Source organism: Tenrec ecaudatus, unplaced genomic scaffold (genome assembly GCF_050624435.1).
Source record: "Tenrec ecaudatus isolate mTenEca1 unplaced genomic scaffold, mTenEca1.hap1 Scaffold_753, whole genome shotgun sequence".
NCBI lineage: Eukaryota > Metazoa > Chordata > Mammalia > Afrosoricida > Tenrecidae > Tenrec > Tenrec ecaudatus.
The window spans coordinates 79375-151463 of NW_027459651.1; the positions used below are offsets into that span (position 1 = coordinate 79375).

General features: G+C 40.6%; 1 protein-coding gene across 1 annotated transcript; it reads right to left on the bottom strand.

Moving 5' to 3' along the window:
- Positions 1-31915: 31915 nt before the first annotated feature.
- Positions 31916-32278, bottom strand: LOC142436885 (translationally-controlled tumor protein-like). The gene has a single exon (XM_075540249.1). The coding sequence runs from the start codon at positions 32276-32278 to the stop codon at positions 31916-31918; it is 363 nt and encodes a 120-aa protein (XP_075396364.1).
- Between the last annotated feature and the right edge of the window lie 39811 nt (positions 32279-72089).

Genomic DNA, 72089 nt, shown 5'->3' on the forward strand with positions numbered 1-72089 from the left:
TTAACTGTACTTTCAAAATTGGAGGAGACATTAACTTTAATATATACCGTGACACGTTATTTTTGTGAATGTTTTGACCATTTTGTCTCCAGGTCACTCTTTACTACAGACTAGAACTGAACCCATATGGTTCCCTAGAATGTAATCTTTGTGAATGCAGCTTGTCAGTTTTCATGTGCACAGGGACCTGATGGTGGGTGTTAACGGCTCACCTCTCAAATAGCATCTGTCAACTTGAACATTGAGTCAAACGGAATGCTATGTCATAACCTAAAAATATAGGGAGAAACTCAACTTAAAAAATATTTAATGAACGTTTAAAATTTTTTGGATTGACTGTAAGTGAGTGTTTTCCCATCTCAATCCCATCACACTCCTAACCTGGGCTGAGAAGCTTTAACCTCATTTCTGAGCTGTAAGCAGGAATAAAGGAGCATGCTTTTGGTAACTTTCCTAAAAATGACTTCATTATTTTCATCGTTGTGCACTGATACACTTGTCTTACATTTATATTGATGCTAAAGCAAAATGAGCCATGTAATAGATTTCAACAGATAGAGTGGTGTGTCTATCACAGTGCTAATTATGAAACTGTTTGTAAAGAGAAATATGTTCACTTTCTGTAGAAAACACAGAATAGTCCATCTAGATTGAAGATTGTACAAAAATAAAATTACTTGTGGTATGTTCTTAGTAAAAACCCAACATTCATGATAAAATGTACAATAAATATAAGATGTTAAATGACACAGAGCTTTAATGTCTCCAGTGCAGGTAATAAAATTCCCAGGAGAAGAGGATAGAAGCATTGGTGTTAAAAAGGATTGGAAATTATCTCTGTAGGGTGAGAAATCTCTCTAGGGTGAGAAATACCCAAGTCAATATAACCAATAGAAGAAATATAATCCAACCATCTATGTGTATTCTAAGAGGAAAAAATAAGACCAGGTTATCTTCAAAAACATCTATCAAGAATCCGTCAGGCCTGATGATGCCTCCTTCATTTTGGAAAACTACAGTGGTCACAAAGGGTCATGAAATCCATTGCCAATATTATGCAGATGTTTCAAGCCCAGAGGGGAGCCCCCACAGAAAGTCCAGCAGCACAAGAGATTGTATATCATTTTCAAAGGTGGATTTTTCAATTAGAACATCCAATGGCCATACTGAACTTTCCTTGAACTGCACAATAGTTAATACAATTTCTGCCAAGCATACCCCCTCTCTCTTCTTCCCTCAAGACCACACAAGTAGTCTTCCAAAGTTACTGGAAACAATCCATTATTGTTTAATTCCATTTCTCTGTGAATATTTTGAAACCCATTTGTCCTCCTTTCATAGACTGAATTCCTTTTCTCTCTCCTGGCCTCTTCTTGATTTTTTCTCACACAGGTGTTTCCCAGGAAAATCAGCACAGATTTTTCCCTGATTGGTCCCTGCATCTTGCAGGATAATAACTAACACATGCTCTTTAACAGAGTGATTGATAATGTGGACATGCTCCATTGGAGATATAAATGATAAAGCATGAATCAATAGTTGTCCAAGTTGAAAAAAAAAAGAAGGAAAAAAAGAAAATAGAAAAGGACAAATAAATCTTCAGATCATTGTTGGGTTTGACCCACTTCTGCATGAAGGAGCACAGCGGTTGTGAACCAAATTATACTTTCATATGTTACTGATCATACATACTGACCACTCACTAGTCTTTAACTCAAAACTCAGCGTTTCGGAATTAGAGGATTGCACTGCAGTCTTTGCCATGAGTCTGTTGTTTCAGAATCAAATCAAAGCACAGGTCTTTCCTGAAGGCATCTCTGTTGGTTTGACAAGTTGGTGTTCAAACACTTAAATTTATGGCCCCTTGCATGCTCTCTGACTCAAGTCTGAGAGAGAATTCTACAGAGTTTTCGCTGAAATTCATCAGAATTCTCACTCTGTAATGCCAGAAAAGCTGAGTTTTCATGCGGTTAATGGACTGGTTTTCCTGTGAGTGAGGCTATTTACTTGTTCAATACAACTTTTGAATTCATAGATAGCAGGGGTGGATGCAGAATAATTATAGAGAGAGATTCCCCTGGAAAAGTTAGAGATGGAAATGAATCTCAAAACCACAACAGGAAACTCACCCTGACAATCAACCTGCACTGACTTCAGATGCTGGTGCCTGTGCTCATTGGATCCTGAGTGTGCCTGGACTCACACTGACACCCCCTCACTTTCAGTTCATCCTGTTTCTAGAGATGGGCAATCAACTCTTCGTGGAACATAGTTCTCTCTGCCACCATCAGGTTAAATTGTGCAACCCACTGAAAGCCCTACCCTGGAAACTACATACATAGGACACACAGTTGTTACTGAAACTGAGTGCAGATCCTGAAGGGGAGATCACCAAGGCTTACTCAAGTTTCCCCTAGATTCCATCAGAGTTGTGTTGACATACAGGGGAAAAAAATAAAGAAAACAGCAAATAAAATAAGAATCAAATCAACAAACTCAATTGCCCACTCTTGTTATGTTAATTCTGGCTCATAGTGTCCCTGAAAGACAGAGTAGAAATCCTTATGGTCTCTAGATTATAAGTCTTTAAGCAAGTAATCAGCTTCAACTGCCTTCCTCATAGTAGCTGATATGATTAAACTACTCCCTCTGCTATCAGTAGATGAGATGATAAGGGCATAGGAGTTCGATCAGTATGGGAGAGAAGAATGTATAGAGGAAGTCAATGTCTTTGACTTCTGTGGAGAGTAGCATGAAATAATAATAACAGGGTAGGAATATATACAATTAATGTCCCTGAAATATCTTTGAGGAAAACATCAAATGGGAATCTAATGGGCTGAGATAACTAACTCCAAAAACGAACTGAATATTTATCTTTAAAAAGAACTAAAGAGAGAAGAGTGAGATGATTTTCAGGAAATGTAATGAAAGTCCTAAGCAAAGAAGAGCAGGATGCTATTTGGAAACAAAATTTGAAATTATTACCTATGAGAATGTCATTAAGAGGAAAGATTTCTTACAATCTCATCCTAAAGAAAGGACATCCTACATGTCAATGTATCTTATTAGAAAATACATACACGTTTTCATATATAAACATATAACAGCAGAATCAAATCTAAGAAGGTAATTCCTTTCCAACACAATGAGCATAAGGAGACAAGGCAGAAACATCGCTTCTGAATTCTACTGCCTGGTTTGTAGCCCTGACAGTTCTAAGGGTGAGCCCAAGTCAAGAAGAAGAATAGCAAAGCATAAACGTTTGTCTGTGATAAAGAAGGTGGTTCTCTAGAGTGATTTTGTATTGAGGTAAGCTGATCAAATTATTGGACATCTGCTGGGTTACACTGACATTTAAGGAAGTTTTTCTTACCTCATTTTTTGTTCCTTCTCTCAGGGTAAGATTTGCGTCTTAGCTGAGTGATCCTCCCGCCTCCATGATCTTCTCTGCACTTTTTCTCTTACCACATTTCCCCCAATGAAGTGGATGCACTTAATAAACCTTGGTCTTTGCATCATGGGGCTGAGGTGAGCATATATATATATATATTTTACAAATTTATTGAGCATATGAACATGCATTATCAATTATGTTATATAGTATTCTCTAGAGAAACAAAACCATAATGCTAATAACTATAGATTATTATAGTTTATATAATTATTAGCATTATCAATTATATATTATGGAATTAATATATAAATTATAGAATGCTAATTATATTATCATTGATTAATATAATGCTAGAGAGAGAAAGATAACATAAGAAATAAACAATCTATAAAGCAGCACAAATGGCTCAGTGCAGCTCACTCCCATGAGACAGTCTTTGAGACACTGGGGATCCTTCAAATCTTGAGGACCACCAGGTAGTCCTCTGTAGAGCAATTCAGGCTATCCAGTCACAGGAAGCAAACAGCAAGGCAGGTAGGTCACCAACAGTCAGCCAGATGACAGTGTCCGACAGTTCCCAGCTCAAGAAATGTATATTCTAATAGTGTGGCAAAGCAGGTCTTGAAGGAACCTCAAACTACAGCGACACAGTCCACGGCTTAGTTGTCCAACTGGTAGTGTAGCTTGCAAATTGATGCACAGATCAAGCAAGGCAGCCACACACTGATCTGATGATCAAAGAGCAAGAGACAAGAAAGGTGAGGCTCGCTGAGCCATTTATCTCTCTGCCCTTCAATTAATCTGACGTGTTTATTGGCCAAGTTGGCACAATAAACTAACAACATCAAGAGTGTAGACCAATGGAACTATGATTGTTTGCTACTATGTGAAGAGATCAGGTACAGTATCTAAAATTGAACATATGCAAATATGTTTTCATAAATGAGACATTCAATTTCATAAACTTGATAATGAATCATTGTAGAAAGTCATTGTGGTGGTTTAACCTGGTTAAACTTGTTGACAGGGATGCTAGAAGGGCGTTCCTCAGTTGAACATTATTTTATTCATTGTAATATTTTATTCTTTGTACATGCAAAAATATACTCATATTTTATAGCCAACTAAAGTGAGGATGAAAAGTTACCCATAGATTTTCTTTTCCTTTTTTAAAAAAATCATTTTATTGGGAGCTCATAGAATCCTTATGACAATCCATACATACATCCATTATGCCAAGCATATATGTACATTTGTTGCCATCATTCTCAAAACATTTGCCTTATACTTGAACCCTTAATATCAGCTGCTCATTTTCCCCCTCCTTCCCTACTCCCCCCTCCCTCATAAAACCTTCATAATTCATAAATTATAATTATGTCACATGTTACACTGTCTGACGTCTCCACCTACCCTCTTTTCTGCTGTCAATCCCCCAATGAGGAGGCTTTATGTAGATTCTTGTAATCTGTTCCCCTTTCTACCCCACATTTCCTCCGCACTCCAGGCATCGCCATTCTCACCACTGGTCCTGAAGGAGTCATCTGTCCTGGATTACCTGTGTTTCCAGTTGCTATCTGTACCAATGCATATCCTCTGGTCTAGCCAGAGTTTTAAGGTAGAATTGGAATCATGATAGTGGGGGGAGGAAGCATTTAAGAACTAGAGGAAAGTTATATGTTTCATCATTGCTACCCTGCACCCTGACTGGCACATCTCGTCCCCAAAATCCATCATCAAGGGAGTTCCCAGTTGCCTACCGATGGGCTTTGAGTCTCCCACAGATTTTCTTAATTCCAGCAAATGTTAACTTGAGAAAATATTATCCACGAATCAATCTTAAAAATTTTTAAACTGAGCATTGGTATGCATCGACCCAAAACTTTCTTTGAACATGTCAATACTATTGATACAACTAAAATATTTTATCTCTAATTTGGAAAATCTTGTTTTGCTGTGGAAACTGTACAGATGAAAATGTGTGTTTTATTGAAAAAGTGCAATTCGCTGGATTTTTAGGGGAAAACCCCACAATATTTACACATTACTTATTTATTTTATACGTTATAGTTAAATATACTCATTTTTCCTAGCGAAATATATCAGATTGCCTCTAGACACTGTCAACCAGGTGTTTTTTTTGCCAATAACTGTGAATACAAGATAACTCACCATCCGTTGTGAATTCACTGCATTAAAATATCCTCAAATGAGAAACAGACTAAAAAGATATAATTAAGCCAATACAAATTTATAATTAGTCAATTGGTTTTCTTTTTATTTGTTAATCATTTTATTAGGGGCTAATACAACTCTTATCACAATCCATACATATATCCATTGTATAAAGCGCATTTTTACATTCCTTGCCCTCATCCTCAAAACATTTGCTCTCCACTTAAGCCCCTGGCATCAGCTCCTCATTTTTCCCCTTCCCTACCCACTCTCCCTCTCAGTCAAGAACCCTTGATAATTTATAAATTTTTGTCATATCTTATACTGTTTGACGTCTCCCTTCACCCACTTTTTTTTTGTTGTCCATCCCCCAGGGAGGAAGTTATATGTAGATCCCTGTAATCTGTTCTCCCTTTCCACGCCACCTTCCCAGTATTGCCATGCTCACCACTGGTCCTGAGGGGATCATGCATCCTGGATTCCCTGTGTTTCTAGTTCCTATCTGTACCAAAGTACATCCTCTGGTCTAGCCAGATTTGTAAGGTAGACTTGGGATCATGAGAGTGGGGGAGTGGGGGAGGGGGTGGGGGGAGAAGCATTTAGGAACTAGACAGGAAAGTTGTGTTTCATGGTTGCTACACTGCACCCTCATTGGCTCATCTCCTCCCTGAGACCCTTCCATAAGTGGATGCCAAGTTGCCTACATATGGGCTTAAGGTCCCCACTCCTCACCCCCCTCATTCACAATTACACAGTGTTTTGTTCTTTGATACCTAATATCTCATCCCTTTGACAACTCGTGATCACACAAGCTGGTGTGTTTCTTCCATGTGGGCTTTGTTGTTTCTGAAATAGGTGGCTGCTTGTTTACCTTCAAGCCTTTAAGACACCAGATGCTATATCTTTCGATAGCTGGGTATCATCAGCTTTCTTCACCACATTTGCTTATGCATCCAATTGTCTTAAGTGACCCTATCGGGGAGAGGAGAATGCAATGATATGATTTTTTGTTCTCTGATGCCTGATAACTGATTCTTTTGGCACCTTGTGATCACAAAAGCTGGTGTGCTTCTTCCATTTAGGCTTTGTTGCTTCTGAGCTAGATGCCCACTTGCTTACCTTCAAGTTCCTAAGACCCAAGACTGTCAATTAGTTTTCATTAGTTATTATGTTCTGCCACAATGGTATAATGCCCTCTGAGTACTCATAAATAAAAAATGTGAAGTTTTAAGCAGTTCAAATCTGAAGTGTGAGAAAACATATTTAAAACATAAAGGATAATCAAGGTAGATCACTGAAGAATGAAGTTTGCCAAAGAGGTAATTTACTAATGAACACACCTAATCTGATAATAGAGATTAACAGAAAAAGGGTCAGCAAATATTACATTTTCTAATGGAGCAAATATAGAGAACACAGTGGTAGGCTGTGGGATTTAGTTGTGCTCTGATTTGATGTTAAATATTATCCATTGTCTCTTATTTTCCTTTAGGCTCCCCATTCTCTTTAGGATGTTATTGCCTGCTACCATTTAAATGAATGCTTGCGTGTGTGTGTGTGTGTGTGTGTGTGTGTGTGTGTGAGTGTGTGAACAAAGATGTTCTCGGGGCTCCCAAGCATTAGCTAAGAATGCCTCACTACAGCAATGTAAACCAATCTACCTAGGGTCTAATCTGCCTTCAGCTGTTGATTTACTAATCATGCTGAAGTAATTACAGGTGATTGTGATTTAACTTGTCTCTACCTTCCCTGCTTTATTCCCCAGGTCACTCGCAGGACCCAGGTGAGGCAGATAATTCAAGGTGCTGAGATTGGGGTGGATCTGGATCTCAGATCAGGGTATGCTCTGTGGAAAGACAGTGGATCATCCGTGCTTGGATGTTTTGTGTGTCCTAAAGGTAAGAGACCCTGGAACCTGGGGAGGGGGCCCTATCTTAAGACAGGTACTCTCAGCCGGTAGACATGTAAGACAGGCTCAGGAAGGAATATTCTGGTTTGCCTGTGGAAGTCCCTGGGGTTGAACTCAAAGGTATTAATTTCCAGGCCAGCATCAGAGAGAGCTTGGTCCGCTGTTGTTCTCCTGAGACCTCTTCGAGGACTTGTGTCTTCATGAGAGGAGATCCCCAGTGTGCTGTGAGTGACAGTTCCTGGTACTGGACACACAGGTGTCCCTGGAATTGACACCTTTCCCGCTTGGGGTGAAAATAGAGCTCCTGCTTGAAGTATGTCTTGTGAGCTTAAGACGTTAACTCACAGGAATCTCCAAGAGACATGGACCCAAATATTTTAGGGTTGCCAGGTCTCTCTATTTAAGGGGGTGTGCAAATTCTTCCTCTGAGTCTTTTTTCCTAGGTCTGAGAGAAAGGCCAAGATCAATTTTCAAAAGTGGAGTCACAGATTCCAAGGTAAGCACCTTTAATTTGCTACCTCCTCCATCTCTGGTGATGTGAGTGTCCCCTGGGAATGAGGAGAGCAAGGGGGTAAATGAAAGAATAACCAGTAAGTATTTTGTTTTATTTAACATGGGTTTCACTCTATCCTCCAGGGATAAACCAGGATAAATAGTGATCTACAAATTCGTGCGTAAATACTATTCAACCCTCAGGCATCTGGCTTACTGGGTACCATCCCTGCATATGTCTAACAGCAGAAAAGACTCCTTGAGGCCAGCACACAGTAGATCAGAGATCAGCAAGGGACCTGTGATAGCCCTTGACCATGATGCTATTTGTCATATTTAAACTTTATATAACACTTCTTTGTTTTCCTAAGTTCCTTGAACCAGATGCAAATTACTTAAAATTAACTGAAAATGTGTTTGTGATTCTTAGTTTGCCTGCCAACCTACCCAAGTTCTTGTTTGTGTAAAATCTGAGAGAGAAGACAGCTCCATACACATAATTAGCGACATTAGTTTTTTGATGGATTAGGTTTGGGGTTCTGTTTAGGCTTGTAGTGTGCTTGAATGAGAGTCTGTACTTAAAGATTAGCATCTAAATCCTGGGATTAATCAGTGTTCCAGGTTCAAGAACAATTGCCAAGAAATAGAAATAGGAATCAAGTGTCATGAGTCAGATGTTAGTGGACATGTTAAAGGGTTTTATGTTTTGAAGGTTATGTTTGGAGTTCAGTAGGGGCTAACAGATTGTGTTTGGAGTTTATTAGGGGCTTATGTGTTAAGGTATGAAGATGTAGATTTATGGTTTAAGGATTCTTGTTTTCTGGGTTGGATTTCTGAATTTGAGGTTTATGGTCATGAAGTTAGGTTTCAGGTTGTAAAATATATTCAACCTTTGACCTGGTTTTAAACATTGGGATAAATGCATTAGCCTAGGTTAAGAGTGTATTGTGGTAGGATTTGTTAAGCATGTCAAGTTTCTTGTGGGTGTCAGGGGATGCTCAGGGTGTTAAGAGTTCTGGGTGGTAAGGGGCTTTTTCATGTACTTAGGGGGTCAGTGCATTAGGAGGTTATTAGTGTGTTGTAAGCACGCTTAGCATATTAAGGTGTAAGGGTTAATGGTTTCAGATTTGGAGATTTGTAGTTAATGGTTAGAGAGTTCAGTGGCAAAAATTATTTTTGTGTGTTGAAATGTAGCCTACAACTTTTAAACTATTTATTACCTGTAATATTTATGGTATATTTGAAATCTGTTATGTAAAATATCATTAAATTGTGATGATTAGAGGAATTAGTATTTCTTCTCTTTGGAAGCCTCTTTTCTTCCTTTAAAAAGCATTCCATTTATGATTGGTCTATCTAGAAAATACTATAGAATTTTTAATACAGTATTGAAAATGAAACTGTCTGTCCTATTTCTTAAGTGGGGTGGGGTATTTTCTCTTTCCTCTAAGAATGATATTTGCTGGTGCTTTTTTAACTGAATATATTAGCATATTGAACTATACCTGCTTCATGTTACAGTTGTAGTTTTTTCCCCCAAACTTTAAAAGCCTTTGATTTTTTAAATTAAATTATTTTATTGGGGGCTTTTATAGCTGTTTTAATAATGCACACATCAATTTTATCTAGCACATTTGTACATACATTGCCATCATCATTTTCAAAATATTTTATTTTTTCTACTTGAGCCCTTGGTATCAGCTCATCTTTGTTTCCCTCCCTCCACCACCTTCCCATCATTGTGACCCCTTGATCAATTTTAAATTATTGTTTTCATATCTTACACAATCTGCTATTTTCCTTCACCCACTTCCTGTTGTTCATTACCCTGGGGGAGTGTTATGTGATGATCTTTACAATCTGTTCCCCTTTCTCCCCCTTGTGGCCCCACCTTTCCCCTACCTTCATGGTATCATTACTCCCATTATTGTTATGAGGGGTTTATCTCTCCTGGATTCCATATGTTATGTTGAGGGATCGTATCTGTACCAGTGTACATGCTCTGGTCTAGCCAAATTTGAAAAGTAGAACTGGGGTCATGATAGTAGGGTGAAGCAAGCTTTAAAGAACTATACGAATGGTATGTGTTCTGTTGGTGCTTTATTGTACACTGGTTGGCTCATTCTTTCCTTGTGACCCCTCTGTGAGGGGATGTCCAATGTCTAAAGACGTGCTTTGGGTCTCCAATCAAACACCCTTTGTTCCCATCTGTATGATTGTTTGGGGTCTTCTAATTCCTCATACCTGATCCCATAGACACCTCGTGATCACACAGGCTGGTGTGCTTCTTCCATGTGGGCGTTGTTGCTTCTCAGATAGATGACCGACTGTTTAACTTCAAGCCTTTAAGAGACCAGATGCTATATCTTATAATAGCCAGGCACTATCAGCTTTCTTCACTATATTTGCTTATACACCCCTTTTGCCTTAAGCAATCCTGTTGGGAAGATGAGAATCACAGAATAACAGATTATTAAAACAAAGTATTCTTGCATTGAGGAAAGACTTGAGTAGAGGCCCAATACCTTTGACTTTTTAAATGTTCCTACTTTGTTTTCTGTGCCTACTTAGACAATTGACCCTCTTTTCTGTCAATGGTTCACTATAGTGCTTATTTTCTTATGTAAAATATGCTCTGGGACAAATTTCAATGAATCATGGTATATAATCCTTGTAATATGTTGTCTGAATATGTTCCAAATATTTAAAAGAATTTTTCATGTAGATCGATTATCAGTATTGCGCTACAGTTTTCTTGTAGTGTCATTATCTGACATTGGTGTCAAGGGTATTTACTGGTTTGATACAAAGTATTGATAACCAAGGGATCAACCAGAAAGAAAATGTTTTGAGAATGATGATGGCAATGGATGTACTAATGTGCTTGACACAATGGATGTATGTTATGGATTGTGTTGAGAGTTGTATGAGCCCTCAATAAAATGATTTTTTTTAAAAAGAGAAAGTATTGAAGTATTGGTAAGTGTTCTCTCACAACCATTGTTATATTTACACTCAATAACTTGAACTTAAACTAACAAACAGTTAAGTGGTGTTTATTCATACCAGCTCAGTACTCTGTATTAAGCTTTAATCTATGGTCTGATTATGCTAGAAATTTCTCCTGGAATTTTATTTTGATTCAATTGATTATAGCCCTTGTAAGCAACCTAAAATGCATTCAACTACCATTGATCCCATGCACTGGCTGGACCCTCTGATCTTCCAGCTGGCTCAGTTTGGAAGACGACATGATTTACATTCCTCTTGCCAGACAGATAGTCACTAACACCTACGTCATTGTGTGATGCCCTCACAATAGATCCTCAATTTGGAAAATACTCTGCCATATGACATGCTGTATGGATCTTAGAAAATGTCCTTTAGCTAACCTCCAGAAGAATGGTATAAGGAGGAGCAGCAATTCCTCAGTAATTTTTGCATCACCTTGGTTTTGCATCACCTTTATTTTATTATATTTTTTAACAAAAGAAACCCATTCCTTATTTTTAATAAGCTTATATTCCAGTGAATGTCTCTTGAGCTTTCAGGCATTTGATAACATGGAAATAACTTTTGTAAACATAGCTAAATATTTAGTATTTTGTGCATTGCTTGGGTATTGATTAGTAATTTCTGAGGTTCTTCTTGTTGATAGTTCTGATTGAGTCCATTCCATCTCACAGGGACCCTGTGCACAAAGGAATGAAACACTGCCAAGCCCTGCAGCATTTTCACAATTTAGAATGAACCTATTACCTAAGTTACTGTATCAATCCTTTCAGTTGAGGGGTTCCTATTTTTCACTACCCCTTTACTTTACCAAACAAAATATCCTTCTCCAAGGACTGATCACTTCTTACATGTCCAAAGAATTTCATGTGAACTCTCACCTCCTTATCTCTATCTATCACCCTGACCTTACTTCTGCCAAGACATATTTGTTTGTCCATTTGAAGGCCCCTGCACTACAATTCAAATACACTGGTTCTTCTTAATTCTTTCTTATTCAATGTCCAACTTGTAAATGCATATGTGGTAATTGGCAATGCCATGGTTTGGGTAAGATGAACCTAGTCCTAAAAGTAACATCATTGTTTTTCAACACTCTTCAGGGGCCTTGTTAGGCAGATTTATCCAGTATAATGCATCTATTGATCTATTGAATTTATTATCACCTTTTAGTTGTTTTGTAATTTCCCATAACCTAACAATCTTTCCAGAAGAAGTTAATACTTAGTCGAGCTTAGATTAAGAATACTGAGCAAGGAGGGACCTGGAAGCTCACCTTCTCTGAAACCAACCTGTCTCAGAGCCCTGAGCTGGAAGGCTGTCCTTAAGACCTAGAGGAATGATGACACTTAGATTCCAGAAATGCATGATAACTGGGCACAAGATTGTCTAAAACAAATTGTGGCTTTGTCTATTAGCATGACTTGCAGATCAGTTTTAGAGGGGCCCAAACCCTCACCCTTTATCCTATAACTGCAACCTCACACCCCTCTGCCTCCAAAAACACCCTGGGGGTTGCAAAAGGGCTGTGCCAATGATGCCCAACTAGTCATTCAGACTAATACTGCCCTCACTAATCGAAGCACAGCCTCTTGCCACCACACTCATTTTGTTTTCCTCCCTCCAAGTTCCTGGTTAAGCATGATTCGCAAGCTCCAGGCCTGACACTAGCTAATCCAGTCTCCCTAGAAGACCAAGACTATGGATGGGATATCCTAGACCCCAAGGCAATAAGCCCTCTCCCACTTTGTGTTGTTTGTCATCTGTTAACATTACTTAGAGAGCTTGAAACCCATGCTCTAGCCCAAGATGACAGAATGGATGAAAGTCATGTCTTTCCTTAATCCATCTCATGTACTTTTTTAAAAGATAATTTTATTGGGGATTCATAACAATCTATACTTCAATTGTATCAAGAATATTTGTACATATATTTCCATCATTCATTTCTAAACATTTACTTTCCATTGAGACCTTGGTATCAGCTCCTTTTATCCCCTCTCTTCCTCTCCCCCACCCGTCACCCCTTGATAAATATTAAATTATTGTTATTTTTGTATCTTGCACTGACTGCTATCTCTCTTCCCCCATGGTTTCTGTGTTTCTCCCCCGGGTGTGTGTGTGTGTGTGATTATGTGTCTATCATTGTGATTGGCTCCCCCTTCCTCCCCTCTCCTCCCTGCCTTTCGCTTCCCCGACTGGTATTAATACTCCCATTCCTGTTCCTGGATTCGGTATGTTGTGAACTCTTATCTCTTTTCTGTACCTGTGCACATGCTCCAGTCTAGCCCACAGGGAAAGGCAGAATTGGAGTCATGATAGTGGGATATGAGGAAGCCCCAAGGAACCTAATAATATTTGTGTTTCATCAGTGCTATCCTGGTCCCGGGTTGACTCATCCTTTCAGTGTGACCTTTCTGTAAGGGGATGTCCCATTGTTTACAGATAGATGTGGGGTCTCTACTACAAACCTCCTCATACTCAGCAATATGTTGGGGGTTTTTTGCTTGCTTGTTTGGGGTCTTATGAAGCCTATTACCCTATCTCTTTGACACCTCATGATCACACAAGATGGTGTGCTTCTTCCATGTGGGCCCGTTGCTTCTCTACTCGATACCCATTTTTAAACTTCAAGGCTTTAAGGCCTCAGGTGGTATATATTTTGATAGCCAGGCACTTTTCTCCTTCTTCACCACATTTGCTTATGCACCCATTTTGTCTTCAGTGATCATGCTGGTATGGTGAGCATCAAAGAAGGTCAGGTTGTTAGAACAAAGTGTTCTTGCAGTGAGGGAGGGCTTGGTCAGAGTCCCAAAGTCCATCTACTATCTTAGTGTATTGCCTTATAAATATATGCATGTAGGTCAAGACCTCTATTTTTCAGAATTAATGTATTTACATATGCACAGACCTATGCTTGTACCACTATCCATAGCTTTGCTTCCTAGATCTTTCTTCTGTTTCCTTTTACCTTCCTCCTTACCCCACCATCATGCTTGTCCTCCTTCGACCTATTAGTAATTCCTCTCAATTAGATTGCTGTTGCTCCATCTGCTGTCTAAAAGTGGTCATAACCCCAGGCTTGCAGAGACCCTCTGAGAGCTAGTCACAAGACCTCACCCTGGGGTTCCCCCGTGCTGCTATCCACCTTGTGCCTACAGTCTAGGTTATTTCTGCTCCACAGCCAGGAGGAGAGTGACTGCATCAGCCATTACCTTCCTTCATCTCATGTACTTTTAAGCTTCTTCCTTCATTCACCTTTACTCTTAGCATCGTCTGTCTACCTACACCTTGTCATTCCTTATTGGTAATGTGCTATCTTTCACAAAAGCTTTAACATTGGGCATCCTTAAACACAAGAGCTGTAGAGACTAGGAAATACACCTCCCTCTGGGCTTGAGTTCTTGTTAAGGTTGTCTCTGCCTTAGCCAAGTCCCCTCTAGTATGTCCTGCTTATTTCCTTTTATCTCTTGTTTTCCATCTCTAAAACAGCTTTCACTGGTTGTGACCCTCTACTGTGGTACCACACTCTATTACTATGGGCTTCTAAATGTGCTCTACCTACCATACACATTTGTTCACACACTGTCAATATTATACAGTTTCCATGGGATACAAGGAGCTTGAAGCAGGATGAACTTTGATGAAAAACTCAGAATCTGTTGGAATGTCACAGTAAGAGAAACATTTGCATTGGAATCAACAAATAAAAGTATAGGAATTAGTTGGATGAGATAGTGGGAAAGAAAGAAACATGAACAAGTGTGTGACTACTACTTAAAATACATATAAATAATTTCTGATTCTTTAGTTAAACGATCATTAAAATATTGGGGGAATTTTCTTTAAAAATCTTTCCAAGTTCTGGAAAGCAAGGGATTGTTTGTGTTATATTCAGATAATGAAGTATAAAGATAAACTAAACATAAATGTTAAGAAATAATTCTAAAAGGGCAATGGATTATAAAGATCTACATATAACCTCCTCCCTGGGAGATGGACAACAGAAAAGTGGGAGAAGGGAGACATCAGATAGTGTAAGATATGACAAAATAATTATAATTTATAAATTATCAAGATTTCTTTAGGGAGGGAGAAGGTGGGAAGGAGGGGGAAAACTGAAGAACTGATGCGAAGGGCTCAAGTAGAAAGCAAATGTTTTGAGAATTATGATGGCAACACATGTAAAAATGTGCTTGACAAATGGATGTATGTATGGATTTTGAGAATTGTATGAGCCCCCAATAAAATGGTTTTTAAAAAAGAGAAATAATTCTTACTAGAAACAGTCCACAATAAATAACAACAGCAACAAAACTATTGATCACATATCATACTTTTCTAAATTGCTTTTTAAGTACAATACTGGTGTTTTAATGGCACAAAAACAATTGACACAGTGAGTTCATTGACTTGGACTGAAATAATATGCTGTGCCTGAAAAATCACCTAAGGTGATATCAAATTCATCTGTGTGGTTTAATGCTGTAGGTCAACCTTTAACAATATAGATCAATCCTCAACATAAGCATTAAATTCCCAAGTCTATATAGGACTTCAGATTCACTGTTTTCATTTTGGGAAGACCTGGAATGAATTCATCCTCTGAGATGAAGAAATATCTCCTGTCTGACATGAATGCCAACAAAGGAGGCTGAAGAAAACAGAGTACCCTCAATTTAGAGTGGGTCCTGTATTTAATGCAAACACTCAGATTGGAGCATTATTTTGAGGCCACAAGGAACCACTTAGGGTAAGAAGTGTAGGCCAAGAAACTGACATGCCCTAATCAACATTATCTACTGCTAAGTTTCAGGTCACAGATTTGCCAGAGAGAAATACCGTCCAGTTGAGGGAGCTAAAACCTGGGAATACTATCTTTCACGTTTATGCACGACCAGGAAAGCTATCAACATTTGGCTGGTGTGTGAACCAAATTCATTCAACCAACTCCAAACTTTCTAGACTTCTGCTTCTTGTATGTAAAGAATGCATTAATTTGACTTCAAGAAGCTTGAGCTACAAAATGGTATTAAAGATGCCTAGGGTATTTTCATTATCCAGATAAAGGTTAGATAGGACTTGTGGGGAACACTATGTCCAATAGCTGAGGGTTGTCTATAATGTAAGAGCATGGCAGGGTAGGGGAACAAAGACGGGGCTTCATAAAGCTTCGTGATAGCTATTGCTATCAAATGGATATATGGTTTAATCCACTGGATTACTGGGATGATTTTCCTTCTATGACTTGGTACTGGTTATGTAAGGCGTCAACCTCCTAGTTTGGGACTTGGTCCATTGGGATGGGCAACAGAACTTCCTGAGTAGAGTCTGGATACAAAGCTCTACCAGAGGACATGGATTATCTGTTTGTCTAGTGTCAGCATTTCTTCAGCCCTACAGTCTTCTTTATTCACTTCATTCAGTCAAACATTTTCTATAGATTTCTGAAAATGGGAGCTTGAGCTCTTTCACGGTTTAGAAAGTAATCGTATAAGGGCTTCATTAACAGAATGAATATGATGGCAATGTATCCAGTTGGTCAATATGTGGGAATTATTTTTTTATGGATGGTGATACTTAGGTTGGTAGACGCACTCCTCATTCCTAATGACCCTTTGCACAACAGAAGGAAATCCTGCCTTGTCTTTCACTATCTCCACAATGCCTGACATAATTAGCCCCTGTATTGTTAAACTACACTCTATTGTTAAAATACAGCCATTGAAGATGGTTCTATTTTTTGTTAAACTTAAACAAAAAACCATGTTCTTTTCTCTGGACTATTCCATTCCTGTAATATGTCCCATGTATGAGGGAATAATACCTCAACATCTTTGATTTTAATGACATTTTTCCTGAACTTCTTCTAAGAGACAAAAATACAAACTCACTGTGATAGAAAGGACTGAAAGTCATTACAGCCTAAAAGGAGAGGGTAGAGCTGTCCCCATGGGTTTCTTACACTGGAACTATGTGTGGGAATAGAAAGTCTTATTTTTCTCCAGTGAAGTGGCTGGAAGTTTTAAACTACTGACTGAGCAGTTAGCAGCCAAATGTTTCATTAGTGCTCCATCCAAGATAGATTTGTTTATTCTTCTTCCTGTCTGTGGTGTAGTCAATATTCTGCACAAATAACACAACAATTAAAATAAATTAATTTTTAGCTTTACTCATTGTCCACTTTAAAAATATTGGATATGTTGTAATGAATATACCATGGTCTGGTTTGAGCCAAGCTCCCCGTGTTGATTTCAACACTTTAAGTGGATCCTTTGCAGAAGATTTTCTCCAATAAAATATGTTTTTGGATTTATTGACAGTTTTTGCCACAGATTATGGATCCAAATAAAATAAAAACTTTTTTTTTCAGGGTAGCAATAATTAAACTCACAACTTTCTTCTAGTTCTTAAACACTTCCTCCTCCCCCACCCCACCCCATTATCATGATACCAATTCTACCTTGAAAACCTGGTTAGACCACAGTATGCACAGTGGTGCAGATGGGAACTGGAAACACAGGGAATTCAGGACAGATGAACCCCTCAGGATCAGTGGTGAGAGTGGTGATACCGGGAGGGAGGAGTGGGTAGGAAGTGGGAGCTGATCACAAGGATCTACATATAACCTCCTCCCTGGGGGATGGACAACAGAAAAGTGGGTGAAGGGAGATGATGGATTGTGTAAGATATAACAAAGTAATATTAATTTATAAATTATCAAGTGTTCATAAGGGAGGGGGGAACAGGGAAGGAGGGGAAAATGAACAGCTGATGCCAAGGGAAAAAATCATATCATTGTGAATGAGGGGGAGTTTGGAGTGGAGACCCAGACCCATATGATTGTGATTGGTTCCCTCTTTCTATCCCACCTTCCCCTTATCCTCATGGTATCGCTACTCTCATTATTTGTCCTGACGGGTTTATCTCTCCTGGATTCCCTGTGTTTCCAGTTCTTATCCGTACCAGTGTACATCCTCTGGTCTAGCCAGGTTTCAAAGGTAGAATTGGGATCATGGTAGTAGGGGGGAGGAACAATAAAGAGCTAGATGAAAGTTGTATGTTTCTTCAGTGGTATACTGCATACTGACTGGCTGCTTTCCTCTCACAACCCTCTGTAAGGGGATGTCCAGTTGCCTACAGATGGATCTTGGGTCTCCACTCCGAACTCCCCCTCATTCACAATGATATGATTTTCCCCCTTTGATTTCTGATGCCTGATTCCATTGACAACTTGTGATCACACAGGTTGTTGTGCTTCTTCCATGTGGGCTTTATTGCTTCTGAGCTAGATGGCAGCTTGTTTATCTTCAAGCCTTTGAGATGCCTGACGTTATATCTTCTGATACCCAGTCATCTTAAGCTTTCTTTACCACATTTGCTTATATACCGCTTTGTCTTCAGTGATCTTGTCAGGAAGGTGAGCATCATGGAATGCCAGTTTAACAGAACAAAATGTTCTGGCATTGAGTAGAAGCCCAATGTCCATCTGCTAATTTAATACTAAAACTATAAATATATGCACATCATCATATATAAACATATTTACATGTATACATGTCTGTATTTAGATATCTCTAAATGCCCTTTGCCTCCTAGTTATTTGCTCTATTTTCTATTCCTTTCCTCATGTCCCACTCTCATTCTCAGACTTCATTTGGGTTTCAGTAATTCCTCTTAGTTACTTTGCTCTTTGTCAAGGCCTACCTGGTCTCCCATTCCCTCCTTGCCATTGATTTTGGTTCCTTTGCCCCTGCATTTGTTAACACATATTTCCTTTCCCCCAAACCCCCCTCTCCCAGATACCCCCAGAACTGCCAGTTCCATTGTTTTTTCCTCCAGATTCTTTGTCCTACCTACCTTATCTAGATAGACCTACATAGATAATAATATGCACAAAAAATAAGACAGTACAAAGCAAAGCAACAAAAGAAACGAAATAACAAAAAGAAAAGCCTGTAAATCAGCAGTTCTCAACTTGTGGGTCGTGACTCCTTGGGGGGGGTGGGGGGGATCGAACGACACTGCCACAGGAGTCGCCCAATTCACAACACTAGCAAAACTATAGTTATGAAGTAGCAACAAAAATAATTCTATGGCTTGGGGGGGGGTCACCACAACATGAGAAACTGTATTAGAGGGTCGTGGCATTAGGAAGGTTGAGAACCACTGTAAATAGTTCAAGGTCTGTTTGTTGACCTTTAGGAGTGTTTTCTGGTGGAGTGTGATGAGGTGCCACTCCTGGCCCCAAAGTCTATTTTTTATATTCCCTTGGGACTCAATGTTCTGCTCCCCTTGTTGTTCTGTCACACACCTTTAGTGTTTTGCCTCGGTGTGGTGGGGTCAGATTGGACACAATTCCCAGTGTCTCCAGTGTTGTTCCCCATCATGCTATGGGTCAGTGAAGGATGTTGTGCCGTGTAGTGGGGCCAGCCCTATGGACCTCTCTATGCATTGGCTGCTCTGAGCTGGAATATCGTCCTCAGGACTTGGTGGCCCAGCATGTGCCCTGCTCTCCCTTGCACCTCCTTCCTTTGCACCTGTGTGCTCTGATGAGACATGTCCCTTTCCCTGAGCTGTAGTTTCAGTGTGGTCCTCTGAAGTACATTCTTCTTGGCGGGGGGTGGGGGGAGACTGTCCAGGTAGTTGGGATTGTGGCCCGCCCCTCAAACCTCTCTATTGGTTCCCTTCTTCATGCTAGTATGTTTCATTCGTGTCATGGAGCACCGGGCTGAAGTCTGGCCCCTCTTTCCCTGTGGAGATAAACAATACCCTCCCCTTTGGTGGGTTAGTACCCCGTTGTCCTTTTTTTTTTTCCCTTTGCCCTCTCATTTTGAATTGGCTTCCATATGTATCCCTAGATTTGGTCTGACCCCTGCCATACTACCTAGACCTTGCCCAGGAATGTTTGTATACACTAGCTTTTCCCCTATGCCACTTGTGCATAAATAAAAATCTTGATTTAAAATTATGCTCAAACTATTAGGAATGCTCTTTATTGGTTCAGTTGTAAGAATTTAATTTTCTTTGTTCTGTTTTTGAATCAATACTCAAGGCTATAGTCTGGGATCTTCCTTAGTAATCTCTTTACATTCTATTAACTTTAATCAAGAAATACCTCTTTGTCATATGTTATTAATTTGATTTTCTTCCATCTTGATACCATGTTTTTTATTATGCCTAGTTTTCCAGATTTAAAAAAATAGTATCTTTACTGATTTTAAATTACCCAACAACATCCCATTATTCTGTTTGAATAGCTTGCACTATTTTTCACATTAAGGATGCTTATAAGTGCCAAAAGACAGACCAGCATTTTTATGGTATTATCTTACTAGATCATATATAACAACCATCTGATATCACCACAAATTTCAGAAGTTCTACATCCATCTTGGATTCCTGGCAGTTCCGTTGATCTGGAATTAAAGGTGTCTCTGAGTTATTTTAGCATCATTTTATATTTGTGTCATAATGATAATAGTTTTAAAATTTGAGAGTTAATTTAAATGTCTCTTTTGTAGAATTCACATTAATATGCACATCGACCAGTCTGCAGACAAGTACTTGTTTTCCAAATTTGGGAACATAGACAATTCCCAATGTGTTTGTTTAATCATATTAATTAATATTCAGTCAGTTATTGAAACATTGTTTATCCATAATACTGTACAGTACATTTGAATTTTTTATGCAATTTGTTTCTTTCTTTCTTTCTTTTGTTTTTAAAGAACAGTTTCCCTTTTTTTTCAGGTTTGTTTCCCTTCAGCTTCTAATCTTTGCTTAGGCTTTGGAGATGGTCGTCGGACTGTACCTGTAGGTGTAAAATGGGGTGGGAAGGTTTAGACTTCATGTGAAGGTTCTGGGATTCAAGTCACTGGTTCCTGACAACCTTGCTGTGAGTAGCACAACTCACAAAATAACATGACTTCCCATACAGCTTGGGAAGCATATATGCACTAAGGCATTCGCTATGGAAATGTCTCTGAAGGCTGTGGTCTACATTGTTCTCTATTACAAAGTTCTTCATGGCCTGGTCTCTGGGCTCACAGCAGGCACAGTTCATGCAGCAAATAGTGTGTCTGCAGCCAGTGGCTTTCTTGGCATGACCATTGTTATGTCTTTCCTTTTTCATCTCTGAAGAGAGGATGTGAGAGAAAGGGCAGTCCCAGCTCCTTCATTTGTTGATGTCATGATAGCTCCTCAAATGGTTGATAAAAGCCCTAAAACAAACAAGTTTCCAGTCTTCAGTATCTCTAGTTAATATTTCCAAATTAACTTGTTTTTAAACTATATATTCAATTATTTGCTATGGAAGGTGTTGCTCCACACCCACACACAGAAAAAATATAATGTAGACGATGGTGTTTATAGTAGAGAGTTTCTATCATAAACTATTACTATAGGATACAGATGGACATTGGACAGTCCAAATGGGCAGTGATGTTTGCTATGTAATCAACTGGCGGACGTGTCACAAAGTTAGTAGAAAAGAGAATTAAAGGTAATGGAAGTTTTGCGCACAAATTCTGAATGGTGTTCATATTGGTAAGTCTATGAGATGAATTGAAATCTTTGGAGAAGTGAATGTAGATGGTTCGAGAATGACAATAATGACAAAACCCAAAGGTAGACTTTATGGAACACACAACCATTTGTCAAATCCTTATCAAATGAAAGTTGATCAGAACTTTAAGCTGCATCTTTCTTTTCACACATGTTTGAATGCTTAATCCTCAGATGAAGCTGAATATGTGGACTAATTTTGGACTCAGTGACTGGTGAGGGTGAGGCCGTGGATTTTACCACTGAAGGATGGGCACTGCTGGGTGTTTCTCAGAAGCAACTCTACAGAGATGTGATGGTGGAGACCTTCAAGAACTTAGTGATAGTAGGTATGAATAGCTTATTTCAAATTAATGCATTATTTACCAAATACAGGTGATTGTTGCCTCCGTCACTGGGATAAGGGATAGGGATACCTGGTTAAATATGACAATAAAGTTAATTTTATCTCAGTTCTGATTATATCCAAAGTTTCCCATGATCACAAATCTCTACATATTACAGTCTGCCACTACTCTGTCAGTTTTGCACAATATTAAACTTCCATGATTTTATTATGGAAGCTACACAAGTATTTCAAATACTAGCAGTATTGCCCATGCTAAACAGGTATCTGTGCAACTGTGCAACTTCCCAACTGAGCAGACTTGTAGTAAGGAAGAAGTGTTCCACTTCTGGAATATAAGCCACTGGTAAACACCGAATCATAATGGAACATTCTCTGATACAGTGACAGAAGAAGAGCCCCATGCAGTTAAAAATATCCAAAATCTCATTTTTCACCCACAGACCAGGATGTCAATATCAAATTTCTGATGTTCCAGTTACCAGCACAATGTGTACCACCTATGTAACCATAGTATTAGTGCATTTATTAAATGTTTGAAAGGGAAAAAGTAATTTATTTTGCAAATTATTCACACCTGCATACTTTTTGAAATCTTGAAAAATCAAAGTATTGAAACAGCTTCAGGGAAATGTTAATAGGACTTTTTTTTCTGTCAGGAGCAGTATGCTGGTAAAATCTATTTTGTTCTCTCAGAGTAGTGAGAGAAATGTCATGGGAGAGGGCAGAAAATTCATTCAGGATCATTGTGTCACGAAAGCATTGACCAACTCTTTATGGAAGAAATTTTACTTGATAAATTTGTAAGTAAAAGTCTCAATTGCCCAAGAACATTCTGCACAAATGCCTGCCCTTGCGTTTTCATTAATTTTAGACATTACTACAACACCTGTGTTCATGAAAGAAAAGAAAACCACATTCATCTTTAGTGTTACATCTGCCCTGTGCACCATAGCTTTTTAATTTGCTCTTCTAATTATAAACTACATATGTTACTGTTGTTGTTAATCTTCAAGGATGCTTAATTGCTAATTTCTCTTTGAACATGGTTAAAACATCAAAAAATATTTACACGACAAAGTATTTCTTGTCTCATAGCTACTTCTTGTCTGTGTATAATGCTGTTCTTTTTGTTTCCTACTGTGAACTTCAATATGCATAATTGGTTCTGCTTCTCATATGTTAATGATTAAGAAAAAACTAACCACTGAAAATGTAATGGTAAGATTCTTGAAAAATGATACAAGTACCTCCATATTACAAAAAATCTGTAAGTTTCTTGGAAGTGTAAAGCAAGATAACAAGAACCCACTTTTGAGGTGAGTGTAATTTATTTGAGAGAGAGCAATGCTCCAGATTTTAGTTGGAAGGATATATTATGTTATTTAAGTACATGTATGAGGAAAGAGACCGAAGCGAGCATTTTGACATTTTAAGTACATGTAGAGTAGATGATTAAGTACTCATCTAATAGCAAAATGAGGCAATTCAGAACCTGCCAGTGCCTCTAAAGAATCAATCCTTTGGTGATCTCCTTCTTTAATACTTACAGATAAGCCGCTCAGAGCCAAAATTGTCTTATCATCTTATAATACCCTGTCTTTACATGTACATGTAGGAATATGCTGTTTATATATATAAATATGTAAAAATATAAATGATATAAAATAAATATCTGTGCATAATCAACACACCGTCTACACATATAGATCACCTCATATTAAGTTGGTGATCAACGTTCTTTTCACCAGCACTATGACTTAGTAGCCAACACCTAATTCACCTGGTGTAGTGGTGAAGGAAAAAAAAAAGTCACTTTTCATCATTAGTGTTACATCTGCATTGTGTCCCGTAGTTTTTAATTTGATCTTCTAATTAGAAACTGTACACATTATTGTTAGTGATAAACTTCTAAGATGTGTTTAATTGCCAATTGCTCTTTGAATATTGCCTGCTAACCACAAGTTTGGCAGTTCTAAACCACCACCTGTTCCAAGGGAGAAACCTAAGGCCTTGTACTGCATTGAAAAGCTATCATCTCAGAAAACTACGGGTAAATTTTTACATGCACCTGAAGTGTTGAACTGAGTCATAATCCACTCAAAGTGAATTTTGAGACATAGTTGGTACATCAACAAACCAAAATCCATGAAAAAATAGAAATTATTCCAGAAAACATTTAATTCCATCTCATGTTATTGTAGATGAAAATAAATGTATGTTTGTATATATGCATATGCAGTCACAGAAACATAAGGCTTGTGGTGCATGATATTAAGCATTTCATTGCTAACTGAAAGGAGAGTGGTTCTAACACATCGGCCACACATTATGAGAAATACGATATTATTGTTCTGATAAAAATTAATATTCCTATCTACCTTATAGCGTCACAATGAGTAGAATGACTAAATTACCGCTTATATCTCTATCCATATATCTATTAGAATATAATATAAAAGCATATGCATTACAAATATGGTTGCATATACAAATGTATAACCTATACATATATTAATTCAATTACCAAAATTATGACTAAAGAAATGGCACTCAATATAAAGTGTCAACATTTATTTTAATAGTACACTTAAAATATTTATTGCAGATATATAGTTTTAATCCCTGTGAATTACTTTTAAATATTTAAATATATTTCTCATATGCCCACTTATATAATTTCTCCATATTTTATTAACTCACCAACCATTATGATTGTATCTGATATTTAAATTTATGATTTGTTAGATAATTGAGATAAATTGTGTATGTTTACTATCTATGGGCATAATAAAATGGTAAAAACCTTCTTTTTACCTGCTTGTTTTAGTAGAAAGTATTTGCCCTTGATATCCTCTAGAATATATGAAGTAAATACTATTCATGAGCTCTCCAGTCAAATTGGAATTCTTCCTGAATTAAAAAGAACAGAACACTTATATCCCATGGAACATCTTTGGGATGGAAAATCATTCAAGCATTTACCTTCACTACAGCATAACAAGCAATTTCATACTCAGTTCAATGCTGACAAGTTTAACAAAAATGGAAAAAACAATATGAACATTACAATAGAATTTCTAAAAGAAAGCAAAGGTGACAATAAATAATATAGAAAACTCCATGGAGATCCGTCAACACTCACGGATGATATTGAAATTTTCAATGGAGCTCAATCTCATGAATGCAAGCACTGTGGGAAGGCTTTTACTCAAGACACATGTGTCATTCAACATTTGAAAACTCACAGCAGAGGAATGTGGCAAAGCTTTTCTTAGAGCCTCAGTTCATACTAGACATATGCGAGTTTACACTGGAAGTAGGCCTTATAAACGTAAAGACTGAGAAAAAACTTTTACTAGATCTGCTAGCTTTACACAACATATGAGAATTCACAGTGGGGAGAGGCCTTATGAGTGTAAGGAATACAAAAGAACATTTACTCAATCCACAAACCTCAAAATACATATGAGTATTCACAGTGGGCAGAGGTTTTATGAGTGTAAGGAATGTGGAAATGCCTTTAATAATTCCTCAGAACTCAATCAACATATGAGAATTCATAGTGGAGAGAAGATATTATTACAGTAATGAATGTAGGAACTAATTTATTCAATACTCACACCTCATTAACCATATAACAACTCAAAGTAAAGGGAAGACTTATGAATGTAAGGAACATAGTAACAGATTTAGGAATGTAAGGAATGTAGTAACAGATTTAGTGAATCCAAAAACTTCACTGTACATATGAAAAACCCATATTGCAGAGAAGCATTAGGAATTATGACAAAGCTTTATAACTCTTTAGTAGTGTGTGCGCTCAATTTTCTCATCTGCTGACTTCTATAGATGCAACATAAATTTTATGGATCATTAATTTTATTTATATACAAATATTTTGTGACCTCAACAATATATAGGAATTTGGTAATGTTTTATACACTATTTTCTAAAATTTTATTAAAGAATATATTAATAATCCTGTACCACTATTTTCTGAACATATATACTTTTATATGAATAAATACTTGTGGGGATCTAGCTGTCATATGGTATGTGTATTTATAACAAGTTAATATCAACTCGTTTTTAAGTAACTGTGAAATTCTGTGATCCAATTAGTAGTGTTTCAATGTAGTTTCTGCTGGAATCACACAGGCTACTTTCTGGATGAACTCAAAGTACTATTTTTGTTAGTGGTACCAGGAAAGGGCATTCTGGAGGTGAATCACTGTACAAAAACACCATATATGTTGAGGTGATGAATTTGTCTATAGCAATCAACTAGAACAAAGTCCAACATGCTTTAAGGTGTCAAAGACCCCACAGACAGCCTGGTCTCAATCTAGGACACAAGAGTTTTCTTTTGTTTTCCCAAGAAGAAAATATGACTTTTCATGATCCATGTAAATGATGTGGCTGCTAATCCTAGAAAACATGGTTACTGATTGATAGCATGTCCAATGCACTGTTACTGGTAAAAAACAGACTTGGACATGTGCTTCTGAGCCAGTGGGTCACAGTAATCAGCCTTGTATATTTCACTTGACTACCATGTCTAAAGTAATTTTTATCTTCTTTGCACCAGTTTAAGTCTTTTTATGCCCAAACAGTAATCACAGTGACTAATACTGGATAATTGGAATGAAAGATTTCTTTTGTTTTGTTTTTAATCATTTTATCATACAACTCTTATCACAACCCATACATATATCAATCGCGTAAAGCACATCTGTACATGCATTGCCCTCATCATTCTCAAAACATTTTTTCTCCACTTAAGCCACTGGCATCAGTTCATCTCCCCCACCTCCACTCCCCCCACCCTCTTGAACCCTCGATAATTTAAAAATTATTTTGTCATATCTTACACTGTCCAACGTCTCCTTTCACCCACTTTTCTGTTGTCTGTCCCCCATGGAGGAGGTTATATATAGATCCTTGCAATCGGTTCTCCCTTTCCACCCCTTCCTCCCTCCACCCTCCCAGTATTGCCACTCGTAGCACTGGTCCTGAAGGTATCATCCACCCTGGATTCCCTGTGTTTCCAGTACCGAACTGTACCAGTGTACATCCTTTTGTCTAGCCAGATTTGTAAGGTAGAATTGGGATCAGGATAGTTGCGGGGTAGAAAGCATTTAGGAACTAGAAGGAAGTTGTATGTTTCATTTTTGCTACATTGAAACCTAACTGGCTCATCTCATTCCTGCGGCCCTTCTGTAAGGGAATCTCCAATTGCCTGCAGATGGACTTTGGGTCGCCACTACGCACAGCACAGCCCCTTATTCACAATGATATGATTGTTTGTTCTGAGGATACCTGATACCTGATCCCTTTGACACCTCAGGACCACACAGGCTGGTGTGCTCCTTCCATGTAGGCTTTGTTGCTTCTGAGCTAGATGGCCACTTTTTTACCTTCAAGCCTTTAAGACCCCAGACCCTATATCTTTTGATAATCAGGCACCCTCAGCTTTCTTCACCACATTTGCTTATGCACCAACTTTGTCTTTGGCGATTATGCCAGGAAGGTGAGCATCATGAAATGCCAGTTTAATAGAACAAAATACTCTTGCATTGAGGGGGAACTTGAGTGGAGCCCCAATGGAATGAAAGATTTCTTATCCAACTGGGCATACTCAGGAATCTTGACTCCTCCTTCAAGGTCCTGACTTCATTTTGTTTTCAATTTATTAGGTCTGATCTCGGCCCAACATTTTTGTATCTTCACTTCCACTTAGTTCATGGTTAATTGAGTTTATTTTTTAATGAGGAGGGTGCCATTTTATCACCTGGGGTTTCTCCAACCTAAACTTTCAAAATATTAAGGTCCAGTCTCCTGAAGGACAAATCACAGATCTTTTTTATTCAGGGAGTTTCCTGATATTTGTATATTTTTCATTTAGTCATTTTATGTTCTGGTGAATGCCAGGTATAGGTTTTTGTGTATGTGTGTAATTTATTGACATTTGCTCATTTCTCTTAGTTCAAAAATATCAGGTTAAGAAGTTTATTTATCTGAGATAAAAGACATACGTTTAAATTCATATTTTTGATGAGGAAATTCTCCACTCAGAACTCTTTTCAAATGATTGAATTTCAGGGGAAATCATGGCTGCCTGAAAGACTCTTTTAGCAAACTCAACCAATCTCAGTCAGAATATAACTATAACGTATATTATTTTTATTCTCTTTTTAAAAAACTTTAATCTCCCACCCCGCCCAGATAACCCAGAACTTCATATAACAGCAAGTCCTTCAACTTGGCAACTAACCAGTGCTGCCATTTACCTCTTAATGACCTCCCCCTGATTAGAAGCGCCCCTTCCCCACCACTAAAACCTCAAGCCTCCATTCCTACTGGACCTCCATTTCCTTTCTGGGACCCCTGCATTGATGATGGCTATTTGGTGTGACACAGAAACCCAATGCCTTTCCACTATGTCCCATGTGACACTGACACTTAAAGCTGCTAAACAGAGTGTCGCCCCCCCCAAAAAAAAGGGGGTCGCTTTCTTATAAACACAGTAACATTGATCTGTTGCGCTCTTCATGTACTATATAGGGAATTGATATGTTAATCTTTTAGATTACTTACTAGATATACTCTATCTATACCACATTCACCACTACCTCAAGACACACCCCTCATTTTCTCAGTGACACCCTTTCACATAAACAATCAAGTACTAGAATACCTCTTGAAATTCCCTTTTCTAATTTATAAAAAAAACATTATACTTAGTCAGAAGACCACTTATGATTATAACATCGCTTAAACCCTACCCTTGTGCTAATATATCCTATTCTCTGTACCTACTCATCTATTAAGATTTCTTCATCTCCGCTCAACAATATTTAGTTATCTGTTATTCTCCTCTAACTCAAAGATCCAGCACCACATGACCTCAACACAGCCTTCAACCCTGCATACTACCTATATTTGAAGTAATATGCCACAACAATAATAAACTTCCATACTTAAGTAGCTTTATAATATATATATATGTGTATATATGTATGTATATGCACCACATCTGGTATTTATATCTCTGGTTGTCCTACATTTGGCATGAGTGTATTCCTATGTCTATTCAGAATCTGTGAAGATTTTCTCTACTCAGTAGAAATGGGTATCCAGAGAGGATGTACTGGTTACCCTCTTTATATTTCCCATATCACCATGTTTGAAGCTTAGCTTTGCATATCTTTCCCACCAGTGATGCCTTATTGTTGTGTCACTGGTTGCACAGTGCATCTCAGTGCTTGGGCAGCTATATCATGATGCTTCTTTGGTAACCCCAGTGGAGTAGGGAATTTAGCCCTAGTGGTGCTTTGACAGAAATGTTTGATAGCTAAGGACATGGTCTGTGTGCTACTCCTACCAGTTACTTCACTGGGAAGGACAATGATACGTTTACAGCCTGAGAAACCATGAAAGGGGCAGCTACCTAGGGTGCTGAATGAACTCCATGAGAGGGGTCTGTGTGGGGTCGTATCAACAGTTATACTCTGGGCTCCAAACAGAAAGACAGCGCTTGAACACAGGTCTGCTTTGCATTGTTTGAATGACATTCCAGAGCACATTCACCATGCCTTACTCACCATAATCAGGGTGTCATAATTCTGAGGTCTTGTTCACCCTCTATCTTTTTGCCTTCACTGCCTTTGCAGTTGGTCTCTGGCATGCTTTCCCTGATGCAAATCTCATTTCCCTGAGGTGCGTCTTCTCTGTGTCAGCTTGGTCAGGCCGTGATACTCAGTAGATTGGCAATCATGCTACCTTGTAAATTTGAAGCCCTTGTTGTGTGAAGGCTTATTTGTTGGTCTGTGATCCCAAATTACTCTAGCAAAGAAGATGAGACTGCTACCATTGAGATTTAGCGCATTGGAAGTCCTAGAGAAGAGATCTTCTCAGTCGTACATGGGAGATGTGAGTGAATATAGAGCCAATAGAAGGGTGTTAATTTTTCTTATATATTATGGATATTGTCTTCCATTTGTATAAGTCCACCAGGGTGAGCTTATGTGATAAACCATGTCACAAATGTAGGTTGGAATACCAACCCTTTATCCAGTAAAGGACTAACACCTCTGGTTGGATGTCACCCTGATGGATGCCCTGCACGGTCTTTTATTTTATCTGTTAGCTAGGACATGTGTTAGTAAGCTTGTATGCACTTTCTCAAAGTACACAAGGAATGAGGGAGCAGAATAAGCACTAAGTTCTCATAACAAATGGCCTTACCCGGAAACTCAAGGTGTTGGTCCTTGAGAATGATTTGTCTTCACTTTCGGCAGTCCATGGTGCTGTCAATGTTTTCTGCCATTACTATATTCTAACACTTTGATTCTTCTTCAGTCTTCCTTTCTATGCACTGAAGAATGTATAACTTTCACATTCCTTGGTCACAGGAAATTGAAAATACTGTCTGCACACTTCTTTAATTTCCTTTTCTCAATTGTGTTTTAAATATATTACATGCCCTAAATCAATGACACTACAAGCAGAAGAATCATATGCTCCAAGGGGATGATTGATAAAGTTATCTGCATTAAAGTAAAAAAAAATCTGGAAGGTGAGAAGAGGTGAATAGAAAACACAGAGTTAGGGGTGGATGTGGGGGTCACACTTAACCTTAGCTCAATCTAAGAACCATTAGTTCTTATGACATTGCCCTGATCAGTATGTGCCCTTTTGAAGGAACCACAGGTGTGGGTGCTACAGCAAAGTGTGGTGAAGAAATGAGATGGTATCTTGCTCTCAGAAAGAATGGTGTCTGGGGTCTTAAGCTTTGTTTTTAAACAAGCAGTCATCTCAGTGTAACGTCAACTAAGTCCACATGGAGAAGAACACCAACATGCTGATCAAAGGATTGCCAATAGTCACATTCAAATCTAAGGAGAGAATTGTATCAGAGTTTAATTTTTTAACTCTGATTTTGAGAAGGCTGTGGATGACATTTGAAGGCCAAATACATTTGCGGGTTCTACACAAGGAATAAGCTTCTGGTGATTTCTCTCTGACCATAAATAAGGGATGGGAATAACCTGGTTATCAGACAGAGTATTAGAGAGATGATTATAGCAGATTGAAATAAAAAATCTGACTTGAAAGTTAAAAACTTGTTATTTGATCTCCCTATTGATACACTTTCACCTTAATCTTGTTTTTTAATACTTTCTGGTTTTGGTTTCCAAATTGAGTTTATTTCTTTACTGTTGTTGTTATTGTTGGCAGCCTTCTGAGACTGTTATGGATCTTTCTATACATATTTGGTATATAGAACCCAGTGTGGGTGACTCTATAGAAACTATAGCTACATTAAGGGTTCCTGGTGGGAGATAATGAGGAGTTGCTATCAAGAAATTTAAGCAAAAACAAACAAACAAAAAAGAAATATAAGCCAAAAGAAAATGTTTGAAACTGATAGTCATTTGCATGACAAGATACAACTATTGAAAGATGTGATATCTGGATTAGTTCTCAAAATGGTTTGAGGAAAAAGAAAGAATCAGAAAATTCCAAGGCTTCTGCAGGCATACTTTAAAATCCTCAAGGTAACATCTTTGCTTTTCAACACTTTTTTTTGTTGCATTTCCAACTCTTTATTTTAGTTTTGTTTAAATGCATTTTATTTTTAGACAACCTACACGACATTTTTTGTGTTTTTTTCTTAAACAAAAAAAAAAGCCTCTGCTCCAAAAAATCAAGGTCACCGCTCCAAGTCAAGGTCACAAGTCGACGCAGAGCTCATGATGGCATCAGTTCCGTTTGTCTCGGTCCTGGTGTCGTGTGGGCGGACCGCAGACAGCTAGGAGGAGGGGCGGTCGGGCGGTTGGTCGTGCGTTGCCCACTGTCAGCACTTCTCCATCTCTAAGCCGTCCTTGAAGAAGATCATGTACGGGGTCCCGCCGCCCTCGCGGTAGTCCAGCAGGGCCACCATGCCGTCGGGAATCGTGTTCTCGCCCTGAAAGAACTGGTACTTCTTGAAATTGGCGAGGATGTGCTTGATCTACTCGGCAGCCCCGGTCATAAAGGGCTTCATGCGTTCCGGCTTCCGCTCCTCCAGCTTGCCTTTGAGGGATTTCATGTAGTCCTTGATGTACCTCTTGTAGGCCTCCTTGGTGAAGCTGGTCTCCTGCAAGTGATGGTTCATGACGATGTCCACGTCGGTGACCACCTTGTGCTCGAGCCCGTCGCCCTCGGGGCCTTCGGCGGACGCGTTGCCGCCGATGAGCGCGTCATAGATGTGGCCTTGGGCCCTGCGGACCATGGTGCCCTCCACTTCCAGACACAGCCCGCCCGTGATCTCCCAGATCTTGTACACGTCAGAGAACAGCTCATCTCGGCTGATGAGGTCCCGGTAGATGATCATGACGGTGGCGAGAGGGCGGTGGCTGCGCTGGCTTCGGGCAGCTCGGAGCTCCAAGAGGACAGCGCTGAAGGGAGCGAAAGTTACAGTTGGCGCTGGGGGAGGGGCGGCCGGCGCAAGGGGAGGGGCATCTGGCAGAAGGGGCGGGGTGCTTTTCAACACTTTCAAGATGTCTTTTGAAGCAGATTTATCTACTGTCATGGTTCACTTGATCTCTTGACTTCTGCTTCCATGGGCACTTATTGTGCATGCAAGCAAGATGTAATCATTGACAATCCCAATATGTTCTAAAATTCTCATTATGCTATGTATTGGTCCAGTCACATAAAATGTAACTTTCTACCCACCCCAATGGGAAGAGAATGACTTTCTGTTTGTGAAAGCCTTACAAGTGTTGTATTTATTTCTTTCATAATGAGCATGTGTAACAGAAAGCATACAAGTCTACTTTTGGGGTGAACTGGGTGTAATCTATATTGAATTTTGAAGATATGGATTTACTTGCTGTATTCAATATAAACAGGGCAAACAGATTGGTATGTACTGCTCACTCTCTATCTCTTTTAAAGCTCAGTACCTATTCGGGGCCCTCATTGTGTTTAAATATCTTAATTATATGCAGAGGTTCATTATCTGTATCAACTTTCTGGGGTCATAATTCTTTGTAGTGTAGTAATTACGTAATGATGTCAGTTTTAGAGTCTGGTCGAGTAGTATGCTCAGTGGGTCTATTAATCAAGAGATGGTGGCTTCAAACTCACCAAGTTTCCAATTGAGAAAGGTGAGAAGTTTGCTCCCATAAAGACATATTTTAGTTTTTATCAAAGTACCTGATACTTCCTCTTGAGTGGAAATGGAATGGTCCACGTGTACTTTATAGGAGAAATATGTGGTTTTTCTAATCCCAGAAAGAATTACAGTCATAAAAACTCACAGGTGCAGTTCTACCTTGTCCTAAATAGTTATTAGTCTGCTCTGATGCAATGGCAGTGAGAATATTTTTACTCTTATTCTGGATTATGGTATATAATGAAAACATTTTCAGTTGCCTGCAGGGATGTGGGTGATTTTTCTGTTTTCCTGATAGTAGGACATGCAATAGGGCCAGTAGTTTGGGGATCCTATTATGGACAGCATTGAGGGAACTAGGGAGCAATTCTAGTCTGTCCAATGATTGGCTATGAGGGGGAATGGACACAGTGTTACTGGGCTTGATTTATTTTATGTTGATGATATAAAATGAAACTCTGATGGATCAGTTGTGATGGTATCATGTGTGAAGACATTCCATGGTAAAGGGATTCAGGCTGTTTGGTAAATCCTTTACTCCCTTCATAAGCTTTCTGAGATAAAGGTAAAGGGATTATCCTGAGGTATAGCAGCACAGCCTTTCATCTATGAAAGCATTATAGAGAATTGAAAAGAGATGTAGGACCTGACTACAGCAAGAAAGGAGACCTGGATCAGAGTTCTTCTGTGGACCAGCAGTCCCTACACAGTGAACCTCCTAGATCCAAGGTAATGTTGAAGCACACATACACATACACAGTGCTATCTAAAGCAAGTTAATCCCACAGATAGTCCAAGCAGACAAGGAACTTGCCCCAGAAGCAACAGAATAAGAGAGGCTTAACCTATGGCTGATAGGCTACGTAACATAAGCCACAGAATTCTACCCACCTAATTTATAAGAAAATACACTTTAAACGGAAAACCCCCCCAATTAGTGATGATTCCTTCAAAACACACTTAAAAACTAAGAAAATGTGCTGGACTCTTCTTCAGAGCTCAACACTGAACACATCTGGTTGGATGCCATTTTTGGAAGGGTATTGCCCATCCCTCTTCCCTTTCACGTTCTTCAATGTTATTGAAATCACTTGGGTTTATGGAACAGTCGGTTTTTTGTAATGGGTTAGGTTCTTTATCGGCTTGCTTGGCCAGGATTCTCAGAAGGTTAACGATTACGATAATGTCAGCCTAGGTGACAAGTAATGCCATCACATCCATGAAGAGATTTTCTGTCAGCAGCCAGAAGTGGGAGGTGCTATCCTGGTGGGTGTGGTTTCCCCCAGTATAAATGTAAGTGGATTCTCTCTGTAAGCTGTGCAGATTTGGCCAGGTCCAGGGCCTCACCATACTTGTGCATCTCCAGACTTGAGACAGCATCTTGCCATATTTCCTACATAACTTGGATTCATCCTTCTGCATAGCCTGGGAGGATGCAGCCTACCGTCCCACGTTCCCATCTTGGATTCCTCTGGTACTCACCTACTTGAGTCAAGAGAGTGGTCCAGAATGATATCTGAGCCTTGAAAGCCTCTACAACTGTGAATTGAAAAGGTGAGTAGTGTGACTAGAATTTTTTTCTAAACATTTCTGACACGTTGTAATGGTGGCGGGATGGGATTAAAAGTGAGGCTTGCTTCTTTAGTAAAGGGCACAGTCTCTGACACTCATGGGGAAGCACTGATTCAATAACAGTCAGTGACTAAAGGTGCGGGGGCGAAGATTTCAGAGAATGGAGGTCACCCACCCACTTGGCCTTCCCTAAGGTCTGACCAGATGCAGCTTACCCTTCATGGGTCAGGATTCCTTTTGGAGAAGATTCGTCAGAATGAGCACAGGGACCCACTCAGCATCTTGGAGCTTCCCATCCAGAGTTATGTTGCAACATGAGGCTTCATCCATTGCCCCTCTGGAGCGGCTGTCCATAGAATTTTCCCACTGTTGTTCATGGCAGCTGTTGCCTGGAGATAGAGGGAGACAGTGAAAGTCATGGTGGAGTCCTGGCTCTTCATCTCGCTGCCCCTGGTTGTTCTAGTGACAAACTCACAGGACATCTTTTGCTTGTTAAAGACAATCTTCATATTCTAAGTTTCCAGAGCTGTTCAAGAACATTTGATATTTGGTTGTGTTTAGTTTACAGTGGCCCATGTTTGTCTGAGAATTGTGCCTCATAGTGTTTTCAAAGGTTATTTTTTTTCAAAAGTCAGTCACCAGATCTATCTGTTAAAGTGTCTCTGAGGAGAAAGGAACCATCTTCTCAGTTAGCTGCTAAACATTGTAACTCTTTGTGTTATTGGGGGTTCCAAGTTTAATTTCACATTTATTCAAGAGGGAAATTGACACCTTGTGTTGTATTTATTTTGGAGGATTTAAAGAATTTTTAAAATTATGGTAAATTCTTCCTTTTAAGCTTCTTGGGTTTGCATTTGTATTTGTTTTGTTTCACTTTCTAGTAAAATTCTCTGACATTTAAGGAAAAGGCATTTCTTTTAGAATGCTGTTGTTGGTGTTGCTGAGATGACTACAAGGTGTGACATAAGTGTGGTTCAACTACAAGCCCAGGGAGATAACATAGAGCTAAATAAGAGACCGTCATAGTATTTTCACATTAGAATAGAGGCGTCTAACATACTAAGAATTGTGTAGGAAGATTTGCATTCTGGTGGTGAGAATAATTTTTTATATAATTCATGAATTCTATTTATGAATCATAAAATGTCTGTTATTGACAAGGTGTTTTAGGCTGTTCATGTTGTTAAGAGATATGGAATTGGTCCAGAATCCTACATACCCTCAGCACTGACTCATAGTTAGCCTATATGAAAATGGAGGAAATACTGGAAAATCCGTGGACATCCTCAAAATTGTAATGTTGAAATGAAATGCTGCAGTTATCATGTCACTCTAGCTTAATGAATTGGTTATACTAAGAAAGTGTTTATACTACACACTGCTATAAAGTCTTTGATGTAATCATTCAAATTGTTAATTTGGTCTTCAAATACCCAATTCTTTATAGGCCATTGTCTTCCTTGCAAAATGCTGACAGAGACCTGCTCTGATCTGCCTTGCAAGATGTTGATCTTAATTACAAGATGCAGGGGGGAAACCTGCCCAGATCTTCCTTGAAAGATATCGATTATCTGACTTGTAAGATGGTGACAGAAGACCTGACAAAAGTATTTCTTGCAAGATGTTATTAAGTTTCCTTGCAAGATGGTGGGAAAACATTCTCTTATCTGTCTTACAATATGTTGCTGATACTCTTTTTAAAAGGTGCTGATAGAAGACCTGGTCTGAGCTTCACGGATCTTTTTTGGAAGATGCTGATAGAGGACTGCTCTGATCTTCCTGGCAAGATGTTGCTGGTCTTCCTTGCAAATTGTGAGAGGAGACCTGTTCTGCTCTACCTTGCAAGATTTTGCTGAACTTCCTTGCAAGCAATTGATTGAGACCTGCAATGATCTTCCTTACAAGATATCGCTGGTCTTCCTTAAAGGGTGCTGATAGAAGACCTGCTCTGGTCTTCCTTGCCAAGATGTCGCTGATCTGCTTTGCAATATAGAAGACCTGCAATGATATTTCGTGCAAGATGCTGCTGATCTTCTTCAAAGAAGCTATTAGAAGACCTGCTCTGGTCATTCTTACAAAGATGTGGAAGATATTCCTTGGAAAATGCTGTGAGGAGACCCGCTCTGATCTTTGTTGAAAGATCATTAATTTTAAAATTATTTTTAATATCAGATTTTTATTTTGAAGAATGTTATTTAAAAATACTGGCCAATTAACGTGTCGTGCAAGTCCAAATGTTGACCCGTGTGGGTGTGTGTGTATGTGTGTCTGGTCTAAACCTGAGTTAGACAGAGGAGTCATGGCCAGGCAGGGCATAACTGACAGGCAGACACACAAACTCAGATGGTCCAAAGAAAAAACAGCATAATCCGGTGGTAGGCACAACATGCCAATAATATAGACCTAGAAGCAGCTGCTGCATGAGATGACCTGGAAAGCTTTTTCGCGCAGTACTCTTCCAGAAAATTGTTCCCAGCACGACTCCCAATGCACAGAGGGGAGGATCTATTTTGTGAGTGGGATCAATCTGATGTGCCCTTCCCTGAAAACGCCACTGATTTCCCTGCAAAATTCTGATAGAAGACATGCTCTGATCTGCCTTGCAAAATTTTGCAGATCTATCTATCAAGATGGTGGGAGAAGACCTGCCCAGATCTGGCTTGAAATACGTCATCAATCTGGCACTCAAGATGGTAAAAAAAGACCTACTATGGTGTTCCATAACAGGTCGCTAATCTTCTTTGCAAAATGCTGGAAGAACCTACTGTGATCACTTTTTCAAGATGTCGCTGATATCTCTTAATGATGATGAGAGAAGGCCCATTCTGATATTCCCTGATCTGCCTTGCAAGATGCTGATAGAAGATCTGCCATGATTTACCGTGCAAAATGTTGCAGCTGTTCCCTGCAAGTTGCCAGAACCAACCTGCTCTGTTCTGCCTTGCAAGTTTGTGCTGATCTTCCTTGGAAGATATCCCTGGTCTTCCTTAACAGGTGCTGAGAGAAGACCTTCTCTGATCTTCCTTTCAGGATGCTTCATATCTGCCTTGCTAGATGCTGATAGAAAACCTAGTAATATCTGCCATGCAACATTTTGCAGATTTCTTACCAAGATGCTGATACAATACTTGCTTGGACCTTCCTTGCAAGATATGCCTGGGATTCTGATTTTTCATGCATCATTTTGCTGAACTTCCTTGCAAGATGTGCCTGGCCTTCTGATTTGCGATGCAAGATATTGCTGATTTTCCTTGCAAGATGCTGATACAAGACCTGCTCTGATCTTCCTCGCAAGGAATCCATAATCTTGCTTTAGTTGTGCTGAGGAAAGACCCGCTCTGATCTTTCTGGCAAGATTTTGCTGATCTGCCTTGTAAGATGCTGACAGAAGACCTGCTCTGACTTGCCTTGCAAGATGTCGCCGATCTTCCTTGGAACACGCTGATAGATGACGTGGTTTGATAGTCCATGCAAAATATCCCTCGTCTTCCTTAAATCGTGCTGAGATAAGACTTGTTCCAATCTTCTTGCAACACGCTTCTGATCTGCCTTGCAAGAAAGTGATGGAAGACGTGCTCGGATCTTCCTTGCAGATGTGGATCATCATGTTTGCCATATAGAAGACCTGTGCTGGCCTTGCTTGCAAAATGCTGCTGATCTTCCTTTGAAAATGCTGATAGGAGAGCTTCCCTGGTCTTCCTGGCCAAATGTGACTGATATTCCTTGCAAGATGCTGGGAGGAGACCTGGTCTAATCTACCTACCAAGATATTGCAGTTTCTCCTTAGAAGATGCTGATAGAAGACCTGCACTAATCAACCTTGCAAGACATCAATGATATGCGTGGCAAGATAGCAGACCTGCTCTGATCTCCCTTGGATGTGGCTACTGATCATCCTTGTAAGATGCTGAGGGCAACCTGAGGGAGATGTTCCCAAGTGCGCATGCATCTCCTTCTTCAACGTGTCTGAGCCCAGTTCAGGCTTCAGAAGGCCTACAGGTGGGTGAAAAATTATCGCTCCTACTCTCTGGAAAATTTTGGGTATGTATGGATAGGGTTCACTTCTCCTTTTACTCTTTTAGGTTTGCTTCAAAAGGTTTGTGGGAAAAATAGGACTTTTATCAATATTTCAATATTGCACAACAAGACCCTGGCATAAGCAGAATGCTACGCCCTTAGAGAGACATGTGTGGGGGGGCCCTTAATGTGTGTGTGTGCTTGCACATCATATAGGGTTGTTTGCGTAGCATGGGTTTTAGCAAACACCTCAAGAGTCTGTCAACCAGTGGTGTAGGTCATGCAACCAATGTGGTACATTCTCATGTGCTTATTTACATATGTTTGTCAAACTCACCCTGCTCATAAGGAGTTCTGCATGCTGTCGACCTGCTCTGGCTCCTCTCTGGTGAAAAAGTTCACCTCTTCTTACTGCGGAATATTATGGGTGCTCTTTCATTGTTCAAAAGTTTCATGATTTTTTAATTATTAATTTTAACATCGGGTTTATATGCAGAATAATGTTTTTTAAAGATCCTGCTGGATGTTCCTGTTGGATGTACGCAATGTTGACTCCTGTGCGTGTGTATGTGTGTGTTTGTGTGAGTGTGTGCATGGGATTGCACATCACAAAAGAGTCTTTTTGTAGCGTAGGATTTACCAAACACCTTGGAAGTCAGTCTAGGTCAGGCAAACACTGTGGTACCTTCTGATATGCCAATTTACATGTCTTTATCAAATTGGTGCTGCTCCTAGGAGCAGTGCAGGCTGTCAAACAACTCAGGCTACTCAATGGCTAACAAATTCACCTCCTCCTGCTGTGCAATAATTCTGGGTCGGTTTCATATCTCACATGTCTCAGGATTTTCTTTAATTATTAATTATAAAATCAGATTTTTATGTTGAAGAATGTTATTTAAAGAAATTGGCCGATTATCTTGCCGTGAAATTCCAAATGTTAACTGGTGTGTGTGTGTGTGTGTGTGTGTGTGTGTGTGTGTGTGTGTGTGTGATTGTATGCTGTAATCCTGAGTGAGACAGATGACTGACGACCAGGCAGGGCTGTACCGACAGGCAGACATAGAAATACAGGTGGTAAAAAAAACACAACAAAAAACAAAGCCAAATCTGATGGTAGGCACAACGTGCTGATAATACAGTCCTAGAATCAGCTGCTGCATGAGATGACCTGCAAAGCTACTTCACACAGTACCCTTTCTGGAAAATGTTTGCAGCACCACTCCCTAACCCACAGATGATAGGATCTTCCTTGTGAGATGGGATCAATCTGATGTGCCCTTCCTTGAAAACGCCACTGATCTTCCCTGCAAAATGCTGATAGAAGACCTGCTCTGATCTGCCTTGCAAAACTGCTGATCTATCTAACAAGATGCTGGGAGAAGACCTGCCCAGATCTTCCTTGAAAGATGCCGTCGATCTGCCATGCAGGATAGTGACAAAAGACCTAATATGGTGTTCCTAGTAAGAGGTCGCTAATCTTCCTTGCAAGATGCTGGGAGAACTTCCTCTGAACTCTCTTTCGAGATGTCTTTCATATTTCTTAATGGTGCTGAAAGAAGTCCTACTCTGATCTTCCCTGATCTGCCTTGCAAGATACTGATAGAAGACTTGCCATGATCTCCCTTGCAAGATGCCGGAAGAAGCTGCTCTGAATTGTCTTTCAAGATGACCTTCATATTTCTTAAGGGTGCTTGTAGAAGGCCTACTCTGATCTTCCCTGATCTGCCCTGCAAGATGCTGATAGAAGACCAGACATGATATTCCTCCCAAGTTGCTGCAGCTCTTCCCTGCAGGTTGCCCATGAAAAACTGCTGTGAACTGCCTGGCAAGATATCTCTGGCCGCCCTTAACAGGTGCTGAGACAAGACCTGCTCTGATCTTCCATGCAAGTTATCCCTGGACTTCCTTTAGAGATGCTGAGGGAAAACCCGCTCTGATCTTTCTGGCAAGATTTTGTTGACCTGTCTTGCAAGATGCTGACAGAAGACCTGCTCTGATCTGCCACGCCAGATTTTACCGATCTTCTTACCAAGAGGCGGATACAACACTTGCTCTGATCTTCCTTGCAAGATATGCCTGGGCTTCTGATCTGTCATGCAACATCTTTCTGATCTTCCTTGCAAGATGTGCCTGGCCTTCTGATCTGCCATGCAAGATATTGCTGATCTTCCTTGCAAGATGCTGATACAAGATCTGCTCCGATCTTCCTTGCAAGTAACCCCTGGCCTTCCTTTCGAGGTGCTGAGGGAAGACCCGCTCTGATCTTTCTGGCAAGATTTTTTTTGATCTGCCTTGCAAGACGCTGACAGAAGACCTGTTCTGACCTGCCCTGCAAGATGTCTCCGATCTTCCTTGGAACACGCTGATAGATGACGTGGTGTGATATTCCACGCAAAATATCCCCCGTCTTCCTTAAATCATGCCGAGATAGGACCTGTTGCGATCTTCTTGCAACAGGTCTGCCTTGCAAGATGGTGATGGACGACGTGATCTGCCTTGCAAGATGGTGATGGAAGACGTGCTCGGATCTTCCTTGCACATGTGGATCATCATGTTTGCCATATAGAAGACCTGCTCTGGTCTTCCTTGCAAAATGCTGCTGATCTTCCTTGGAAGATGCTGATAGGAGAGCTTCTCTCGTCTTTCTTGCCAACACGTGCCAGATATTCCTTGCAAGATGCTGGGAGGAGACCTGGTCTAATCTACCTACCAAGATATTGCAGAGTCTCCATAGAAGATGCTGATAGAAGACCTGTGCCAATCAACCTTGCAAGACATCACTGATCTGCTTGGCAAGATAGCAGATCTGGTCTGATCTCCCTTGGATGTGACTACTGATCATCCTTGTAAGATGCTGAGGGAAACCTGACGGAGACGTCCATATATGCACATCCCTCTCTGCCTTCAAAAGGTCTGAACACAGTTCAGCCATCAGGAGTCGCATATGTGGGTGAAATAATTCTTCCTCCTCCTCTCTGGAAAAATTTGGATAGGTAGGCATAGGGTTCACAACACTTTTTTCTCATCTTGTGTTTGCTTCAAAAGATTTGTAGGAAAAATGGGACTTTTATCTATATTTGATAATTGTACATCAAGACCCTGGCATACGCAGAATGCTACACCCTTAGAGAGACATGTTTGGGTGGCCCTGAATGTGTGTGTGTGTGTGTGTGTGTGTGTGTGCTTGCACATCATATACGGCTGCTTGCGTAGCATGGGTTTTACCAAACACCCCGACAGTCTGTCACCAGTGGTCTAGGCCAGGCAAACACTGGGGTGACTTCTCATGTGCTTATATACGCATGTTTGTCAAACTCACCCTGCTCATAAGGAGGTCGGCATGCAGTCGACCAGACTTGGCTCCTCTCTGGTTAAAAACTTCAACTCATCTTATTGCGGGATAGTATGAGTCCATCTTTCATTGCTGAAATCCGTTATCTGATTTTTGTAACTGTTAAATTTTAACATTGGGTTTATATATAGAATAATGTATTTTAAAGATACTGACAGATGTTCTTGTTGGGTGTGCGCAAATGATGACTGCTGTGAGTCTGTGTGTGTGTGAGTGTGTGCGTGTGCTAGCACATCATACAAGAGTCTCTGTGTAGCGTAGGATTTACCAAACACCTTGGAAGTGAGTCAACCAGTGGCCTAGGTCAGGCAAACACTGTGGAACCTTCTGATGTGCCAATTTACAAATGTTTCTCAAATTGGAGCTGCTCATAAGAGCTGCACTGGCTGTCAACCACCTCAGGCTACTCAATGGCTAACAAATTCACCTCCTCCTAGGCTGCAATAATTCTGGGCCTTGTTTCATTTCTCACGTTTCAGGATTTTCTTTCATTATTAATTTTATAATCAGATTTTTACATTGAAGAATGTTATTTAAAGACACTTGTGATTTTCTTGCTGTGCAAGTCTAAATGTTAACTCCTGTGTGAGTGTGTGTGTGTGTTGTGTAAACCTGAGTAAGACAGATGACTGATGACCATGCAGGTCCCTAACCGGCAGGCATACACAGAAACTCAGGTGGTGCAAAAGACAGAGCATAATCCGGTGGTAGGCACAACATGCCAATAATATAGACCTAGAAGCAGCTGCTGCATGAGATGACCTGCAAAGCTATTATGCACAGTACCCTCTCTGAAAATTATTCCCCGTACCACTCCCTAACTCAGAGATGATAGGATCTTACTTGTGAGATGGGATCACTGTGATGTACCCTTCCTTGAAAACGCCACTGATCTTCCCTGCAAAATGCTGATAGAAGACCTGCTCTGATCTGCCTTGCTAAATTGCTGATCTATCTATCAAGATGATGGAGGAAAACCTGCCCAGATCTTCCTTGAAAAATCCAGTCGATCTGCCATGCAAGATGGTGACAGAAGATCTAATATGGTGCTCCTAATAAGACGTCGCTAATCTTCCTTGCAAGATGCTCGGGGAACTTCCTGTGAACTCTCTTTCGAGATGCTGGGAGAAGACCTGGCCACATCTTCCTTGAATGATGCTTTCACTCCGCCATACATGATGGTGAGAGAAGACCTACTATGGTGATCCTAGTAACAGGCCGCTAATCTTCCTTGCAAGATGCCGGGAGAACCTGCTCTAAGCTGTCTTTCAAGATGTCTTTCATATATCTTAACGGTGCTCAAAGAAGGCCTACTATGATCTTCCCTGATCTGCCTTGCAAGATACCAATAGATGACCAGTCATGATATTGCTCGCAAGTTGCTCCAGCTCTTCCCTGCAAGTTACCAGAGAAGAACTGCTCTTGTGTGCCTTGCAAGATATCCCTTGTTGCCATTAACAGGTGCAGCGAGAAGACCTGCCCTGATCTTCCTTTCAAGATGCTTCCATCAGCCTTGCACGATGCTGACAGAAGACCTGCTCTGATCTGCCTTGCTAGATGCCGATAGACGACCAGCCATGATCTTCCTCACATGTTGCTTCCAACTCTTCCCTGCAAGGTGCCAGAGAAGAACTGCAAGATATCGCTGGTTGCCCTTAATGGGTGCTGAGAGAAGACCTGCTCTGATGAAGAGAGTACAGTTCCTCAACTGCAGCACAAAGAATTGATGTGTGCAAACCACCATCCCTGCCCAGGTCCCAGAGTGAAACCGCTGGTTGTGGGGACGGTGCCCACTCCTGATGATGAGCCGGCTCTGTTCTTCCCTGTGTGAGCAAACTGCTGCTGCATCCAATGTCTGTGTGTAAGCTTTGCTTTTGCTGGTGATCTCAGACATTGGTTTAACAGAAATTTGCTGTTGGGACGACCTTACACTACAAAAGAAGGGAAAATACAACTGGAAGGAATAATAAGTTTATTCTTATAAATCTACCTTTTAAACTGAAACACAAACCATAAAATACATATATGAACTGAACTGAAATGAAAACCCTTAATAAGTTAATAAAGATATTATAAATAATATAATAAATGATGTCACAGAAAAATATAACATAATTAAAATAAAAACAAATCGGAAATTCGATGGATGCCAGGATAATGGCAAAATATAGCAGTTCCTGATAAGTTTATTAAAAATGATCAAACAAAACACAGATTACATAGAAAACAAACTAATGGAGATAACTACCAAAAATAGGTTACAAATTAAGAAATTCGATATTCATAACCAACAAAAACCAAATGAATTCTTAGCCATAGTAACCCTCTAGGACATAGTATAACTGCTCCTAAGAGATTAAGACCCTGTAAATCTTTTTTTAATTGAAAATTTTATTATGAAATATGTAATATAATATATCAATGTTAGATTTCTTTTTTCATGTACAACATAATGTTATAAAAATTATTTTAAAGTATTGGAATAAAAATATTTTAAAACATTTATTCAAGAATTAAGATCTCTTAACATTTTTAAAAGATTTTATTAGGACCTAATCCATTCATCATACCACTCTATAGTTCAATCATATCCAGCAGTGTTGAACAATCACTATCACAATCAATTTCAAAGTATTTCCTGCCTTCCTGAACTCCTTTATATCAATTCCCCTTTATTCCCCACCTACCATGCCATAGACCCAGGAACCCTTATTCTAGTTATTGGCTCTGTAGTTTCACCCATTATGCTTTCATAAATTGAAAAACATAGAGACATAACAAGGAGTCAAAAAGGCTACCAACAATGACAAAATAAAACAATAACTTCTATATGGAAAAAACACAGAGAAATATTAAAAACCAGACAAGCACAGATTATATAAAAAAAACGATATCAAATGATATGTTTTTAACCATTCAAGTCAGATTTATCATTTTAATCTTCTATAGACAATACTCTGATCACCAGGTTATTCCCATTTTTCAAGTATGATTAGAGGGAAATCACAAGAAGCTTATTCCCTGTGTAGCTCCTGTAAGTGGATTTTGAGCTTCCACTGTCGCCACAGTCTTCTGCACACCAGAATGTCACAATTCAAGCTCTCATACTTTCCCCTCCATGGATTTGGATTGTATGATTTCCAGTACTTGTAAATTGTTTTAGAGTCTCAACTTTCTCCTTTGGGCTGGCTAGTGGTTTTCAACTGCCAACCTAGCCATTAGCATACCAAATGTAAAATCCACTACACTACCTGGGAAAGTGGATATTTACATGATCTTTATTTGTATATATCATTTATTATTTATTTATTACTCTTTCCCCGGATTGTTTAATAGCCATGTAATTGTAAATTAATTAGGAATGATATATTTATTTAATTTTAAATGTTATAATTTTAACAGTTTCTGAATTTTTAAAACTAGAATAATATATATCTTTTTGGTAATTACAACTGGCTGACCAAAATTAAACTCAAATTTTCTGCACCTCACTTCATCAGACAAGTTGTTAAGTGCTTTTGAGTCAGTTTTGCTGATAATGGCTGTGTATACTTTAGAACAAATACATAAACTTGTAAGTTTGAACCATCCCCTCTTGATCCTAACTTTGAGACCCTTTTTGCAGCCACTCTGGGTGCGCATCTAATTCAGGGTATTTCTCCATCTTGCTGACACTCTACACAGAGTGGTCCTCCTGAACACATGTGCAAAATGTGTGTGAAATCTTCCCTGTTCTCAATTCTAAAGAGCATTCTGAGCTATTAGTCTGTGATTTCATCCACTTGGGACACAATTGCTGTTTTTTGGAATCAAAGCTGTCCTTCAACTGTGAGTTCCCTTCATCGTGACTCCGGTGAATGACCTGACGAATGACTCCACCGACCAGGCAGGTCATTCAATTCACCTGTTCCCAGTGTCAGGGACCCTTCTGTGCCTAGAACCCTTGTTCCTGCATCAAGGGAGCCAATGGTGATGCTTGCTGCATCACTAAGGAAATATCACAAGTTTAGGCCCCAGAGTCACCGAAATTATTTTCTCAGAGAAGAATAGTCAATCACGACCCACAGTGCAGAGGGAGCGATGCAGAGAGACACCTTGTGAGACACCTGACCCTGGGCTGCAGTAGAGCAATGAGCTCAGGACTGTTAAAACCATGCATTACACGAATGAATCTGTACCTGCCTGTATTTCATTGTCATCAGATTTTGAGTAACAGGATGAAAATGCTGTGATACTCTGTTTCTCAAGAAGGAAACAGGTCAGATAGGATGATCATGAAGGCTCAGAATCAAATTAATTTGTTTTGCAAGCAGAGAATGTTAGTGCCTCCTTCAAAGTCTGCAGCGAGGAGAAAATTTAGAGGAGGAGAAGGAGGAGGAGGAGGAAGAAGAAGATTATTATTATTATTATTATTATTATTATTATTATTATTATTATTATAACCTGTCCTTGGGGCATCAGAGACACATGAAAGGAAGCCTTAGTTCCAACAGGAAATCCCTGTCATCCATCTGTGCCTGTCTAGGGCTGTGTGTCTGTGCTCAGTGGGTCCTGCGCACCCCCTGCTGCTCAATGTCTTCCCTGCAGGGGAGGTTTGTGTTTGGGGCTCATACTGGCTTCACCTCACTGTGCCCCTTGCACAGTAATACAAGGCCATGTCCTCAGTAGTCAGGGAGCTCAGCTGCAGGGAGAACTGATTCTTCGATGTGTCTCTGGTGATGGAGAGTCGGCTTGGGAAGGACGGGTTATAATATGTACCACCATTGTAATATATCTCTTCCATCCACTGCAGCCCTTCCCCAAGGTTCTGGCGGATCGAGTTCCAGCTGTAATCACTGCTTGTGATGGAGAAACCAGAGACAGTACACGTGGGGGACAGCTTCTGGGAGGGTTTCACCAGTCCTTGGCCTGAGTCCTGAAGCTGCACTTGGGAGAGGAGGCCTGTAAATGAAGATAATTGTTCTCTTTCAGTCACTCGCAGTCACAATCATCCCTATAGATTCCCCATTGATGTCTCAGACCCTCGCCTTGGGGAACTGTCACCAGGCACAGGAGAACCCATCGCAATGGCATCTTTAGACTGCAGCGGTGCTTTCCCAAGAGACCCACAGTCCTGTCAGAAGAGAACGGATAGTCTTCAGTACTCAAGGGTGGAATTTTAACCAAATGCTTAGTGAACGATTTGCATGTCAGGGAGCCCTGACCTTATAAACAGAGAACGATAGTGAACAGACTCCCCTTTTCCTTGGACCCAAATGAAGGGTAACTCTTTGTTTGAATCTTATGCATGTTAGTCTATAATGAGAGATCATTCTCCTTAGGACGTATGTGGGGAAAGGTCAAAGGAAAGCCCAGGTTTTCTGAGCTCACTGTCTCTCCTTCCAGCCCCTCATAGCCCCTGCCCTGCCTTGGGCTCCTATAGGTTCTGTGCCCCAGAGAGAGGACAGGATATAGTGGGTTGGAAGTATCAGGTGGACACCAGAGTATCTTCATCACTCCACGCTCTGCAAATGCCTTTTCTTCTTTACACCCTGGCAGTTTCTTATCAACCTCCCCAACGTCTTCAGTGGTTTTCTTTGGGCCATTGTCATCACCAACTCCAGCACTCCTACAAATAACACAGACAGCACATCCCAGCTCCTGATAGCAGAGGTCAGTCTTGATATAAATAAGGAGATTCAAGGATCCATAGAGTCAGGGAGGATGTTTCCAACTTGAGACTTTGGGCTCTATGAAAGAAAACTTTCAACTCTGTGACTTCAAAGTCTGGGCTTTATTTTAACTCTGGGTTAAAATAAGATCCATCTAGGCAACCAGTCCTTAAAATTTATTGGACCCCATAGACACTGTTTTCAATGCCCCTTTCAAAGGGGAATCTGGTTCATCTAAAATGTGAGCATTGCCAACCCAATTCAGCCTCTTCACTTGCACCCTGGGCACAGACCTCTGATAACTGCTCTGGGATATAAACCTTGAATTGATTCTCTAGATTCTAAGATTCACTCATTTTGTAAACTGTTATATAATTGACTTGGGAAGCAATAGAACTCTCTGTAAACACGCAGTTAAAACACCCAATTCCCATTCAGACTCCTTCCTCATTTCTCTCCCTCAAAGAAAAGTCTATTTCCCCCTAGATTAGGATTGACCACACTAATTTTCTTCAAATCGGTTATAATATTTTAAATTTATACATAGGTATATATATTTAAGCACCATGAAAATTCAAGAATAATGTTACAGCCCAGAATTTTCAGAGGGGAATTTTCTGGCCCAGAATTTTCAGAGGGGAATCAGTCACCGCTTTGCAACAAAGAATCATAGATTTCACCAATATCCAAGTATACAAGCACAGGACACTGACATGATCACTTAGAGATCATTGAGTTAGTTCCGTTATCACCTAATCGTTGTCATTTCAGCCAACTCTATACTCACAGCCTCTGTTGCTGCTTGTTAGCTGAACAGTGTAAATTCCACACTGTGACGTAGCTGCACATGAGTCCAAGTCACCTTCCTGTCTGAATGTGACTGCCATGGTCACTTCATGACTGTGGTTGGTCTGGGACTTATTCTGTCCCATTTATTGACATTATCCCTCTGTACATAACTTCCCCATGAGATCTACTAAACTTATCCTGAATGAGCTCATGAATACTCACTGAACTATGAAGGACCAATATTTGGAGCTCTAAACTCAGATGAACAGAAATTGTTTTCCAGTGTCCCAACCACGGGATGAGATTTGTCAGTCATTTAATCAAGGTGAACTAAGTACCTCAATATTCCGATATGTGGAAATGATAGAAAATATGACTCCAGGGAAAATCCAATCCATTTTTCTCAAGTTGTGTTCTGTTAATTGGTAAACAAGAATAAAACATTGTGGGTTAAAATTATATCTAGTTTATTATTGTTTGCTTTCTTTTTAATTTCTGACTCTATGACTAAAAGATGGCATGGAGAAGAAGGTCCCATTCCAGGTCTTATCTAGTGTCCGACTGAAAATCTCACCAGCAGGATGAAGTCTCTTCTTCCAAGATGGCTTTGTCTTAAGTCTGACAAGCTTCCCTGGCTTAAACTAGGAATGCATACAGGACTGAGGGCCAGGACCTTATTCTAGAACCTGGATCTCTCCTTTGGATGGAACTTCCTCACAACATGGTGCCTGAGTGTCTCCTGAAATTCATTAGATAAAGTGAAAGTTGCATTGAACTTTATTGATTTTCATTTCTATTTAAATAAAATTAGAAAATAAAGTTATTTAAATTAATATCCTATATAAAACCTGACCTATTATAAGTACCTTGGCGGGCTATTCAATCAACACCACAAGGGAAACCGTACAGAAGAGTTTTACTCAAGAAAAAGCATCTATCCTTGCTTCAAAAACAGGAGCACACTACTCCAGGAGACACAAATATGTCCTCTGAAGCCCATCCCCTCTTCTGTCCTGACTGTCAGTCACCGGCTGAGGATGGCAGCAGGACTTAGGAAGGTTAGTTTTTAGACCTATATAACAGCTGTGATGAGCAAATGTGGCTTGAGGATCCCATTATGCTTTTGCTGGTCTATCCTAGACTGAGTAAATTTTAGAGAAATTTTAACCATCCTATATCCTCTCCTCCCAAATACCAGTTACTGGGGAGGGGTTTGCATCAGGGCTGACAAATCCTTCAGGTTTGCCTTTTCCCCTCTGCATGATGTGCCTTCATGTGTGGCTTTCTGCTCTTTGGAAGTTAAAGGACATTTCCTCATATTACAATGAAATGTTTCAAATTCAATGTTTGATACAAACCCACACTTCCAGAGAAGTCGTCAAGATAAATGGTAAGATAGAGAGGAAGCCCCGGACACTGCAGAAAGCCAGCTTTTAACTCCTCTCTGCTCTGTCTTCTTTAACTGAGTCCTGGGGCTGAGGGTCCTGAGCACTCACTGAAGTCCAGTCTCTCCCTGTAGGGAGGTTTGCATACAGATGCTTAATGATGCCCTTTCCTGCTGCTTTGTTACTCTGATCCAAGTGTGTATGCTTCACTTTCAGCCTGACCATTTGAATATGGAGGATGTTCTTGTCATTGTCTCTGGTGACTGCAATTCAACCATGCATCAAGTGTATATAGGATTTAGTACCAGTAACTGAGAGACACTGCAAGCCCTCCCCGGCACTGGCCAATGACGCTCGTGTCAAAATTGTTGGTGGTGAATGCGGAGACAGGTCAACAGAGTCTGAGAGAGGCCCTTGCCTGCCTTATGTCTCACTCAGACTCTACCAGCTGCACTTTGCCCTAGACATCTGCAAACGTAAAGACATCCTGCCCAGGAACCCAGCCTCATATCCATTGTTTATCATATTGTTTTCATTACTGTGATTGAAACAAGGGAATCTCAGGCCAGCAAACTCCACTGTTAGTTGAGTATAATCATAGCTGTTTGGTGAATGAAGGGACCTGGGCAGCCCATGCCTGTGACCTCTCTCCTAGAGTGGAGGGTTGTCCTAGGTTGGTTTTCATCAGCAGAGTAATGTGCCCTCTTGTGTATCCACCTACTGGAATGATAACTGAGGGGCAGATACACTGTCCTGAGGAAAGTAGTGGGCAATTATAATATTTGGAAATATATATGATTTCCTATTATACAAGTTACTGGTGAAACCTCATAGAGACTAAGAGAAACATGGGAACCATAAGGATTCATAAGGATTTTACCAGAATATAATCCCCCTCGTCCATAAGATATAAATGCCTAAGTATACAAGCAAATGACACTAAAACAGGAAATTATGGCTACAGGTGGTAACCTATTATGTATATATATGTGTATATATGTATATATATATATGTATATATATGTATATATATATGTATATATATATATATATATATGATAGAGAGAGACAGACAGAGACAGAGGGAGACAGAGAGTGAGAGAGAGAGATAGAGAAGCTATTTCCTAGAAGGGTCAGCCATTTTTCCTGGGTCCATGATTGCCCCTGAGGGCATGCTTGCAAGACCACACCTCAGAAATAGGTTCAAAATGCCCCTTTAAGATGGATGCCAATTCCCGCTCAGAGCAGCTAACCCTCACCAAAGACCTTATGGCCTGCGCCCCTATGATACACGACATCCCTCACTGACCCAGAGCCCTACAGGGGACAACACTGGAGACACAGTGTGGAAATTCCACCCGATCTGATCCTACCACACTGAGGCAAAACGCTAAGGGCATGCAACAGAACAGTAAGGGGAACAGAGCAACAAAGCCCCCAGGGAATACCAAAATTAGGGCTTGGTGCCCCATCAGACTCAACCAGAATACACTCCTAAAGGCCAAAAAACAGTTCTTGAACTACCTACAAGCTTTTCTTTCTTGTAGTTGTGTTTTGTTTTTTGTCCTTGGCTTCTTGGTGTTGTTGTTGTTGTTTTATTTTTTTGTTGCTTGGTTTTGCTCTGTCTTGTTTTTGTGCATGTGATTATTTCCGCAGGTCTGTCTAAATGAGATAGGCTGGGTGAACAATCTGGAGCAGAAAACAATGGGACCGACAGTTCCAGGGGAACATGGGAGAGGGGGAGGCGAGGGGAAATGTAGGGGTCTTAACAAACCCAGGGACAAGGGAACAACAAGTGATCCAAATCAGTGGTGAGGAGGGTGTACAGACGCCTGGGGTGCACGATAAAGGGTAATGTAACCAAGAGGAATTACTGAAACCTAAAGGAAGAATGAGCATGATACTGGGATAAGAATAAAGTCAAAGGAAATACAGGAAAGAGCTAGGAGGCAAAGGACATTTATAGAGGTCTAAATAAAGGCATGTAAATATATTTATATATAAGGATGGGGAAATGGATCTATGTGCATATATTATAGGTTTAGTATTAAGGTAGCAAGTGGAAATTGGGTCTCCACTCAAGTACTCCCTCAATACAACAATACTTTGTTCTATTACACTGGCATTCTATGATGCTCACCTTCCCGACACAATCACTGATTCCTGACACAATCACTGAAGACAAAGCGGGTGAATAAGCAAAATTGGTGAAGAAAGCTGATGTTGCCCGGCTATCAAAAGATCCAGCGTCAGGGGTCTTAAAGGCTTGAAGGTAGACAAGTGGCCATCTGGCTCAGAAGCAACAAAGCCCACATGAAAGAAGCACATAAGCCTGTGCAATCATGAGGTGTTGAAGGGATCAGTTATCAGGCTTCAAAGAATATAAAAATCATACAATGTGTGCTCACCTACCTGATAGGATCACTGAAGACAAATAGGTGCATAAGGAAATGTGGCGAAGAAAGCTGATGGTGCCCGGTTATCAAAAGATATAGCGTCTGGGTTCGTAAAGGCTTAAAGGTAAACAAGCGACCATCTAGCTCAGAAGCAACAAAGCACACATGGAAGAAGTGCACCAGCCTGTGCTATCATAAGGTATAGAAGGGATCAGTTATCAGGCATCATAAGAAAAAATCATATCATTGAGAATGAGGGGAAATGCAGAGTGGAGACCCAAAGCCCTTCTGTAGGTAATTGGACATCCCCTTATAGAAGGGTCACGGGGAGGAGACAAGCCAGTCAGGGTGCAGTGTAGCAAAGATAAAACATAAAACTTTCCTCTAGTTCCTAAATGCTTCTTCTGACCACCATCATGATCCCAATTTTACCTTACAAATCTGGCTAGAACAGAGGATATACACTGGTACAGAGAGGAACTGAAACACAGGGAATCCAAGGCAAATGATCCCTTTAGGACCAGTGGTGAGAGTGACGATATCAGGATGGTGGAGACAGGGTGGGGTGGAAAGGAGGAACCGATTACAAGGATCTACATACAACCTCCTCCTTGGGAGATGGACAACAGAAAATTGGGTGAAGAGAGACATCAGACAGTGTAAGATATGACAAAATAATAATTTATGAATTATCAAGGGTTTATGTGGGAGTGGGGAGCGGTGAGGGAGGGGAAAATGAGCTGATGCCAGGGGTTTAAGTGGAGAGCAAATGTTTTGAGAATTTTGAGGGCAATGAATGTACAAATGTGCTTTAAACAATTGATGTATGTATGGATTTTGATAAAAGTTGTATGAGCAGCTAAAAAGTGGGTTGGAAAGTAGGAAGGGAGACATCAGACAGTGTAAGATATGACAAAATAATAATATATAAATTATCAAGGGCTCATGAAGGAGGGGGGAGCGGTGAGGGAGGGGAAAAAAGAGGACTTGATGCAAAGGGCTTAAGTGGAGAGCAAATGCCTTGAAAATGATTAGGGAAAAGCATGTACAGATGTGCTTTATACAATTGATGTATAAATATGTATGGATTGTGATAAGAGTTCTATGAGTCCCTAATAAAATGTTAAAAAATGATTTTAAAAAGATGGGGAAAAAAGAGTTGTATTAGCCCTTAATAAAGTGATTTAAAAACAAACAATAAAACACACTAAGCACAAGGAAAGATATAACATGTTGCCAAAAGGGCTCTTGCTGAGAAAAAGACAGGGGCTGCATGAAAGTGAAGTGCTTTCCTTGGATCAGCAAGAACTGCACCAGAAGATTCCCCAAGGTAAGTTCCTGAAAAATAGTGATGAGCCAAGTTTACAGTTTTAGAAAAGTATACCAATAAGTACATGTGCAGGATATGGATATGAAACATTTCACAGGGATTAGCATGAATCTGGATTAGGACAGGGCTATAATTCTTAATAAATTATGGCTCCCTGTACTTCTTGATTCCACATCTCTATTTAGTCTGGTGATGTATCTATGGTGGCTTTTGGTTCCTTGAACAAAGTCCTTCTGTTCCATGTGACTTGTGACCTGAAGGTTGGGGATGTCTTTTGTGGACATGTTTGCCTCGCCAGATTTAGTCAAAACTGATACTCATTTGGTGTACTAGAATATTTTTTCTGGGATAAATTCACTTAACAGATACAGGTTATCAGGCAGGAAAATGTGGAATAATTATGAGCAATAAAAGAGGCACTACAATATCTGTGGAAACATCTCATATCTAAGGGGAATTTTCTTGGACAGGCTGTGGAATTTACATTGTGACACAACATTAAGCAGGTTGGGCAATAATCTCAAACAGAATGTCCAATGCTCATAATGGTTCTTATAGTGTATTCTGATTCTCCTTAGCTACTATGTTATGTTCACAACAAATATAATCTTGCCACAGAAGATTAGTTATCAAAGATAACTTTTTTCCCAGAAATGGTAAATATACTGTTTGTTTCCTTTCTGTCTTTTTTTTAAAGGAATTTAGAAGTAATTGGTTGACATCAATGGTCAAGAAATGTACATATGATTTCCTTTTCTGGTCCTCCTTCCAAAGACCAAATGAGAGCTTCAGTGAAAGTTAAAGAGTTTACTGAAGGGGAAAAAAAACAATGCAGGAATGGCCAATAATAATTGTAATGATTCACAAAGAACATTTTCAGAGTTTAAATGCAGAAGGATCCTGGAAATTAAAAGAAAATTCCAATCCCTTGATCTTTAATATATTGGCTGAAGTGGCCAAGGCAATATCAAGGCCAATATAAAAGACTCAGTCATGTAATATTTTTGGAATGTGTTTTGCTTTGACTTTAGCTATTGGGAGAGAGAGTGAATGCTCTTCCTGGCAGCTTGTTGTTAGAGGAGCTGGGAGGAAGGAGGGTGCTTAGAGTCTTCATGAAGTATGCTGACTTTAAAAAGTCAGCTCAAAATACAGAGTAGAATTTAAACTTTTAGTCTCCATACACACACACACACACACACACACATTTTCATCATTTTATTGGAGGCACAGGGAGCTCTTCTCACAATCCATACATTCATTCATTGTGTTGAGCACATTTGTACATTTGTTACCATGATCATTCTCAAAACATTTTCTTTCTCCTGGAGCCCTTGGTATCAGCTCATCATTTTTCCCCTCCCTCCCTGTTCTACCCTCCCTCATAAACCCTTGATAATTAATAATTTTTTTATTTTGTCATATCTTACACTGTCCAATGTCTCCCTTCACACACTTTTTGGTTGTCCATCCCAGGGATGAGGTTATATGTAGGTCCTTGTAATCGATTCCCCCTTTCCACCCCACCCTCCTTCCACCCTCACGGTATTGCCACTCTCAGCAATGGTCCTGAAGCGATCATCTGTCCTTCATTCCCTGTGTTTCTAGTTCCTATCTGTATCAGTGTACATCCTCTGGTCTAGCCAGATTTGTAAGGTATATTTGGGATCATGATAGTCGGAGAGGAGCAGGGGAGGGTGAGGAAGCATTTAGGAACCAATAGAAAGTTGTATGTTTCATCATTGCTACACCGTACCCTGACAGGCTCGTCTCGTCTTTGGGACCCTTCTGTAAGGGAATGTCCAGTTGCCTAGAGATGGTTCTTGGGGCCCTAATCTGCATTCCCCCCCATTCACAATGAATTGATTTTGTGTTCTTTTATGCCTGGTACCTTATACGTTTGACACATCCTCATCCCACAGGCTGGGGTTTGTCTTCCATGCGGGCTTTGTTGCTTCTGAGCTAGATGGTCTCTTGTTTACCTCCAAACTTTTAAGACCCCAAATGCTATATCTTTTGTTAGCCAGGCACCATCAGCTTTCTTCACCAATTTTGCTTTTGCACCCATTTGTCTTCAGTGATCATGTCAGGAAGGTGAGCACACAATACTATGATATTTTGTTCTTTGATGTCTGATACATGATCCCTTCGATCACACAGTTTGGTGTGTTTCTTCATTTTGGGCTTTGTTGCTTCTGAGCTAAATGGCTGCTAGTTTACCTTCATGCCTTAAGACCCCAAACGCTATATCTTTTGTTAGCCAAGCACCATCAGCTTTCTGCACCACATTTTCTTACACACCCATTTGCCTTCAGCGATCATATCAGGAAGGTGAGCATACAATAAAAAGGGTATTTTTGGTTCTTTGATGCCTGATAACTTATCCCTTTGGCACCTCGTGATCACACAAGCTAACGTGTTACTTTCACGTGGGCGTTGTTGCTTCTGAGCTAGATGGCCGCTTGTTTACCTTCAAGTCTTTAAGAGCCTAAAAACTTTGTCTTTAGATAGCCATCAGCTTTTCCCTCCACATTTGCTTATGCATCTGCGTTGTCTTCAGCAACAGTTTCAGGAAGTTGAGCATCATGCAATGTCAGTTTAAAGGAACAAAGTATTCTTTCATTTAGGAAGTATTTGAGTGGAGGCCTAATGTTGATCTGCTACCTTAGTAACAAACCTACAAATATATACACATAGATCTATTTCCCCATCGTCATATAAAAATACATGTACATATGTACATGCCTTTATTTAGACCCCTATATATGTGTTTTGCCTCCTATTTATGGCCTCTATTTCCTTTTACTTTCCTCTTGTCCCACTGTAATACTCAGCTTTCATTTGGGTTTCAGTAATTCCTCTCGGAATTACGTTACCTGTGATCAAACCCTACCAAGCCTCCTACACTCCCTTCACCATCGATCTGGATCGCTTGTTGTTCCCTTGAATAAAATATATTTTTATTCTTAAACATTCTCTACTTGTGATATAAATTTGCACTAACTTTCAGAAACAAATAGCATTTATGCAAAAGTACACTTTCTGAGAAATAGTCACACTTCTGAAATTAAATGTCAAGTTAAAAACAAATAAATTTGTTTCACCTTCATCACAATACTAGCAATTTAGAAAGTCATTAATTTTCAGACAGCAGAAGATGGAAAGTTGTTAATAGACACCACACTGTGCAGTAAATAACATACAATGACTCTGGTGCCAACAGGAACCCAGTGGGACTGCCTGATCACCCCACACACTCAGCCCCTGGACTCACACATTTTCCACTATCAACAGGGCATACACTTGCCACTTTCATATCACTTATTTTGTGGACTATCTTTGTATTTTCCTTTGTGTAAAGTTGTATGTTTCATCATTTCTAGCCTGCAACCTGACTGACTCATCTCTTCCCGTGACCATTCAGTAAGGGGATGTCCAGTTCCCTACAGATGGGCTTTGGGTCTCCAACTCTGCACTCACCCTTATTTACAATGATAAGAATTTTTGTTCCTTGATACTTGACACCCAAGCCATTCAACACCTCGTGGTCACGTGGGCTGGTGTGCTTCTTCCATTTGGACTTTGTGCTTCTGAGGTAGATGGCCGCTTATTTATCTTCAAAACTTTAAAATCACAGACACTATATCTTTTGATAGCTGGGTACCATCAGCTTTCTTCACCACATTTGCTCATGCATGCATTTGTCTTCAGCGATCATATCAGGAAGGTGGGCACATACTGATATGATTTTTTGTAGTTTGATGTCTGATACCTGGTTCCTTGTACACCTCGTAGTCATAAAGGCTGGTGTGCTTCTTTTATGTGGGCTTTGATGCTTCTGAGCTAGATGACAGCTTGTTTACCTTCAAGCCTTTAAGATCTCAGATGCTGTATCTTTTGATAGCCAGGCACAATCTGCTTTCTTCACCACATTTGTTTATGCACACAGTAATCTTCAGTGATCATATAGGGAACGTGGGCACCCACTGATATGATTTTTTGTTCTTTGCTGTCTGATAACTCGTCCCTTCAACACCTCCTGGTCACACAGGCTTCCATGTGGGCTTTGATGCTTCTGCATTAGATGGCTGCTTGTTTATCTTCAAGCTTTTAAGACCTCAAATAATATATCTTCTGATAGCTGGGTACCATCAGTTTTCTTCAGAACATTTGCTTTTGCACACATTTGTCTTCAGTGATCGTGTTGGGAACGTGTGCATCCTGGAATGCCAATTTAATAGAACAAAGTGTTCTTGCATTGAGTAAGTGCTTGAGTGGAGGCCCAATGTCCATCTGCTACCTTAATACTAAACATATAAATATATGCACATAGAGCTATTTCCCCATCATATATAAAATATTTACATATGTACATGCCTGTATTTAGACCTCTATAAATACCCTTTGTCTCCTAGTTCTTTCCTCTATTTCCTTTTCCTTTCCTCTTGTCCCACTATCATTCTCAGTCTTCATTCTGGTTTCAGTAATTTCTCTTGGTTACATTCCCCTTACCAGGCCTCTCACACCCCCACGTCACCAATTTTGAATCACTTGTTGCTCCCTTGTCTCTGGGTTGTTCAACATCACCTTCTTGCCCCAGCTTCCCTCTCTCCCATGTTCTCCTGGAACCATAGGTCCCGTTGTTTTCTCCTCCAGACTGTTCATCCTGCCTATCTTACGTAGATAGATCTGCAGAGATAATAATATGCACCCCAAAAAAAACATGGCATAGCAAGACAAAGTGACAAAAGATAACAGAATGATGGCAACAAAAAAGAAAACCAATGACTCAAAAAAGAGTAAATTAATTAAAACAAAAAGAAAAAAGAAAGAAAAACCTGTAAATAGATCAAGATCTGATTTTTGACATGTAGGCATTTCCTTCAATTGAGTCAAATGGGGTGCCATGCTCTGGCCTCAAATCTATCCTTTGCACCTCCTTGGGAGCTCCCTGATCTGCTCACCCTATTACTCTGCCACATGCCTTAAGTGTTTAGCCTCGGTGTCATGGGGTCAGTAAAAGTCAATCCTGACACTGAGTCTCCAGTGTTGTCCCCTGTAGGTCCATGGAGCCATGAGGGACATAGTGTTTCAAAGTAGGGCTGGCCATATGGTTCACTCTGTGCATTGGCTGTTTGGATCAGGGATATCATCCTCCAGGCTGGGTGTGCCAGGTTGTCCTCCACTCTCTCTTCCTCCCCATTCATTTGCTCCCGTGTACTCTGATCAGACATGTCCCTCTCCCCTAGCTGCAGCCTTAGTGCCGTGCTCTAAAGTGAATTCTTCTGGGTAGGAGATGCAGTTGTCCATGTAGCTGGTATTGGGACAGAGCCCTCAGGGCCCTCTCCTGGCTCCCCACTCCATGCCATCAGGGTGAATTCACATCCAAGAACACTGGATTTGAGTCTCATCCCTCTTTCCCTGTGGAGAAATAAAAATAGACTCCCCTTGGGTGGGTCTGTGCCCTATTCCCCCACCACACATCTTTTTTTCCCCTTTCTTCCTGACCCCTCCTTGTTAGTTGGCTACCATATGTACCCCTGGATTGGAAGACCAGCCACTTCTATGCAAATACTTTTTACAGAGGTAGTTCAAGCCTGTCCTATAAGGTCACTTTAGGTAGAAAATCAACTTGTTGTCAGTGAGAGAGTCTTGTTACAATTTAGGAGACACTAGTACACGCCTGCAATTGTAAATAGAGTTTCCCCTGAATCTCTTTGAGAACGGTGGGAACAAAACCAACTCAAGACACAGCAGAAAGCCCCACCTGTGCTCAGCAATGTACCTACTCCTGCATCCTGGTCTTGTTGTTTGTCTGGAGTGCTCCTTGCTGGTCGGAAAGCCCCATGCAGTCCATCCCCAGAGCTGTCCTGTAAGGGCCACACTGACTGCCCTGTCTGTGTCCACCTGCACGGAAATAGATGAGTCCTCAGTGCTCACAGAGGTCAGGGACAGGTAGAAATGTTTCTTGCAGGGTCAAGGTCAGCACTGCACTGACCAAAAGTAGAGATCCCTGTACACCATGGTCTCTCTCTGGGTGTTGCCTGAATCTAATCAACTCAAAATGCTCTCTCCCTGACACTGACCCCATGGTAGGACCAGCATCTTCAGGAGAAAGAGGGGAAGGAAGGAGGCAAACATTTCTGAACCAAGTACATCCTGACTCAGCAGACTCGAGTCTCCTTCTGGGGAGGTCATTTTTAACCCGGAAACTATACCAAGTATTTCCCTATGAGTGTAATTGACTGATATAAGGTCTGGGATCCATGAGCAGTTTGTTAATGTCACAGCGCCAGTGCTCCACCAGGAGAGTTTTATAAAGCTCTCTCCAAATTAATTTGAATCAAGTTATAAGGCAAACAGATGAACACATGAGGTGGTTGAGGCTACTTATCAGGAAGAATTTCTAATAATACTGGGAATGGTTGGTGAGAAAAAGGCCAGGAAATATGAGCTGAGGTCTTTCTTTCCTATAAGACAATGCACCTGCTCGTTCTTCAAGGGCAGCAAATGCTGAACTCTGAGAATTTCAAACAAAACTTTATCTCATCGGCTCTATAGCACTGCTGTCACAGACTGGGCTGCTCCAGGGGAATCCAATCCAATAAAAGGCATCAGTGCTCCCCATGTGGGGAGATGCCTCCCTCTCATGTCAGTGGCTTGTGAGATGATCCCATGTTCTCAGTCTCTAGGAGACAGCAGACAGCTTTTCCTCTTCTGTTGAACTGAGAGGTACCTCTGAGACTCCTGCTCTGCAGCTGCATCAGGCTGAGGGTTTCTGCCCCTCTCAGGAAGTGGTTTCTCTCACTGTGTGTCTTGCACAGTAATACATGGCCGTGTCTGAGTCCTTCAGGCTGCTCCACTGCAGAGACATGGTGCCGATGGAGTTGTCTGTGCAGATGGTGACTTTTCCTTGGAAGGATGAGTTGTACCTGGTGTCAGCATCACTAGGAACAATCCTTCCTATCCATTCTAAGCTTATTCCAGGTGTCTGCCTAATCCAGTGAAAATAGTAGCTATTAAAGCTGAACCCAGATGTCTTACAGGAGATCCTCAAAGATTCTCCGGGTCTCTTCACCTCTGCCCCAGATTGCACCAGCTGTACCTGAGCACAGACACCTTTGGAGGTAGGATTCAGAGATCAGAGATTCCCTCTTCACACACACACCCTCCATTCATCTCAAACCCTGTGGTGATCCTGACCTGGGAGAAGAGCAATGAGGAGAGTTAGGGTGGCAGACCCCATTTTGCAAGGGGGATGGAAAGGAATCACACTGTGGTCTCCAGTTGGGTGATGAGGGAGCTTCCCCTGTGGAGGTAACCTGTGGGTCTAAAATGGATGTCTTCCACTTCGCATATTTCTGCCCTGCCCTCCATGTCAGACTCCTCCAACCTCTTAAACCTGGACACCCAATGCAGGGGAGGTGTGGGTCTTGAGAATGTTGAGTGGGACAAAACCTGATCCTAATAATATTACACAACACACACACAAAGACACAAACACACAGGCATTGGCACCTTAACCCCAGACAGTATTGAACTGTGCCTCTCCACTCAGTGCATCTCTCAGTCCACACTCAGGGGAGAGTGGTTTGAAACCTGGTGTGAGGCTGCAGCCTGGGGAGTCTGGGCCCTCACATACAGTCCCTCCTTACTGTCTTTGAGGAATTATGTCCAGGATAGAAAATACCTCTCTCTCCTTAGTGAAGACTGTGAAAAATCTGATCTCCCAAATGGTCCTTTTCTCAGTAGACTCTCAGGTGTGTCCTAGTGCCCAGTTCTGCCCCGTGCTTCCTGCTGCCTGAGAAGAGGAAACAAATCTCAGGGACTGTCAACTTTACTCGGAGTGTCATCTGTGCAGATTAAAGCCAAAGATGAGTGTGTCACTCTCTGAATACTCATGGCCAACCTGGCCCTTGTTACCGTCTGTCTGACAGTGTAGCTCTGTTCAGAAGAGAAGTTAAAAGTATAACATGGGGAATATTTCACCTTCATCAGTTTCATAATCTGTCCTAAATATTTCTCTGATCTACTGTCATCTAAACTAAAGAAAACCATCAGTGTGTTAACTCTTTTACTCTGAGGAGGCCGTAGAGTTCCGGGAACATCAAAAACCGCTGATGTAACAGCCCACAAAGACAATGTCCTACATCTGGGTTTTAAGAGGAGTGACTGGGGACTTTAAGCCACATGTGGTGCAGCTAATTGTTTCTCCCTTTCCAGAGTGATGATCATTGAAAACACATGGAAACCATTCATCCAATGCTGTAATGAATCATGGATATGAGTCTCCTGAACTCTATGACCAGAAGAAAGAGGTGGTGCCTTGCTAACAGTACCCACTTCTTTGGAAAAGATAGCATTGGAAGATCTTGGGTAGAGTGGGATAAAAAGTGAAACAATACACACACGCATACACACACACACACAAAGAAAATAAAAATAAAAAGACTACGCTTATTGGTTGGGTAGACTTGTGGAAGTCCTGAGACTATGGCTGTCAGCGTCCCTTCAGGTGTGGGACTGAACTCACCCCTTGGGAAAACTTCCAGTCAAATAATCCACAAAACTACCAGAGAGCAATAGTCCTGGGCAGATACAATTACCTTAGAATAATCAAACTTCTGCGATTAAAAGGGCAACATTTATCCAGGGGAAAATTCAGAATGTTTGGAAAGAAAAGGTAATTATAACAGGAGTTTGTGAGTATTACAGTCAATGAAATGAAACAAGAGTGTATGAAAAGTTGAATGAATATTAATCTTCTCGATACAACTTCATGCAATCCACAAGAAAGTGTAAGGATAAAAATAGAAAATAATATTAAAATGTTTCCCTTCAGTTCTCCTCTGATAGGGAGAGAACACCTCAGGTTGTGGTTTATGCACTCGGGGTCTCCCAAGAAGAAAACAAGGACCCAGAGAAGATGTCCTAATTCCATGTTCATTCTCCTCCCTCTGCTCTCTGGAGTTGATGGTTATGGTAGAAACATCTAAATCTCAGTTCTCAGAGACATGAAGAGGGCTAAAAACCATGACACAGGGGAAAATGGGGTAGGGGGTGGCCAAATGCTGCTAGGAAACGTGTATCTTGCTCCCCATGCACTGAGTCTTGAATCTGGGTCATGCGCCTGTTTGTCCTCAGACCCTGTGCAATGCATCCCAATCTTCCCTTCATGGTGTTTACAATCTGATCTCACATAGCTTCCCTGACCTACTTTTATCGGCATCAACACATGCATTAAATAAATGCTATATTCCTGTTGTGGGGACCCAGGTACTTGACATAATCTCTTGAAGAGTGAGTCATTTTTTTCTTGTTTTTTTTTTAAACAATTTATTAGGGGCTCATACAACTCTTATCACAGTTCATACATATACATACATCAATTGTATAAAGCACATCTGTACATTCTTTGCCCTAATCATTTTCCTTTTTTTCCTCCTCTTTTCTTTTTTTACATTTTATTCGGAATTCATACAACTCTTATCACAATCCATACATATACATACATCAATTGTATAAAGCACATCCCCACATTCCCTGCCCCAATCATTCTCAAAGCATTTGCTCTCCACTTAAGCCCTTTGCATCAGGACCTCTCTTTTTCCCCTCCCTCCCCTCTCCCCCCTCCCTCATGTGCCCTTGGTAATTTACACATCGTTATTTTGTCATATCTTGCCCTATCCGGAGTCTCCCTTCCCCCCTTTCTCTACCGTCCCTCTCCCAGGGAAGAGGTCACATGTGGATCCTTGCAATCAGTTCCCCCTTGCCAACCCACTCACCCTCCACTCTCCCAGCATCGCCCCTCACACCCTTGGTCCTGAAGGTATCATCCACCCTGGATTCCCTGTGCCTCCAGGCCTCATATGTACCAGTGTACAGTCTCTGCCCTATCCAGCCCTGCAAGGTAGAATCATGGTAGTTGGTGGGAGGAAGCATCCAGGATCTGGGGGAAAGCTGTGTTCTTCATCGGTACTACCTCGCACCCTAATTAACCCATCTCCTCTCCTAAACCCCTCTATGAGGGGATCTCCATTGGCCGACACTTGGGCCTTGGGTCTCCACTCTGCACTTCCCCCTTCATTCATTATGGTATATAGATAGATAGATAGATAGATACACACACACACACATATATACATATACACATACACATATCTACACATACATACACACACACATATCTTTTTTTTTTTTTTGCATGATGCCTTATACCTGGTCCCTTGGCAACTCGTGATCGCACTGGCCGGTGTGCTTCTTCCATGTGGGCTTTTTTGCTTCTGAGCTAGATGGCCACTTGTTCACCTTCAAACCTTTAAGACCCTACACACTATCTCTTTTGATAGCCGGGCACCATCAGCTTTCTTCACCACATTTGCTTATGCACCCATTTGTCTTCAGCGATCCTATCATGGAGGTGAGCAGTCATTGATAGGATTTTTTGTTCTTTGATACCTGGTAACTGATCCCTTCCGGACCACTCGATCACACAGGCTGGTGTTTTCTTCTATGTGGACTTTGTTGCTTCTGAGCTAGATGGCCGCTTGTTTATCTTCAAGCCTTTAAGACCCCAGGCACTATCTCTTTTGATAGCCGGGCACCATCAGCTTTCTTCACCACATTTACTTGTTCACACACTTTGGCTCCAGCCATTGTGTCGGGAGAGTGAGCATCATAGAGTTCCAATTTAATAAAAGGAAGTATTCAAGCATTGAGGGAGTGTTTGAGTAGAGGCCCAAAGTCCTTCCGCCACCTTAATACTTAACCTATAAATATAGACACATAGATCTATTTCCCCATCCTCCTATATATATTTTCATGTACATGTCTTTTTCTACACCTCCACAAATGCCCTTTGACTCCTAGCTCTTTCCTCCATCTCCCTTGACTTTCCTCCTGCCCTACTACCATGCCCTACTACCATGGGCTAGTATACCTCTTCTCTAAGCAACCTTACCCTTGATCATTTCCCACCAGGCCTGCCACTCCACCCTCTCTACCATTTTGGGTCCCATGTTGTTCCCTTGTCCCTGTGTTTGTTAACACCACTTCCTTACCCCCCCTAACCCCCACCCTAAGTCCCCCCGGAACTGTTGGTCCCGTTGTTTTTCCTCCAGATAGTTCATCCAGCCTGTCCTATTCAGACAGACCTGTGGAGACACTAACATGCACGAAAACAAGACAGAGGAAAACAAAGCAACAGTATACAACCAGACAACAAAACAACAAAAACAAACCACTGACAAAGAACAAAACAAAACACTTCACAAGAGAAAAGCTTGTAGTTAGTTCAGGGATTGTTTGCTGGCCCTTAGGAGCCATGAAGTGGATTCGAGATTCATGGGAAGACATATCAGAAGACATGGTGTGACGTGCCTTCTAGAAATGTAGTATTTGTAATGCTATGGATGGCAGTGATGACATCAGTTCGGCCCTATAGGACATGGGGAGATGTCTTTGTGTTTTTCTCAGGCTCTAACCCTTGATAAGTGTTAAAAGCCTTGTCTTTCTCCATGGAGCACCTGGTCACTGGAACTGCTGGGTTGGCAGTCCAATGGGCTCCACTATGGGACAGAAAAAGTGAAGATTTCAGTGAACTTAATAGGAAAAATAAAATTTACATAGAATTACTTCAACACTCAATTTACGATGAATTATCTTTTAAAAAATTAAGCAACACAAAACAGATAATTCATCAAGCACTTAAAGAGAAACATGCAATAGCCATCCTGATTAAAGCTAAAAGCCGAACCTTGGAAAAACCATAGAACTACAGAAAACATTAGCTTTGAAAGATGTTTTTGTAACCTTATGTGTTAGACATAACCTGACAGTAGTGTAAGCTCTCTAATATTATGTGGCCTTTGGGATATTGCATCTTAAGTACATAGTATTTACAAATAATGACCAGGAGATATGAAACTCAGTATTAACCATCATAGACAGTCCTATCCAGTTCTGTCTTTCTCATCCTGTCCACCCCCCACACCCCCTGCTATAAGCTCAAAAGTAACAAAAAATTGAGTGAAACAAAACAATTCAGAAGTTGTGAAATCTGTCTTATATTATAATTTTAGTCCAATTCCTAAGTTATACCACCTTTAGAGATATTTTAGTATTATATATATATATATATATATATATATATATATATCCAATTCTCTTTATAAAAGTGAAAGCATAGCTTAAGGAGCCCTGAGTGGGATGGAGGTCAATGATCCACAGCTTCATATGTAACACAGAACCTGACAGTTCAAACTCCCCTTAAGTTGCATCATTGAAAAATACACTCACCTCATTTTACTAAGACAAGCAAGGTAACGCTATCACAGAATAAACACCCCATAGAATACAGTAGCACTACACCAGAGCATTATCTTTAAGGCTGTAAACTCTATGGAGTCTGACTGTGCCATTTCTCTCTAGGCATACCTTTCTAAGTTTCTCCAAGAAACAACTGGTGAGGTTGAACCAATGACTTTTATTTTGCATCTAAGAGCTTAAAATCATTGCCTCTCCTGATTCCATATGCATGAGAATCAGAAAATTGAAACAGAAAGCCAAACGTGTCTATGTCACAAATAATTTGCATCGTGGATGCATTTATCCTCAGTACGTGAACATTAAAGAGAGTCAAATTAAAATTTAATTATGACTTGCAATCAGAGGCAAACTATATTTCACTGAACTCAAACTAAAAGCTTTTCTTAGAGAAAACAAAAAACTGGTTACTGATGTGAAATTATATTGTTATGGTAACTGATGTGGAATTATATTGTTTTACTATTTTATTATTTGAAGGAAAAAATATCAAGGAAATGGCATTGACCTCTACTAGACTAACATATCAGTCCTTGGAAAATAACAGGCTTGGTAAATACAAGGTTCAGAGAAATTATAGGAAAATGTTCATTGATATGACTTGTCATGGTAAGTGCAGGAAGCAGCTGCAACATAACAATTGTGAGGATGACCATGAATTGGACAAAATTTATTCCATGTTGGGTGAACAAGTAAATGTGGTGAAGAAAGCTGATGGTGCCCGGCTATCAAAAGAGATAGTGACTGGGGGTCTTAAAGGCTTGAAGATAAACAAGCAGCCATCTAGCTCAGAAGCAACAAAGTCCACATGGAAGAACACACCAGCCTGTGTGATCGAGTGGTCCGGAAGGGATCAGTTACCAGGCATCAAAGAACAAAAAATCCTATCATTGACTGCTCACCTCCATGATAGGATCGCTGAAGACAAATGGGTGCATAAGCAAATGTAGTGAAGAAAGCTGATGGTGCCCGGCTATCAAAAGAGATAGTGTCTGGGGTCTTAAAGGCTTGAAGGTGAACAAGCGGCCATCTAGCTCAGAAGCAAAAAAGCCCACATGGAAGAAGCACACCGGCCAGTGCGATCACGAGGTGCCAAGGGACTAGGTATAAGGCATCATGCAAAAAAAAAAAAGATATAAGTGTGTGTATGTAAGTGTATATGTGTGTATATGTATATATGTATATGTATAGGTATATATATATATATATATACCATATTAAATGAAGGGGGAAGTGCAGAGTGGAGAGCCAAGGCCCATGTGTCGGCCAATGGAGATCCCCTCATAGAGGGGTTTAGGAGAGGAGATGGGTTAATTAGGGTGCGAGGTAGTACCGATGAAGAATACAGCTTTCCCCCAGATCCTGGATGCTTCCTCCCCCCAACTACCATGATCCGAATTCTACCTTGCAGGGCTGGACAGGGGAGAGGCTGTACACTGGTACATATGAGGGCTGGAGGTACAGGGAATCCAGGGTGGATGATACCTTCAGGACCAAGGGTGTAAGGGGCGATGCTGGGAGAGTGGAGGGTGAGTGGGTTGGAAAGGGGGAACTGATTACAAGGATCCACATGTGACCTCTTCCCTGGGAGAGGGACGGTAGAGAAGGGGGGGAAGGGAGACTCCGGATAGGGCAAGATATGACAAAATAACGATGTGTAAATTACCAAGGGCACATGAGGGAGGGGGGAGAGGGGAGGGAGGGGAAAAAGAGAGGTCCTGATGCAAAGGGCTTAAGTGGAGAGCAAATGCTTTGAGAATGATTGGGGCAGGGAATGTGGGGATGTGCTTTATACAATTGATGTATGTATATGTATGGATTGTGATAAGAGTTGTATGAGTCCCTAATAAAATGTAAAAAAAGAAAAGAGGAGAAAAAAAAGAAAATGATTAGGGCAAAGAATGTACAGATGTGCTTTATACAATTGATGTATGTATATGTATGAACTGTGATAAGAATTGTATGAGCCCCAATAAATTGTTAAAAAAAAGAGATAAGTGAATAAAGAATGAATGCAAAAAAATAAATAAATGTTCTATTTTAAAAGAGAAAAAAAAAACCCAAAAATTTATTCTATGTTGATATAGACTAACTGTGAGTCAGACCTGAGGGTGAGTATGAGTCAGAACCAATTCCAGGGCCTTTAACAGCCTACAACAGCCTGTCAAAGAAAGACATTTTAGGATCCATAAGTGTAATTTAATTCATGAATTATAAATCCCAGTGAAATATTCTCATAAAAGAAATGCAAATCTCCCAACACAATTCTCATTGGGTTAGTCCCACCCTGATTCTACCATGAAATTCCTGTTACAATCTTCCATTTATTACCAGGTCACCTCCATCCACTTACTAACTGATGTGGTCTTATGCCATATCTAGCAATCCTCTCAGAGAAACAGCAAACTAAGTATTTTACCCAAAGCCAAGTAAAACAAAATAAACACAAACCCAAATTATCAGAAAAGTTATTTAAATACGTAAATGTGCTATAATCCCCAAAGATATAAAAACATCACAATGTGTCATTTTCCTCTATGAATAAATGTAAAGGTTATAGTAATTCTTTGAACTTGAAGTTCTTAAGAGACGCAGATAGTTAATATGGTTAGCACCTAACAGAAAATTTGTCTTCCTTGAGAGACAGGCTTTGGTGACCTACCTTAGAAAAATCAAACCTTGAAAATTCGATGAGGCTTTTTCTAGGGAGACAAAAAGAGTCTCCCTAAATTAAGATGCACTGAAAAGCAAGTGCTCTCTTAAACTTCTTCAAACCTGAATGTTAATAGTGCTTGGCTATCAAAAGACATAGCATCTGGGATCTTAAAGCAGGAGTCCTCAAACTTTTTAAATAGGGGGCCAGTTTGCTGTCCCTCAGACCATTGGAGGACCGGACTATATTTAAAAAAAAAAAAAGAAGAAGAACTATGAACAAATTCCTATGCACCCTGCACTTTTTTTTAAGGGTGGAGACAGACCCAGTCATGGACATGGCATCCTGCTGGGTCTCCTTGTTTATTAATTTCCAGCCAATCAGTTCAGAAAGCTGAAGAGGGTGAAGCGGGAAAGGGTGAAGCTGCCACCAGGAGCTCTGGACATACTCTTCTGGGGCAAGCTTGGCAGGTACAGACTGTCGACAAGACCTCCCAGGCCCCACCAGGGACTGGTAGGAAGACCATGGATCAGTGGCTGCTCTCTCACACAGATGGAGACCTGGAACTCAGGGGTGGTGCCATGGGCCTGCATGCTCCAGCAGGTCATAGATCATCAGTGTCCTGGTGAGCCTAGAAGGATTTGACCAGAGTGATTCATGGGGTGACTGGAATGGAGCCCCCGACTGGGACATGGCCTTGTAGTGGTTGCAACTGCTCACACAACTTAGGGGTCAGGATGGGCCCTGGTGAGGGCTGGAGCCCCTTGGGGAATTGGGGCTCATAGGGGTGAGACCAGACAGGCAGGGAGGGGCTTCCAGGCTGAGGAGAGAAGTCAAGGGTGTTATATATTTCAAGACACAGACACCCTAAAAGCAGAGTCCCAGCCTCCAGCCTCGGAGGCCAAGATGAACTAGCGCTTGGCCCCATCCTGGCACAGGGCATAGCGTCATCAGGAAACACCGTTCCCCACCACCCCATCTAGCCCTCTCTGCCTGAAGGTCTGTAGGCTGTAGTTCTAAAGGAGGGTGACCAATACCTGTGGCTGTTGGGGGTGTGTGGGGGTTGGGCTGCACATTTACTTCCTCTGGGAGGCAGATTTGTTGCCTTCAGAGATGTACTTCAGGGAGCTGCTGAATATTCAGAAGCGGGATTGCCCATGCTTGGGGCCATCATTGAGCAACTCGTGGCCAAGCCCGTGGCCAGCCTCATTTACCGCAGGGCATCTTAAAGGCATCAGGCTGATTGCACTCGGGCCGCTTGGCCACGCTATCATTGTGGATGGTCTCCGTGAAGGCTGGCCACGGCAGCAAGTGCTCCTACATGGAGCCCATGGAAAACAGCTCGTAGCTGCACTTGGCACACACATAGTGGGCTATTCTGGAAAACCTCGCCCCCAGAGAAGCTTCAGAAAGACAAAGTGCTACCAGGTTCCTATCCTGCTCCCACACTCTGACAGCTCCAAGTGCACTGACCCCATCAGACATATCTTATTTTGAAGTAAAAAAAAACACAAACAAAAACAACAGGCAAAAACACCCGGCGGGCCAGATAAATGTCTTTGGCCGGCTGCATGTGGCCCGCGGGCCATAGTTTGAGGATCCCTGTCTGAAATGCTTGAAGGTAAACAAGTGGCCATCTAGATGAGAAGCAACAAAGCCCATGTGGAAGAAGTACACTAGCCTGTGTGATCATGAAGTGTCCATAGCATAGGATCAAGTATCAGGCATCAAAGAACAAAAAAATCTCATCTTTGTGCCTGAGGTAGGGTGGGGAGTGGAGACCCAAAGCCCATCTGTAGGCAACTGGTCATCCCCTTACAGAATGGTTGTAGAGAGATGAACCAGTCAGGGTGCAGTGTAGCAATGATGAAACATAAAAATTTCCTCTAGTTCTTAAATACTTCCTCCCCCCGCCCTGCCACACACACACTATCATGATGCCAATTCTACTTTACAAATCCGGCTACACCAAGGAATTACACTGGTACAGATAGGAACTGAAAACACAGGGAATCAGGACAGATGATCCCTTTGGGACCAGTTCTGAGTGATGATATCAGGAGGGTGGAGGGAGGGTGGGGTAGAAGGGAGAACAGATTACAAGGATCTACATATATCCTCCTCCCTGGTGGATGGACAGAAGTAAAGTGGGTGAAGGGAGACATTGATGTAATATATGAAAAAATAGTTATAATTTATAAATTATCAAGGGTTCATAAGGGAGGGGGAGTGGTGAAGGGAGGGGAAAAATGAAGAGCTGATACCAAGGGCTCAAGTAGAAAGAAAATATTTTGAGAATATGATGGCAACAAATGTACAAATATGCTTGACACAATGGGTGGATGTGTGGATTGTGATAACAGGTGTACAAGGCCCAAATTTTAAAAACAGATAGGCAGTCCCTCAGAGGCACTCCATAAACACAAATTGGTAAACACAATGACATGAATCTCTAACTGGAACAACTAGCTTTCTAAACTCTGGGATGGCAGGTAGCCAGGCTGGGATACCTATGTTCCTCTGAACAAAGAGGAAGGACAGGCTATGGGAAAGAAAACACTTCTTGGGAACTAGAAAGACTTACATCGATTCTGCCTATCAAATCTCAAACCATATGCACTCTTAAAATATGCCTGCTAATGAATGTCTTAAATCTCCCATGCTTCCCTGGACTGACCTGAGATTACTAGATGAATAAAGAAATTAAAACTCCCTGGAAACTATCCCTTGACAATGGATCATGTAGAGAAGGTTAAGAAAAGAAAATATAGGGAGGACATTTTACAGTATTCTTTTACCTCAATAATTACAGCAGGAATTGAGAAGCCTCAATGTGTTGTTTATTGTGAATTTCTATCAGTCAAACCTATGAAGCCAAACAAATTAAAACGCCATTTTGATAGCAAGCATCAGAGCTTCTCTGGCAAGGATACCAACTATTTTAAAAGCAAAGCTGATGGACTCAAGAAAGCCAGACTTGCCACTGTTGGAAAGTACCACAAGGAAAACATAGCAGCCATTGAAGTTTCCTATTTGGTGGCACACAGAATCACCAGGCAGGACTCTGCAACCTCACACCATTGCTGAACATTTACTGTTGCTTAGCAGCCAAAGACATTGTTTGAGTTATGATGAGAGACGAATTTGTGACAAAATTGCATGCAATTTCTTTATCTAACGACACTGTCTGCAGAATAGATGTCATGTCTGCTGATATTCTTATTAGGTCTTCCAATAAATTAAATCTGCTCCACTTCCAATATTTAGCATCCAGCTTGATGAATCTACAGACATTGCAAACTGTTCAGTTACTGGTTTACCTCAGGTATGTTAAGGATGGCAACTTTAAAGTTGACTTTCTTTTTTACAGACCTCTTGAAATGACAACTACTGCACGTGGTAGATTTGATACAGTTGGTTCATTTCTGAAAGAGCATATGATCTCTTGGGAAAAGGTTTGTAGTGTTTGCAAAGATGGTGCCTCTGTTATGCTAGGCTGTCCATCTGAACTTTATCATTTGATATTGAAGGAGCCACAAAAAGTCATCAAAACTCACTG

What these genes read in the sequence shown, in the direction of transcription:
- LOC142436885 (XM_075540249.1), bottom strand. Translation starts at nt 32,278, where the DNA reads ATGATCATCTACCGGGACCTCATCAGCCGAGATGAGCTGTTCTCTGAC.